The sequence below is a fragment of the Rhynchophorus ferrugineus genome, unplaced genomic scaffold (assembly GCF_030347505.1).
Source record: "Rhynchophorus ferrugineus isolate W39M unplaced genomic scaffold, kcgeb_rfMv2 rfM8, whole genome shotgun sequence".
In the NCBI taxonomy this organism is placed as follows: Eukaryota; Metazoa; Arthropoda; class Insecta; order Coleoptera; family Curculionidae; genus Rhynchophorus; species Rhynchophorus ferrugineus.
In genome coordinates this window covers 9,337,414-9,409,502 of record NW_027472587.1, presented here as the reverse complement: position 1 = coordinate 9,409,502, position 72,089 = coordinate 9,337,414, and the positions used below count along the sequence as shown (strand labels likewise).

General features: G+C 33.0%; 1 protein-coding gene across 1 annotated transcript; it reads left to right on the top strand.

Annotated features, from left to right (window-relative positions):
* Positions 1-35,438: 35,438 nt before the first annotated feature.
* On the top strand, positions 35,439-64,632 carry LOC143200741 (uncharacterized). Its single transcript, XM_076411340.1, has 2 exons — positions 35,439-36,247; positions 61,085-64,632. Exons 1-2 carry the CDS (start codon positions 36,128-36,130, stop codon positions 61,922-61,924), a joined length of 960 nt encoding a protein of 319 aa, XP_076267455.1. The 5' UTR covers positions 35,439-36,127; the 3' UTR covers positions 61,925-64,632.
* Positions 64,633-72,089: the final 7,457 nt, after the last annotated feature.

Below are 72,089 nucleotides of genomic sequence, written 5' to 3'. Positions count from 1 at the left end.
GGATATCTTCTGGGATGGTTTCTAGAGCTGGTCACTCGCCAGTCGATAGGCTTAATGCTGAGGACCTGAGTTCGGAGCCCACGTTAAACCTTAGGTCCAGTCCAGATAAATTCATAGTTGGTAAAAGGAGACTTTAATATATATACATATTTAATATATATACATATATATGTGTGTGTGTGTGTGTGTGTGTGTGTAAAAATAGAAACAGGTGTTTTATATATTTTTATATTTTACTTGTTAAATTACCGAGAAATCAGTTTTTTGATATTTACTGATAACTGACTAAATACAAACATTCTAGACGTTTGAAGGTTACAAACGGCGATCTTATCGGTGTAACGGTGAATTTGATACAATTTTTGTTGTTATAAAAAATAGTATAAAATTAATTTTTTAAATTGGCTTAAGAAGCCTATATTACATTTACGCTGAGATATCGTTTTCCTCACAGAAACGCAATATGATAATTTTTGCCAAAAATATGAGCACGCACAAAAGAAAAACTATACACTATATAGAACAACAAGATAGCAGCAATAGAAGAAGAGATATAATTAAATACCTCTTTCTTCCTGACCCCATGGCCCATAAAAAAGATTATTCATCACAAAAATTGATCTTATCAAAGTTGAATGAACTCACAGGAGAATGGTCAACTTGTAGTGTCAAAGTTACAGGAATCCGCCTCGGTATCGATTTGGATGACTCTACCGATCTAACCCTGGATTTTTTGCTCTTGGGATTGTCATAGTAGGTCCATTTTCCGTCAGCAGTCGCAATACTCCACCCAAAATTCTTCTTTTTTGGTCAGGTGAACAATGAAACGGCAAAAATTACTTTGCATCAATCCCGAACGGTCAATTCTTGCGATAGCCATTTTTCCTTCATTTGGATAATTTCCGGCGCATGCAATCAGTAAATTGATCACTCGCTAAACTATCTGAAGATACTCTGAGAGTTTGAACTAGGTTTTCGTTCAAGTCTTATTGTTGATTTTTTTTTTGGTCCTGAAGGCCGTTCTTTGTCACTGATATCGCCATTTTTAAAACGTTAAAACTATAAACAACACTTGGGATATGACGGAGCAGTATTATCCTAGATTTATAAAGGTGTTTGATGGCCTTCGACAGCAGATTTCTTTAAATTAACTACAAATGTGGTGTCGAAATTGAGATATTGAGTGTTCCATGTCTGAGTAATTGAATCATACTAAAACTGTTGTTTTATGTAGAGATATGTTAAAACTAACGAAATGTATAGTTAAACTGATCAAAATACAGATCTAACATGAACAAATTAAGAAGGCATCCATAATATGCGAAGAAGAAGTCCTTAATATGCGAGCTTTTTGCAAGGTTCGATGTAGTCTGTAATTATTTATTGAATCCAGTCGTACTTAATTATAATACGATATTCCTCATCATTATCATATAGTGCCTTATCATTTATTATATGGTCTAGTCAAGAATACATTATCAGTTGTAAATCCTCAAAATAAATTCACAGTGGTAGTAATCAACAATATATAATGTTTAACCGACTTCGAAAAAGGAGGAGGTTCTATGTTCGGCTGTATATATTTTTTAAATGTATGTTCGCTGAAATCTCCGTCTATTGTTGACCGATTTTCAAAAATATTTTTTGTTCGAAAAGGTGCACTTCCGAGGTGGTTCCATTGTAACCAAGTCAGGATCAGGGGGTAAATCGAGTGAAACGCCCAAATTTCAAAGACACGTAGAAAGTTTTCATATATTTTTTTATCTAAAATAATCAGATATTTGTGTGTAATATTATAGCTGAGCTGATGTGATGGAAAATCGGAAGTCGTTCAGTGCAAAAGCTATTCAATTTGCTTTTTAAACACTAACCATAGCATATAAGACCTCGTAGAAATATTGTGGACAACTCCTTCTATGGTATAATGGTTAAAACATTTAGCACCTAAACGAAGGTCGCATGTTCGATTCCCGACGGAGACAATACATTTTTGTTGTTCTAGTTTAGTTAGAGCATTTGTCAAATCACCTGGGCTATGAGCGGACCACAGGGCCAGAAGCCCTCCTTATTTTCAACCATTGTTTCTTTATTCCTATTTTTCCTCATATGGGCTGCATGTTTACTTGACCTACCCATTGCAGTGTTAAATAATATGACTGCGTAATTTATTGAGTAAATATTTAACACTAAAATGAGAAAAATAAATAACTTCAAAATGATCAGCTGGTGGTAAGTAAAATAATATTGTAAATAGATATATTGGTTTAGGTATGTATTAAGCTAAATTGTGCTTATATAGTAGAATATGAAATACGTGTAGTAGATAGGTTAATAAAGGTTTTTGGTTTATGTTTGTTTAGATATTACAACGATTATTATGTACATATTTGATTCCAAATTTTTTTTTGTGTTAAAAATATTTTTAAATACAATTCTTGAAATGCATAATGAAACATGAAAATGGTTTTTAAGATAACGTCTACAATTTCTAATCCAAGTGTTCTAGATCTAGTCACGCCTTTAATTAGATTTTTTCTAGGAAAATATCGTCCTGATTTTATATTATCCCAACGAATATAATTTTTTCAAGATAAAATAAATTCCGATTGATACGACAATATGCATATCAAATAACGTTCAATGTCGAATTATAGTTAATAGTGTACTATTTAATATTTTCAGGTATAATCAGTAAACCTAATAGAGTAAACTGTTGAAAGGGTTGGAGAAAAAAAAATCAGGGTGCTTTAAGGTGGTCGGTAAACGGGGCCCTATGAAGCATAATTTTTATTAAAGGGATTTCATGCCCCCCATGTCGTCGGTTTTAGGTGTCGCTTTTTATTACTAGGTCCCTTTTGTGTTGTGCACAACAAAAAATCTATCTGATTTAACTATAAAGCAATAAATTTCAATCAGGCTTTTCTATTAGTGGATAGTGACGTTTTCACAGATGTACTGGATGATGGGTCTGAAAAGATGGATTAGGACAGAGAGAACATAAAATTACTAATGTGTGAAAATAATACTGATATATTAGGTTTATTAGTTTACGTTTGTTTATTTTATGAATGTTCGCAAAATTATTTATAATAATAAATTATTATTTCAATTATTATAATTATAACAATTGAAATAATAATTTCAATTTATTTATTAAACTATATTATTATAATAAATTATAATAAACAAATTTTATATTATCATAATAATTTATTATTATTATAATAAACAAATTAGTAATTAAAACCCTGGAATGGGTAACCTACTATTTGTTTTATTTAATTTAAAAAAATATTATATTTTGCACTCCCCTACTTATCTCTTTACAAATATCAGAGATATCAACAAAATTTATTCGTTCCAAATATGTTCATATTAAAATAAAAATGAAAATGAACCAGCGTGGCCGCATAGCTGTAGTTCGAATTCCACTGAGGGTTTTCCTATAATCCGATAAGGAACAGCCAGTAAACAAGCTGCATAACACCGGATATATTTTAGAATGATCCTTAAATTGGCCACTCCCAGTGAATAACATTTAAACCTTGGCTAATAATGGACTAGAATTTTATAAATTTAAATTTCTTATTTTTATATTTCCAACGGTCAAATCTTTAAGAGTAGATCTAGATCAGAGTACATCTTTAAGCTGTAAGTCCAATTCGGATAAACCCTAGTTGGAGGATATGACATTAAGAAAGTATTTGAAATGAAATAGGTAATAATTATTAATTATTCGGTGGCACAACTAAATAAGTTATAACTAGCAGAAATTATTTAATTTTTATAAATAATTTATCTATTCCTATATTTTGAAATAAAATATAACCATAAGAAAATATATAAATAATTCTAAAGTTAAATACGATAGTTCACAATCTTGAAGATATTGTATATATATATTAACGGGAATACGGTTGTATATATTGTTAAATTATCAATACGATAACTGGAAGTTTAAAACAAAGTACACATACTGAACTAGTAGTATATCAGGCTAATGAAATTTGAAGTTCCACAAAGCAGTGTACTGGTCTAATACTCTATCTCCTATCTACTGACCACAAAAGTCATAACTGAGGCAATACTCGCAGAAGACACCTCCATAAAAAAACCTCCAAACATACCTTAATGAAATACAGGTGTGGCTAAAACCTTGGGGTGTTAAAATTCAGTGAAACAAAATCATCAACCCATATAACTTTTGTCTTTTACCTAAGGACTTCTATATATCTAGTCCGATATATCTAACTAGGAATAAACACAAACTTGCTAAATGAAGATAACTTTGACTTGAGCCAATATTTAGTCCCATTTGGTTAGACGGAATCCAATTATAGGGAACCGTTAGGATATCAATGAAATAAAGCAAATCTTACAATAATTCCAACAGAATTTCAAGAGTATTCCATCCAGGGAATACTCTTGCTCTATACTAAGTTTTTAATCAAGTAATATGGCACTATATAACCGATAACTTATGGCGAATTTCCTCCACTGGCAAATTTTAGAGCCATAACATGGACAATAAAAAATCTGATACAACAATACAATCTTCTGACACAACTGAATGAATAGCACAACTTTTGTTATATCTTATAAATTTCGCCATATAATTTTTACTAATATAGATAGTCATAGTTTTGATATTTTCATGTTTCATTATCAATTAATATCATATGGAAAAAAATATTTCCTTTTTTGATTTTGCTATAATATTACTAAATATATTTCGATGTTTCTCTTGTCAGATCATGACATTCATCACATCGTTCGTATTTCTACTTTTAACTGCTATGATTTCTGGATTAATTCCGACGACATAGTTTTTTTTCTGCAGTAGTCGTTCTGTTAAATCTATTTAGAATAAGCTGTAAGTACAACTGAACCTGGCCGTACAGTGGTTTAGCTTTTGGCGGCTTCATACAAATCTCAGAAAAATATCGGCGATCATTTTTCTTTAGTACTTAGGCCTACATTTCGAATGACGTTTTACATGGTTTGTTCAAAAGCAACAAGCAAGAGAAATTGAATATATCATCAAATGTTTCTCTCCAGTGCAGAAGAAGTCCTATTTCAAAATTACTAAAGGCTCTGTATAAATTGATGATCAGATATATTCTCTTCTTTGGGGCACAAGCAAATTAGCAATCATTATCAACAATCTACAGCTGGCCCTCGGTGACGGTGTCTACATTCATCTTGTTAACTAATGCGCTGCTGTTTGTACCATAGAACTTATTCCTTATTAAATCACGCCACAATTGGTAATTGGCCCTAGCTGTTCTGGTCTCAGGCAATGTTAGTCCTCTATTTTTCAGATCATCTTCGATCATCTGGATTCATATCATTTTAGTCTTCCAGTGTCACATCTTTAATGAAAGGGCTCATTTCTAAAAATCTTATCATTTAAAAAATCTATATTGATGCAAATTGTACTTAGATTTTTCTTGGTTTATAATATATTTATGGAGTTTATGCAGGGAAAGACTTTTTTTATTAATAGAAAATAAGAATAACATTGAATTGGAATGCACTTGGATATTTTTACTGTAAAACAAACGACAATTAATAGTTTATTACAGGCATATTAATTTTAAATCTAGTCTCTTCACTAAAACCTTACTAGATATTAGCATCATTATCATTATTATCACACTAGATAGATACCACAGTTGGTTACAAATTAGATAAGGTACACCCTTGACCATAGAGTAATAGAGATGCAACTCAATATGGGAGTCTGGCGCAAAGTTTTGCTTTGCCCAATATTCAGAGGGCGCCATAATGGGTCATTCAAGTATTTTGGTTGGTCAATTTAAATCTTCATTATAGGTACCTGTAAGAAAAATATTTTGCTGTGAAGACATTTGATTGGTTTATTAGTAATGTTTGGCACGTGACAGCCTTGACGTCATGTTTAATTGACCAATGATATTTAAATAAAAAACAATTTTTTTCCGAAATAAATTTATTAAGTAAAACTCAATTAAGTATAAATATAAATATAATATTTAAAAATCAATAAATAAAAATATATACTGTAAATTTAACTACTAAATATAATATAAAAATAAATATATCTATAAAATATAAATATTATAGCAAAAAACTTTGGTGCATTGCAAATCAAAATTATCTCTTCTGTCTTTTCACTTTTTCATATTTGTTTAGTGCCATCAATTTAATTGGATCTATCAGAGTTCTGTCTTTTTGTTCTCTTATACTAAAAACTAACCTTGAGCCTTTCCCTCTTAATATTCTGTTCACCTGTTTTACTCAAAAGAATATAGCTCACCTTGTTAGTACTTCTAATATTTTATCCCAAAGATCATTATGGAATGTACAATTGAAGGGTTTTAATTTTACTTTTTCTAAATACATTCGACAAAAATTTTGTTATATTATCGACGTGGCAAAATCGCTGAATAAAATAAGACACAGCTCAAAAACCCACTGGCAGTATAATAAAACAATTTTGTTGCAGTCTGGGGCACAAGATATTGTCTTGCCTCTATAGAATCAGTCTCAATTTGTGGGTCTACTGATTTATTCATAAATGCATGTAAATAAAAATCACACTTAATTTCTTCTTTCAAAAGTTTTACTAAATAACCTGAGATGTACACTACGGTACAACGAAAAACTTTGTTTGTTCTAACAGGAACATCTGGACTGGCTGAATGAATACAAAGTTTACCATTACCTTCTGGAGTTTGTTCAAATGATACTTGCTTCGAACACCCTGGTTGTGGACTGGGAACGATGGAAATAGGCGCTACAAATATAGTTTTACAAATATATAAGACAGTTTAAAAATTAATGTAAAAATTACGAACAGAAATGTGACTAACTCCTTCAATTTACCTTCTATATCATTTTGATTTTGATCCACTTCCATTTGTACATATTGTGGACTCGTGGTATTATTTCTACCATCACTAAATTGTTCATAAGTACTTAAAGAAAAGTTGAAATGTATCACAAAAATGTCGTACATAAAAAATCTATTTCATGTTTAACCCAACCAGTTTAGGATTTTTAATGTTTTCTACTCATTTTTCAAAGGTGATCTCAGATTCTCAATGACTATATGTACATCCGGGCACATAACACTTCCAAGAACGAGAATGCATTTAAATTACCGACTTGTATATACTAATAAGATAAAATAATAATTTAATGTATAAAAGTTATAAAAAACTAACCCCACTGTTCTCTATACAGGGCACATTGAATATGGCGTATAAAATAAACAAACCATTGAACGAAATGAACTAATCAGATCCTGTCGCTCCTCGCATAGCGAATAAAATAAGTAATATGTTAAAGGTAGGGACATCTAAAAGGTAACATGTTGGACGTCGCGAGACATTTTCTATGAAGTTAAATCTCTATTTTTCTATGCCCTTGACTTAATTGTGTATAATTTAACGTATACAACATAGAGAGACATATTTTAACCGTGAAAAAAGACGGAATGTTTGTTTGGTGTGTGTTTATTTGATACCAAAACTGTCACAAGCCATAACCCGCCGACAATGAGTGATATATCTATTTATTTGCATAACATCAATAACGGTTTTCCCTCTGGAGGTTCTCTATTCTGTTCATTTTTTTGCCCGTTTGTCCATTGTCCGATCCACTCCATTCCCCACTTGTATTTACTTTCCAACAATAAAACTAAAAAATTCCCAGTGCTCGATCGCTGGCAATACTTAAATGCTCGCTTTCACGCTACACTCTTTACGCACACATCCTCTAGGGGTGAAACGACGTTTTAAAAGGTGTAAAGAATCAACCCCTCGAGGCGGAATTCACCTCATTACGTCAAAACTGGTTGTAGTTTTGGGCAATCTATCCGTGCGTACATCTTTACAAGTCAGTTTCGACTTCTGGAGTGCTTCTGGGTCGTAGACAATGGATGCTGTTGAAAGGACCGTGGGCCCCGGTATGATGGAATACGGGGGGTCGATCGGAAGGACGGTCGAAGGAGAAATTGGGGTGTGACGATCGATGTGTACGGTGAGAAATAGTGAATCATTAATTTAATATTATTATGTTCTTTTCGGTGTATTTTCTTTGTACTGTGTGCAGTTTGTATGTATACTGAAGCAATCGTTTCGACATTACTCAATTTTGTACATCAAAGAACGAATAAGGGCAGCAGGCTGAATAATAGGGACCTCGTATTTTCAATTAATCCATTTAAAAAGACGTTTTTGGTCATTATCTAATCATTTCAACATTTTAACACAGATATAAGAACTATTGTTGTTTTATACAGTACAGATGATGATGTATGTTACCATGACTGTGATTATTTTTTAAAATTTCCCCAGAATTCATCAAATAAATACTTTCTACACATTTATTACTTGTTCTTTTTGTCACTTAGTTGCACATATTATAAAATGGAGCCTTAGGTATTAAACTATTTCTCAGCATTTAGAGGAATTGTCTTCATGTTTTCCGCTGCATCTGATTAATTGCACAAAAATTCTTGTTAAATTTTTTAACTAGCTAATCCAGAAAACTTTGTAACAGTCAGTGAATGTTGTGTTACGTCTTTGCTAAACTATTAAATTTACGTTTTTATTAACGTAAGATATAAAAAAATAAGTATTTCAATGGCATGTCAACAATATTTTTGCTTTATTTTACTGCATGGGTTGTACTCATGTCGATTATCTTCAGTGTTTCAGCATTTTCTGTTTTGTTGTCTGGCACAATAATAATAGTAATAATGAACACTTACAATTGACCATGGCAAAAACATGCAGTTTCTAGGTTTAGTCCACTTGCACTTAAGGTGTGATTGTTTCACCATAGTAAATGCAAGACTAATCGGAATTCTACTCAAACTGCATATTAGTTGGGATCATCGGAATCCTTAGAATGAGAGGTTCCTCACCTTTGAATTTTCCTTTTACTATCGTCGCATAAATCACATTGATCATACGTTTTCTTAGCGTTTTCTTCCACAGTTATGGGTAGTTTAGATTTAGAAACGTGATCCAAACCAAAACATTGAAACATATAGAAAAATAAGAATAAGACAATGATAATATTATTTTGTTTTAGGTATTAACCTCGCTCTAAGTTATTCGTACGAAAACTATCACTTTTTCTCCTTGACTGGATTAGTGGCAGACACATAGTCAGCATAATTACCAAGAAATTGAAGTCATTAAAAAATACTCGGAAGATATTCTCAACTTGATCTAAAATCAAAGAGGTTGATCTATAATATGGGATTGCACTAAAAATTCAAATCAACTAGTCACCCAACACTGTCAAAACAAGGTTCCTCGATTGATTACCAATGCCTATCGCTACGTAATCAACGAAGAATGGAAATTAAATGGATTTGTGAAGTTATCCAAGATATCGCCTTGAAACACAAAAGAAGATTACCAAATCATACTAACGTGGAAGCAATACAACTACTGGAAAGCGCGCAGGATGTCAGGAGATTGAAGCGAACCAAACCATACAAACTTATATAAAATGTATACCTTTAGTGTAAACTATAGCTATAAGTTATTATATTTTTATAATTAAGGAATACATATTGATATATTTTCTCGCACTCGTCTTGCTTGTGAATTAATCCAAGTGTAAATGAAAAGTAGTAATAAATTAATTTATAATTAAAATTGTACTAAGCGTATGAAATAAAGATATTATAAAAAAATAAAAAAAACCTTTTTGGTTCGAGTATTTTCTATGTATTACAATATCTTTCTAGATTTCAATATATTTTCCCACTATTTACAGTTCATTTTCTATTCTATAATGTGTAATATGTCAATGGTTTGCAGTGTATTCTGGGGAAAACTAAATAAATAATCGCAGTCGTGGTTCATACATAATTACCTGTACTGTATAAAACAACAATACTAATTAAATCTGTGTTAAATAAGTTATAAGCATGTGTGACGTGAGCTGTCATTTGCAGAAGATGGCAGAGTTATTTAAATATTTATTTTCCGTATATTAATTTTTTCCAGTAATTTTTCGAACGAAAAGGTATTGTGGTAATTGGAGCGAAGACGAATCCACCAAATCAACGATCATTAAAATCCATTCAGTCGTTCTTGACTTATAGGTGTTGTAATTTTATTTTATGTATGTAGGTGAGGGTTTTCTTTTCAGGCTGATTAGTTTGTCTTTAGTAGTTTCTGTTTTTTTGATTCTCTTTGCTCATATTTCCCTCTTCCAAATTGTATTAGGAGTACAAGGACCCCCCAGTTTTAAAAAATATAGCATCTTTTCGCTGATGGGTATGAAGATTGGGTAGTGGAATTTGATATGTTGAGGCAAGACATTTAACCACAATTTCACGTCATTGTATTTGTTAATTAGACACAGCATTAGCTAACAATGTCTGTCTGATTGTGACTCATGAAGTTATGCTCCAGATGTTGGTTTTTCGGATTGTCATCTATTCCGGTCAATGGCAATGGCACTTGGTTAAACAGCAGTTTAATTTTTTTGATATCAGATATTACATCGGTTGTTGGATCAGCCAATTTGTCGAAAGAGAACTTTATCAATGCGGTATCCGCGTGTTACCCGAAAGATGAACCAAATCACGTAATATTTTGTGTGTAATAAAAACTTGAAATTTGTACAATAATTCAATTTCTACTCATAACATTTATATTAATTTTTTTAGCCGAAGACGCCCATCTGCACATTGTAAAATATATTGAAAACTATATTCTAATATATAGAATTTACAACAGGAATAACTCACAGTCTATATATAAAAAAAATATTTCCATTTACAAGCTCAAGCGCATTTTAATATAGTACAGAGTATTTCTTTAATTTTTTCGACGAAGGAATTCTACTTAGTCGGCATACCACTAATCACAGCTAATGCAGTTATAAATAGCCCAAAAATTACAGCAAATCTTTTGGATGTGAGATATACAATTGTTTTACCGGTACTGCATATGAATTATGGACTCAGTCACTTTAGTTCAATTACTTTTGCACTAAACTGATTTTCGATTTTCCTTCACATCAGCTCAGCAATAATATTGTACCCAAATATAGGTGAAAATTTTTCACGTGCCTTTCAAATTTGAGCGTTTCCCTCGGTTTCCCCCCATTCCCCCAAATATATATATATATATATATATATATATATATATTTATTTGAATTAACATATAATATACTAATTTTTCTCAATGAATGCCTTTTAAATGTGAAAAAATATAAGCCTACATTACAAGCACCTAATATATAAATGAAAACTAAGTCAACTAAGTGTAAAAACAATCATTATTTCGTGGTAATTGATTGATTAAAATACTACATACAACATATCGAACACAATGATGAATTGCCTGTTCCTTACGAGCAATACAGTTAATTTTTTCTATTGTTACAGCGGTAATAGAATGGATTTAAAAATATACACGATAAAGAATCCCATGTAACACTTGGTCATTTCTAATTCAGTCATTATCATTATTAATGAAACGATTTGCCTGTTAGGTAGGGATCAACACTTAATTATATTTCGAGGAAGTCATACGTCATGGTTGTTAAATGGTGCATAATGATCGCTTTTTTACGGTTTTTAATGGATTCAGCGTGATTTATTTTTCCTGGTTGTCTTCAACCGTTAGGCCGGTTTCCACCGGCGATTGTTCGGCAAAGGAAACGCGAATAATGCGGCAAAACAATGCGAAATTACCGATTTGCTGCGTGTGTGGAATATTTGCTCCTTTTTAAACTCGACTATCTCGTTCACTCGATTGTACGTAATTAATGTTTGCTTTTTAATCTCCGGCCAGCAGCAAACGTAACAGACGAAACAGTATTTCAAATATTTCAGTTTCCTCGACGTTAACGGATAGAAAAAAAATATTTATTGAATTTATTAGAGGGGAAAACATTTTCTCACCGGTGTAATTTCAGGTTCGTAATTTATTAAATGATCGATTACAGTTCGGCGTAACTATTTCCACTTAATTATAGCTTATATTTTCTTGTTATTTGTTGTGTGGTTTGATTAGCGATGTTATTAAAATCACTTTAACTCTCATTTGGTGGACTTACAGTGTGCTGTGTATTATTTTAGCAAGGTCAATTGAAAAGTCGCCGGCCTCCCATAGTAAAACACATTTCTCTGGCAAAATTAATGTTTTTTATTCAACATTATTCCCTTCAAGAGTGATACACTGATTATAGGGATCCTACAACTTTTCGATACCGTTGTTGTAGTACGATTTGTCCTTTTCTTCAAAATGGGCCTCAGTTTCGTCTATAACCTTCATTCAACGAAAATTTCTTCCCAGCGAGCTTTGTTTTGAGATCTGGGAACAGGAAATAGTCGCTGGGGGCGAGATCTGGAGAATGCAGTGGATAGATGGATTTTTTCCATCGTTTTAACTGACTTGTGATACGGTGCATTGTCTTGGTGAAGCAGTACTTTCTTATTCTTCAAATGCTTCCGTTTTTGCCGATATCGTCCTTCAAACGGTCCAATAACGCTATGTAATAATCGCTGTTAATGGTCCGTCCTTTCTTAGATCTTAGATCAAGTTGAGAGTATCTTACGACTAATCGGCACGGTTTTTTTGTTTTGAGTCTGATCGGCATCACATTTTGATTTAGGCGAGGTTTCCAATTTAACCTACCATCGAATTGGATGCCGTATTTCGCTGATTCCACTTGAGAATTTGAGATTTTCTGAAGTTGACTGACGCTTATACTTTTTCTATAGATCTATGTCAGGGCAGGTATCTATGTCTTTTACCCTGATGATTTTTTCTTGTTGATCTTTGTCTTAATAACTTACATTAGATTCGCGATAACAATTTGCTCATCTTGTAGATTAATCCCAAATGCCATAGCCGATAAAATACCGGTGAGACGTTCAAGAATATTGACTTCCTTTAAAAGCCTTTTCAATTTTCTCTGTTAATCTATGCATTTGATCGATTTTTAAGTAGTGATTTCGAAATTTGGTAAGTGCTATTTACAGAATATTTTATTAATTGCTAGGTGGGTTTATTTTTTGAATAATTTAACTGTTACGTGTTATTTATTTTCTTATCGATGATTTATCATTTTGTTTATAACAATATATTCGCTATATCAACATTCCTGCATCATAATATTGATACATTTAACTAGTAGTATCAAGTATTAGAAATCGGACGGTAAATATAAAGTAAATAATTCACGTATAAACTGTTAATTATTTATTTCATTTGCATTTTAGCTCATAATTTCTTAATTAATATATAATTCTATATAAAAATATACTATTCTATATTCCAATAAATAATTCACCATTCATAATACTATTTACAATGAATATTTCTGGCAATTTTTGTATCTTAGACAATTTCAGTAAATCGAAAACCAACAGTTTGTACGCCACTGCTTACCTATTTTAAATATTCGCAAAGGAAACGGATGCGGTTGGGATGTGACAGGTGTATTGCTGTCCCACTACGCCCATCTGGATCATATGCGAAGGCTGTAGTTTCGCTATCGTCGAAAATATAAAAATACACTTTTAAAACAGTTGAAGGCTGTTGGACAATATATTCATATGCTACTATGTAGATGCAAGAAGTAATAAAATCAGTTAATAATGTGTTTATCTTATTTTAAATATTGTTTACTTTTATCTGAAATGTTAAAATTCAAGTTAACTATTAGGATATTTGAACTACTATTATTGCTGTTTAATATTATTAATTTTTAAAATAAAAATATTTGCTTAGTCATAAAAACTGCATATCTCTGTACTAATATGACGAATTTATTTTTATTTAAACTGTTGTCTTTACTATATTTTATTTTTTTATGTTAATTTATTATTTAAACTGCTGTACGCTCTACGTTTGTATCGATACAGTATGTTTATCGTAAATGATCAACAACACTTGATAACTATCAATAATGTATTTCTTCGATTAATAATGTATTTATTGTGATAATTTGTTAATTTCAGGCATCTATAGAGGTAAATTGGTAAAATATATATGAATGAAAATATTTTCATCATCAAGTAATAATTAGAATATGGCATTTATGGATAGTGGTTTAGGTGTGACAGAACGATCTATTCAAGCCGCAACGATGTACCCATAAAAATTCTTGCAACATGTGTCCAATTACTGTCACGTAATAATCGTCCATAACCTGTTGCCACTGTTTTTTTACATTAATTAATCTTTAATTTGTTTAATTGGCATCAGTAGATATCTTCAGCAATAGTTTCATTCGGTATTGGCAGCTGTTAATATGCTACATCTTGCTGATCTCACCATATGGACAGTAAGACTTTATGATCATGAAGATTTCGCTTGGTGCCAATGCGGATGGTTCTCTTCCACTAACTCATCACTTTGACAGTTTGAGATTGTCATAGTAGATTCACATTTCATTGCCAGTCACACTGACACACAGTGTACGTACTACCGTATGCTACCGAAAACTCTTCGTATTTGCTTGGAAATCATTAAAATCGCTCAATCAACTGCTAAGCTGTCTGAAAATTTCTCGAGAGTTCGAGCATCCATTAAGTTTTGAAATTCACTATCTTCGAACTATTTTGGTCCTCCAAACGGTACATTGTCATTAACAACTAAATCACCACTCGAATCATTGAAACCAAAACCGACAAATGCGATATGTTGGAGTTGTATAACCACAATTTTCATACGTTATTTGATTGGTATCTGCAGCAAGTTTCTTCAAATTAAACATAAAAAGCAATGAAAGTCGAAAGTGAGCTTTCTATTATTAGAATCTAATGATAGACACTGAATAACTTAATAATACTAAATGGAAAACTATTATTTTATATAGAGAAATGTCAAATCTATCGAATTTAGATGTTAGGTTACGCTGTATAACTGTTGTTTATATTCATACCTTGCATTATCACGAAAATATAACACCGATTATAATATATTCAAACACTTAATAGATAATACTTCGATAAGGTTTGGAATGAAGGCCTTCTTCATAAACCATAGAAAATGTGACCAAAAGAACACACCGAACTACTAAAATCGTATATTACAGACGGGATGTTTAGATTTAAACAAGAAGAAGCTTACTCTACAATAAAATATGCTAATGGAGGTGTACAACAAGGAAGTGTACTGAGGCCAATGCTTTATCTACTCTACACTTGTGATATACCACAAATGGAGAATATTACAATGGCTACAATTGTTGATGATATTGCGATTATAGCTGTCGGAGACAATAGTGAAGAAGAAGAAAATTACAACAGGGAAGTGACAATATAAATAATTAGACACAAGCTTAGAAAATAAAAATTAACGAAAGTAAATATGTGCATGTACAGTTCACCTACAATCAGACCGTACAAGCACGAATAACATACATCACATAATAATATAATTCCATATACAAACAACGCCAAATATCTAACACAATTATCAGTACATAATAAATTGCTATTATATAAGCAAATACTGAAATCTATATAGGAGTTCAATTACGGAGATGTTCTGCAAAGAGTAATATAAACAAAATACACAAAGTCCTGAGAAGTGTTGTGGACGCACCCAAATACTAAAGGACTGACTGTCTACATCGAGACCTTCAGATACCCACAGTCAGTCAAGAAATTAAGAGAAATGCAAGGGGGCATGAGGAAAGACTCCATTCTCATGAGAATATTGAAGTATTGCAACATTTGGATACCACGAGAGCAGGACACAGACTCAAAAGAATCAAATCGTCTGATCTTGTGTAGTGTTGAGTAGTGAGGTGCATATAATAAAAAATACAGCAGTTACATGTATAAACATTAATTCACCAGAGACTGAGATAGGTCCTATCGGTCCTCCTAGTTATATACCTAGATATAAGTTATCCTAAATACAAGTTGTAGGTTAGTGGGAGACGACTAGTAACAATGTAATAATTAAATAAAAAAATTAATAGATAAAAAATAAATAAAGTCTCATGAAAGTCTTACAACTAATTCAAAGTTCTTACATTATTATTATCATTAACTCATATTTTAATGAGTATTCTAAAGTATTTGTTTAACCAGCAGTTCAATAATCTCCCCAGTCAGTAATAAGCATTTCTTATGATACCGCTTATTTTAAAGATAGAATGTATAAAAATAACGTGTTTCTGATGCCATGATTATTATACTTTTCGATTTTCAAAGGAAATATCGCCACCATTAACATATATTAACATTCTCTGTTATTTCAACAATTCATCGAAACAAACCGTGAACCATGAAGGAACTGCTTAGAAGAATTTAACTGGTGATTAATTGGTGCTGATAAGAGAGGCATCAAATTAATTTTCTTCGGATAGCGTGGAATCTAGACAATGGTGCGTGTATGGGTGAAAAATAGCAGTGCGTACGGTTTTTCCCCGTTTTTATATACACGAAAAAAATCTACCGTACAAGACAATGTCACTAACCCCTCTGGACGCTTTAAATTCAATGACCAACTATCGTACACGTGTATATCATGTTCACAAATAATTAAATTATTTCTTTTTATTATGCCGGGGCGGTTTTTAGATTTGGAAGATAACGAATGCTAATTTGAAAGTACAATAACCATCGTAGCTGGCTGATTAAATATGATATAACAATTGTTTTTGGATAGTGTTTCCTTTTAACTGTTTGGGATATAGGGTAATTAATTAATTAAGTATTTAGTTATCAATTTTTTTGTATTTGTATTATACAGCTTGTGTACAAGCTTGACTAAATGATATTAAGTGTATTTCATCGCACAGCATAAGTATAAATCATAAAAAGAGAAACTCAATAATACTACGTGGTTATATATTGATATTTATTAGAGAAGAGCCAAATAACAGTTGTTAAACCTAACCTAACTGTTAAATTAGATGGTTTTAACATTTATCTGCATAAAATAATTGTTTTTCATTTAATATTATTTTAATAGGGCCATAAAGGAGCTGAGAGATCTAATCCAAGTTGAACAAAACCAAGGCATTCAAGAATACCTAGAAAACTTGACATCAACTGAGGCTACAGACTATTCGTTGTGGAAAGCAACAAAAAAGCTTAGGAGATCCCAGCAGCATAACCCACCTATTAAAACAAGCGAAAATAATTGGGCGAGAAGCAATAAAGAGAAGGCCGACATTCTCTCAAAACACTTAAAAAATGTTTTTAAACCTTTCCAGTCTCAGCTACATAAAGATGACGAAAATAAAATTACTAGCTTTCTAGATTCGCCATTTCAAATGGATTTACCGCACGAGAAATTAACGGTCAAAAAAGTTAAACATATAATAATGAGAGAGATTAATATTAAAAAAGCTCCTGGTTATGACTTAATTACTGGAAAAATTTTAAAAGAACTATCAGAAAAGGCTATAAAACTATTAACCTATATATTTAATGCTATGCTACGAATTAATTACTTCCCTAGTATCTGGAAAGTAGCTAAAATATTAATGATACTTAAACCAGGAAAAATACCAGAAGATGTGACCTCCTACCGACCTATAAGTTTATTACCAATAATCTCGAAAGTTTTCGAGAAATTATACATAAAAAAACTAAACTATATAATAGAAAAAAGAAAAATTATTCCAGAACATCAGTTTGACTTTCGCAATAAGCATGGGTCTATAGAACAAGTGCATAGACTTGTAAACCAAATAAACGCCGACCTAAATGCCAAAAGATATTGTTCGGCTGCTTTCCTAGACATATCTCAGGCTTTTGACAAAGTATGGCATACGGGCTTGCAGGTTAAACTAAAGAAACTTCTCCCTCATCCGGACTATCAGCTACTAAAATCGTATCTCACTGACAGACATTTTATTGTAAATCAAGGCGATGAACATACCGAATTAAATCCCATATATTCAGGAGTTCCGCAAGGTAGTGTACTGGGTCCAGTACTTATCTTCTGTATACGGCTGATCTACCCACCACAAAAATAACTACTGTGGCAACATATGCAGACGATACAGCAATCTTAGCATCCCACGAAGATCCAGTCACAGCATCAATAAACCTACAAACCCACCTGGAGCAAATACAATTATGGTTGAAGACATGGCGCATTAAAGCCAATGAATCAAAATCCACGCATATAACGTTTACCCTGCGTAGAAGAACATGTCCACCTGTAAATATCAATCATCGTCAACTCCCTCAAGCAGAGCATGTTAAATATCTTGGTATGCATTTAGATCGACGCCTAACCTGGAAGAAGCACATACTCTCTAAACGGAAACAACTAGGACTAAAATTATATCAAATGTATTGGCTCATTGGGCGCAAATCCAAGTTATCATTAGATAACAAGGTATTGCTGTATGAGTCTATACTCAAGCCCATTTGGACATATGGAATTCAACTATGGGGTACCGCTAGCAAATCTAATATATCCATCATTCAACGGTTCCAAAATAAGGTGTTGCGTGCCATTGTTGATGCTCCGTACTATATTTCAAATAAAGTGATACAACGCGATATTTCTCTAGAACCTATAACGAGTGTAATCCAACGTGTTTGTGTGAAGTACTTCGAAAGAGTGTCAGTGCATCCCAATGTACTCGCTAAGTGCGTAGACTAAAACGTTTAACACCACCTGATCTGATTACTGGACATATGTAGAGTTTAGAATAAGCATTAAAATAAGACTAATTGATTAAGATAATATTTTATACAGAAGATTGCTTAATGAAGTGATTTTCTACATGCCATGTATATATAATATAGATATAAGAAATACTTATTGCCAATAGGGCAGATTGTGGACTCACGAAGAATAATAAAAAAAAAAGATTTAATATTATTGAGTTATTCAGTGTATCCAGATGCTAATCATAGACGACATGAAAAATACCTTAATGGATGGCGAATGGTTTAGTGTTCGTTCAAATTGAGATTTAGAGTGTTTCTTTTTTACTGTTTCTCTTTATGAATAATAGAAACACATGATAAGTTCATATTGTTCCTTTATGTAGCAGAATTATGATATATTTTCTAATACAATATACTTGATGACTGTCAAATAGCAAAAAGGACATTTATTTTAAAGTCATAGGTGGTTGTGTAAAATTAAAACACAAATTTCTGGTAAATCATAACGAAAGTAAAACTTTTAAATTATTATACTTAAGAATATTTGATACAATTTCTTTATTTACAGATAACCAAACAGATATGGATACAAAAGAGCACTTTAGCTTAATGTGAGGCAAATTTCATTTCATTTCAGTAGCTTTACATATGAATTTATTGAATAGAAATATGTATTTAATATATAAACATATCCGTTAGAAAATTACTTATTTATTTAAATTAATGAATGATCACAAATGAGTTGAAGTAATTATAAAACTATATTTAATAGCAAGCACAACATTATTCTTTCGACCCGGTATTATTGTTAACAGAAATATGGAAAAAGTAGTAGAAAATGATGGAAAATATTTTAGTTAATATATATTGTATCAGCTCTACATTGCTGACATTCCAACAAAACACTACTTGGAACCTTTGCTGACGACAAAATTAACACAATATCACGAAAGATATATCTCTATCTAGGGCAATAGAAAAAGTGCAAGTGGCAGTCATCAAAATCTACAAATGGACGAAAGATTGGAAAATTCAACTTAATAGCTCCAAATCTGTCCTTAACGTTAATTTTGCATTGAGGCGAAATAATAAAAACTTAATTATATCACTCAATGGATGCCCGATTCCCCAAGCAGAATCAGCTAAATACCTTGAAATCCATCTTGACGGTAGATTAAACTAGAAACATCACGTTAGACAAAAAGCAAAACACATTAGAATCAAAATAAAACAACTATACTGGTTAGTCGGAAGATACTCTCAACTTGATCTAAAAGCCAAGAGGTTGATTTATAAGACAATTATAAAGTCAATTTGGACCTATGGGGTGCAAATATGGGGTTGCACTAAAAATTCAAATCAACTAGTCATACAACGCTGTCAAAACAAGGTTCTTTGATTGATTATCAATGCCTAACGCTAGTTAACCAACGAAGAACTACACGATGACCTGGAAATCAAATGGATTTGCGAAGTTATCCAAGATTTCGCCTTGAAACACGAAAGAAGATCACTAAATCATACTAATGTGGAAGCTATAATAAATACTGCTTTAAAATGAAAATGTCATAATACACGCAAGGACGTTAATATAAATGTGTATTCCAACTTTCGCCTATGGCTTTATTTGTTAAGTTGGTTTATACAAGTGTACAGAGATATTATAAACAAATAAATAACTAATATTTAAAGATGTTCTGTTCAAAACCTGTGAGTTGAATTTATATACTATCATAAATTGAGAATCTAATACCTAAATTTCAAAGATATTTTATATCCTAATATTTAGGCGTGAAATTTTTATAGCTCTTTTAGGAAATGAGTCATATTTACTTATACCTTTATTATTTCTTAGAGATTTTCCACTGGATTTAAATTTGAGCATTACGGTGCCATACTGATACAGAAATGGTCTCTGGTGTATAAATATATTTTACTGCATTGGTTGCTTGATTATTGTTATGTTAACATTTCCAAAACAACAGTAAAAATTAAAATCGAAATTTCAAAGATATGCTATATCTTAATATTTAACCGTGAAATATTTAATGTTTATGGATATCCTAGAAAACGAGTCTATTTTACAGGTACTTTTACTATTTCTTAGAGGTTTTCATCTGGGCTAAATTTAAGGGCTATGGTGGCCACACTAATATACAAATGTTCTCTTATGTACAATAATATCTTATTACATTGACTATATGATCACTGTTATGTTAAATTTTCCAAAATAACAGTAAGCTGTGTTTAGTATAGGGGTACGCAGTCAAGGTAATCAAAGATTTCATGGCACCAAAATTTTCTGCTTAATGTACCTTCTTCGAAAAGATTGGCTGGTCTTGGTTTGCATATAATTCCAATGCAATTGTGCTAACAGACACGAAAATGACGTGTTGTTATTTTCTATGACGAGTGTATCAGTAAATGATCAGGAGCTTTTCTGGCTATATTTTTATTATATGTATTACTACCAAGTTTTGGTACTACACCTAAAGATCATCGATGTTGAAACAATTATATTTGCTTTATTTAAGTTCACTGTTCACTTCGTTCCTAATTCTGCATAAAAATATTTTAGATTTCTATTTTCTAAAAGAATATTCATACATTATCAACTCATCAAGAGATTAGTTTAATATTTTTATAATAGTTCGATACGTACTGTATGTATATACAATACATGAAATAACTGGAAGATATTTTCAAAATAATAATATTGTGTAAATCAGTAATTGATTTTTACTATTATTTTATTAATAAGTATTGTTAATGAAGTAGTAGCAGTACATACTTGTACGAAGAATTTAAAAATCCAACTTCATCAGCTCTTGTAATTTGGTGTACACATCCATCAGCTGCATTTTTTTATTAACCTCTGCAGAAAGAATCTGGCCAGAAAGTCAACAATCTGCCCGTGGGCAATAAGTATTATTATGTAATTTTCGTTATATAATATAACCATCCTGACCTGTAGAAGATCGCTTCAGTAAGTGATCTGTTCTGCAACTTATAATATAAATCCTATCTAGATATTATTCTAACTTATTTTAAAGTTTATCCTAACTTATTCTAAAGACTATTCTAACTTATTCTAGAGATCATTAAATCTCACTTTATGTGTCTATTAATAAGTTCGTATGGTAGTTTGCGTTTGAGCCTATGCACTACATTGTCATCGTGCACATTTAACTGTTTGGTGAGTGCATTGGGATGCACTAATAGTCTTTCAGAGTACCTCGCACTAACACTTAGAATCACACTCGTTATGGGTTCCAACACTTTATTCTGGAACCTTTGGAGGATATCTATATTAGATTTGCTAGTGGTACTCCACAGATCAATACCATAGGTCCAAATGGGCCTAAGTATTGACTTATACAGCTAAACCTTGTTATCTAACGAAAATTTAGATTTACTTTTTTTATTTTTTTATTTTCAAGTTGTTTGCATTTTGTCACTATATGATTTTTCTATGTCAAACGTCGATGCGTCGAAAATGCAGACCAGCTGCATAAAGCTGATTTCGTGTGTTTCATTAATATTTTTTCTCATTTTTTATTTGCGCTATTACTTCCAGATTTTTTATTTTCCTTTTGCCTTCAATGTTCCTTATAACATATTATGGACATAAGAGCCTTTGTGGCCTAGTTCCCCCAACTTTTATCTAACTTATACAACTAAAACATAACATTCTACTAATAATTCTTATTATATTTTTGTCTTGTCTGCTGCTAATTTTCTTTATTAAATAAAAAATAATTATATTACTTTTGTAAACATGAAATTAACCTAAAAATTACATACTAACCACAATTCTCGTAAACAACAATGACAAGAAATATTATTTAGTATAAATAAATATCAAGCAATAAATAAATGTATATTTGTAGTCACTTAACAGTAAAATCGAATGTCAAGAATCGATTCTCGATCGACTTCAGGAATTAAAAGTCGATTCCCAAAAATCGATTAATCTATGAAAAAACTCGATTCCGTTTCTACAATTCCTAGTATCGACAGTATCGTTTGTGTAGTCTTTCAAACAAGTCGCTGCTTCTTTCCATTAAAATATAAAAGTTTTCTAGGAAATTAAAATTATTTATTTACCATATCAGAATTCTTCAGAACTAACTTCTACACATATGGTTCCGAAAATATATATTTAGGAAAGTGTTTTTGTTAATTTGGATAACAAATCATAGGACTTTTCCATTACGAAATATATAATATTTCCTACTAACGTTCCAAACGTTCCAAGAATTTGTGATATCATTATGTAAACAAAAGAAACTGCACGTGCTTTTCAATGAAATTAAACAAATATTTACATTTTATCTGTTATGGGATTCATGGTAACTATGTTATATATGTTCCAAAACATTAGGCGATTACATCTATATCTTATTATTGATGGTGTAGTCATATCATTAATGGAGTTTGTCTGTCAAGAATAATAGCAAAAATTGCAGTCACTGGTAACAATTAGAACTATATTTTAGTCTTTTTTTAGTCTATTTTAGGTGAAGTAGCCGTTGCATATATTGAGACACATGTGGGACATAAATATGAATTTTCTTACAAAAAATTGACAAAAGCCGGAGATAATAAAATCAAAAACGAATCAACTGTTGACAGGAATTTTTAGAATGTTAGAGTAAGTCTTAAAAGGATAAATGTGCTGACAAAGTCGATTTAAATAATTTCATAAAAATATATAATATTAACTGTCAACGACACCCTAATGATCTAACGGTTACTAGTCTCAAGATAGAAGACTGGATCAAAGAGGGAATAAATCATGCCTTTTTATTTAAAATAAATTAGGTAATAAGTTCAAGTTCGGTGATGTATTGACTAATAATTTATGACTAACAAGCAATGGTAACAGTCATGAATCTGAAGAAGAAAAAATCTAATAATTTGGACCTATGGGGTGCAAATAAGAGGTTCCACTAAAAATTCAAATCAACTAGTCATCCAACGCTGTCAAAACAAGGTTATTTGATTGATTACCAATACTTATCGCTACGTAACCAACGAAGAACTGCACGATGACCTGGAAATCAAATGGATTTGGGAAGTTATCCAAGATTTCGCCTTGAAACACGAAAGAAGATCACTAAATCATACTAACGTGGAAACAATAAAACTACTGGACAGCGCGCAGGATGCCAGGAAATTGAAGCGAACCTAACCATACGAACGTATATGTAGTGTAAACAATAGCTATAAGTTATTATAATTTCATAATTGAGGAATACATACTGATGTATCTTATTGCACTCGTCTTGCTTGTGAATTAATCCAAGTACACATTAAATGTAGTAATTAATTAATTTATAATTAAGATTGTACTAGGCGTACCTAATAAAGGTGTTATAAAAAATGTTTACAATTTGGCAAATTTATTGGTCTTCATGTCTTTTATAATCAATTTATTTATGTTATTACTACAAACAATGGAGTAGTTATACCTCCTGGTGGCCTAACTGGTGAACTATATCAATGTCCAAATCAAAAACATGTTTAAATAAATTCAGATTAAGGTATTACCTTTGGCATCACCTTCAAATTCACTGTTTTGATTTAATATAGCATACATTTACTTACATTTAATTCTACCAATTTAGTCACTATCAATAATTTATTTTTACAACTGAATTAATTCATAACTGATATAAAGACAGGGTTAACTTCAAATATTCATACAAAATTGTTCATGAACATTCTTCGATAGAATTTTCATATTTTTTAATTAAAAATCAACTAACCAAGTAGTTAATTTAAAAATGTACTTCTTTCCTTCTTCAACTATGATTAATATCACTAATCTAATACCTAAAACTAAACTACGCACTAAACACGCAACATGCAAAAATGAACATAGAAAAACAAACAAACAGGAGATAACTTTATTATTAAAAATATAACTATCTATTTCTCTGCATCAATGCTTCATCGTAAATGCCGGCCACATGGCAAAAACAGGACGATTATACCCGAAGGGCAATTCCGGTTATTCTCGAACACACAGGGTCTGCAGAACAAGGATTGCTCTTTTAACATCTCAAAAGTTATTTCTTTAAAAATATTTTTATGAAATATATATGATGGGATGTGTAAATCATATTGAAAAGTAACGTCATTTTTACAAAAGTGAATCTGTTCTTGCATTTTTGTTTCCAGAAAACTCTCTATCACTTCCATGGACTTATTAAACAACCTGGTATTTGCTTGATATAACTATGATGCATTGTCAATTTTTACTAAAAGTAATATTGCGTAATATTGTTTTATTTCTGTGATTACGTGATATGGGCCATATATTATTCTAAATTTAGTTTTCCTGTTTTAAACACTATTTTTAGATTTATATTAAATATATACATACGAGACAAATTTAAAAATTAGATAAAGATATATATTATGCATAAAAGTAAAAAACCACATATACTGTTTTTAGGAAAATATAATTTTTGATACGAAAAACCTGTATGTAAAATGAGTTATATGAAATTTATATATGATGAGCTTTCATTTTTCAAACATTCGTCCGCTTTATATTTTCGTGATGCTGTTTGTTTCGCACAATCATTACAGGCATCTTCTTTTAAAATTCAATTAAAAATCTGGTTCTAGACTTACTATATAATGTCTGCATTTATTCTGGGCAATTTTTCATTTTAAATTGGTACTTATTTAAAAAAGATATAACGTTTTATTGAAACAACTCATTTGTGCATAACTGCTAGGTAGCTAGTCATTTGGAACAGGGGAAGGATTTTACGTTGCTTTTGCTACAAACAGTCGTTAGAAACACAATGCTGTTAAATTTTAAAATAAAGTTTAATTAATTTAAAATTTTGAATAATCCCAAATTCCCAGTTCAAAATCAACGTATATATCAAAATCGCAGAAACAGCTTAAGTTTTAATGTCCGCTTCATCACGCCCTTAGGTTAAAGTGCAGAAACATTCTTCTCAACTCATTTCATGTAGACATCCACTGTACATATTTTTATAAATTAAATCCATCCTACGTTCTCTTCTGTTCGCAAATTTGCTAATCACTTTGTTATTAAAATTGTCTATTTCGGAGATAAACTGTGTTTCAATAGATAAAATGGAAAAGAGCTGTTAAACGATCTTCGGGTATTGAAATTCTGAGAAAAGCTTTGATGCACTTTAGTGTTGAGAAACACTTTTCGGCCTCTGGTGTCGTCATGAGAGTCTTTACCATGATTTCTAATAATTGTCTAATCGCCTTCAACGTGTCTCCCATAGACTGATTGCTATTAAACATTTTAGAAAAGTTAGTGCTGATTTAATGTTCTACAATCATTTCTTGAATAAATAACTGAGAGTTAAGTTCTTAATCGTTGGATAAGAGGAAGTTTATCCTCAGGAAATTTACCGCAATAGTCACCAAAGTATCCTAAAAAGAAAAGTGAAGCAATTACTAGATGCTCTTTAAAATGAAATCGATCTTTTGCACAATTTATTATAATATCGCACACCTCTAAATCAGAAATTCCGTGATCAAATTTACTGTGGACGGGATGGTTGCGTTTATTTTCTGGTGGCTCATGACTTATTATCAGCTGGTATTAAGTACCAAGTTTGTTAAAAATAATGTTTAAGTGTTAAGTTAATGTAAAATGTTTAAGAAATATCTTATATATATAAATAATATGGACTAAAAATATATACATCGAACTATTAAATATCTGGGTCGTTCTTTTTCATTGAAATGAAAGACACTACTCTTAAAGCAGTCACGACGGGGCAGCATCACCACAAGTTTCTAAGAAGGTAAATAAAAATATTGTAAAATAACTACATGTAAATGTAGTTAATGTCAAGAATTGAATTTTCAGCATTCAATGATTAGCATCTGTATACACTAAGTAATTTAATAATATGTTACATGAGAACTTGGTATTTTATATAGAGATATATTCAAACCATCGACTTTACAATAAGTTTAGAATTTTTTTGATTACATTAATGCCTCGCATTTTCAGACTAACTCATCTAAATATCTATATAAATTAATATCTGTTCATATAGTATTTTGATTCTAGACCCAAGAAATTAAGTGATTTGGACAATATATGTCTTCTCCTCTATATTTTGTTCGACAAATTTTTAAATATTATAAAACTAATAATAGGTAAAGTCCCCCGCCAGACACATAGATGACCCTACTAGAATTAAATCCATATATAATATTGCTTTTTGAAGGGAATAAATACAGTTGAAGAAAAACTTGGCTTGATGCCGAGTTTCCGGACACTGCTACAGGAAAATCAACCATCAAGGTTTGGAATCCTAACTTTAGACGTGGTGAAATGATAACCGGAAACGGTGAACGCAGTGGACGTCCAAAAGAGGTTGTTACCGACGGAAACATTAAAAAAAACCACAAAATGATTTTGAATAACCGTAAATTGAAATTGAATGAAATAGCAGACTCTCTAAAGATATCGACTAAACGTGTACACCATATTATAAGTCCAATCGACAGTCATCCGAGTGGACTGCACACGATGAACCCGCTCCAAAGCGTGGGAAAACGCAACAGTCGGCTGGCAATGTTATGGCGTCTGTATTTTGGGATGCGCATTGAATAATTTATCATTAACTACCTGGAAAAAGGAAGGACCATCAACAGCGACTATTACATAGCGTTATTGGACCGTTTGAAGCACGAAATCGCCGAAAACCAAGACAATGCTGCACCTTGTCACAAGTCAGTGACGACGATGGCAACAATCCATGAATTGGGCTTCGAATTGCTTCCTTATCCATCGTATTCTTCAGATCTGGTCCCCAGCTACTATTTCCTGTTCTCATATCTCAAAAGAATGCTCGCTGGGAAGAGATTTTCGTCGAATAAATTCAGTGCGTCGCTATAATCAGTGTATCGCCTTGAAGGGAATTATGCTGAATAAAATAAAACTAATGTTGCCCAAAAATGTGTTTTAACCTGTTAGTTCTACTAATATTAATTAAATTGAAACTCAAGTAGTGACCGACAAATAATTGAAAAACCAAGAGAGGTTCGTATCAATGTCCAATAATGTATTGTAACAATGAATCTAAACAATATTAGCCAACTTTTTTAATATAACATAATGCAATATAATAAAACAATGAGCAATCATTATAATTATTTAAGGGAGATATGATATCAACTGACGTATATTATTTTGAAAATCCACACGTCTCGAACTAAAATAATATACACATATAGAGCACAGGACATTTGAAGCAAAAAATGTAATCATATATTCATTATTATGCGTCACGGATAAACATAAATATCTCTGACTTTTACGACTTCTTGTTCGATAACGGAAAGGCGATCAAAACGGTTAAAATGCCTGTATTTGCGTAACTGACGGTGGTATTAATTCATTCACCGACTGAGCGCATTCACCATCCCGGCTCCTTCGCCATTTAATTTACCTATTTAATTAATGACCATAAAAAACATCCACTTAATTTATTTAATTTATTGGTTATAATTAACTCGTCTCTGGTCTCAAGTTGTCTTTATCGTTCGAATTACTTTTATTTAAATTTGACGCTCTAAAAATTGATGCTAATTAAAAATCTTGCGAAATTAAATATACGAGACGGTACGGACGACCTTGTTGACGCTATTAACTTAATTACCGTTTTGTTGAACGTTTTCCACTAAAGGCAGATAGGCAGCGCCCGAAATATACATCATCCATCCTGATTTCGTTTAATTTGAGTTTCGTTCAAATCGTTTTAATTTTATCGTTCGCTTTATTCATCTGTTTCGTATCGACGTGTTTCCACATGTTAATTACGTGTAATGTTTCTAATTCAGATCGAATATGTAGATAAAATATTTCGTGTCGAATAATCAATTGTTTTTGATTCGTATCTCAATATCTGTGAGTGCCTACTTGAAAGATTAAACCGTCGAATTTTTACTTGCATTTGTGGGCAAAGAGAACCTACTTGATGACTTGCAATAGTGTTAATTTTAGTTGTACACCTCTTAAAGTAATTAAACTAGATTTAAATTGATTGTTATATTTTCGCTGAGAACTGGATAATTCCTCTCGCCTGGTCAAACAGTGTTGATCTTTGGCCCAGACAACTGTTTTACTTGTAAGGTATTCCAGGTTAACGGGACATATAGTTTATCCAAAGTAGCAGTGAATTCACGTCATCAAGATGTATAATGTATTGCCTATTGCACTTTGTAAATTCGTTTTAGTATCAGACAATATCCTATTCCATATAAAAAGAGATGCAATGCTGTCTGATATGTTCGAACATGTAACCGAGTCAGCTTGCAAAAATCGTTAGGTTGCCAAATGTTTGTAAAAATCTTCAAAACATTAGTGTAAAAAACAAAATAAGAGGTAATAAACCAGACAATTGCTGCTTAATATCTGTTATTACTCTGGTTCAAAATACCGTAACTGTTGTATTATAATGTTAAAATAACTTATATTTTATAGCAATATATATTATATATATTATATAACATTATTGTTTTATTATTATTATTTGTTAAAGTTAAGTGCGGCAACATTGCGACGTTTTGACGCCATACGTTGAGGTAACGTGATTTCACTGCTACTTTGGATATAATATATGGTTCTGTGGACTTCGTAATCGTAAATCTCAAATAACATGTCACTGATAAATACTTTTGATTAACATTTATTTACATATATATTTGTATATGAGTAACTTTAACCTTAATGAGCTATAAGATACACTATAGTTAATGTATTAACGACTAAGTCGTCTAAGATGACACTAACAGTATGAATAGGATTTGTTATGTTATAAGAGATATGGGGCTAACATTGATGTTAAAATTTGTTTAATTGGTAATTTATGTATACCTAAAGAACAAGAACTGAGACTAACGTGGACCTCTTAGATATTAGTGTATATTTCCTAACATTTGTTCTCTTATTTCTTGTTCGGTCTTCAATTTGTATGACTGATATTATAGGACTGGATTCGTAGGTTGGTCAAACAATATTAACTTGCATATACCTTTATCGGCCATAGTTCTTGGTGAAAAGGCGATGTATTAACCACTGTTACGACAATATAAACCACTGTTAAGCAGCCTAACCTAACTGTTAAATTAATGATTTTAACATATTTCGTTGATCTACTGACAAAGTACAAACCTTTTTAATGTCCAAAGTCCTTATAAAAGCGGTAAAGACCAGCAATACGAGACATAGCGAGTTCTGATTACGACTTGCTCAGATAACTGCTGCATCGGTTGGCTGGCATGGTTTCAAAATGCTGAATGCAAAATGCTGAAGATGCCAAGCCAACATGGTTCACTAGACACGGTATTGTCATAACGTCAGTAGATGCAAGATAAGTGTGACATAAATACGTCACTATAGGCATGTCGAAAAAGTTTCGATATATTGATATTTATTTTCAAAAATATCGATATATTTCCAAAAAATATTGAAGATATTTCTCAAGCCTTTTATAAACCTTAATTATGTTTCTAAATATCATGGTACAAGGTACTTTAAGTGGTACTTTTAAAGTTTTTTTTATTTCGATATATAAGAGGTCGATTGAAAAGTCCCCGACCTGACACATAGATGGTGCTACTAGAATCAAATCTATATGTTTTTTAGTTAGCCCTAACTCTCAAAAGATGCACCACATAAATTTGACAGCTGTCGGATCATTAGTTTGTGAATTATAGCATTTTGAGTGAATCAACTTTTGGTATTGTGCAAAAAATGGATAAAAAGGAATTTCGTGTGTTGATAAAATAGAGCTTTTTGAAGGGAAAAAATACAGTTGAAGCAAAAACTAGGCTTGCTGCCGAGTTTCCGGACACTGAACAAAGGAAAGTCAACAATCAAGGACTGGTATGCTAAGTTTAGACGTGGTGAAATGAGTACCGAAGACTGTGAACGCAATGGACGTCCTAAAGAGGTTATTACCAACGGAAACATTTAAAATATCCGCAAAATGATTTTAATTGACCATAAATTGAAATTGAATCAAATAGCAGATAATCTAAAGATATCAACTGAATGTGTACATCATATCATTCACGAATATTTGGGTGTGAGAAAGCTCTGTGCAAAGTGTGCCGCGCGAGCTCACTTTTGACGTAGGTCGGGAAATTTTCAATTGACCTGTTATAGAGACAATGTTAGTTATTATAATTTAGCAATATCTATCAATATAAATGTTGAGTCAGATATCAAAAATTTATTACCATCATACTTTTGTAAAAAACAACATTTCATTTCAATCAAGCACGAATTTATTGATGTTTTTCTTTTGCTAAATATAGTCATTATAAAAAATTTCTGTGTATCCCCTGTTTCTATAAACCTGCTTACCTGGCTTAATTTTATTAGATAACATTAAATAATAAAATATAATAGTAATCAGGTGTATTTCGTGATTTTATCATCGCTATTTATATAGGTTACACATAATTTAGTGTAAACTCTATTATAAATTTAATATCGCACATTAAGTTTAATTGCAAATAATTAAATTGTTTCATTTGTAATAACTGAACATAAAACTTGAGTTTAAAAATCGTATGTATAAAATTAATTTTCCTCATCTTGTGAAGTAATAGTTTATTTATTTATTTATTTTTTAATTGAAACAGTTAGTAGGAGGATTGGTTATGTTTTAAATTGTAAGACTTTTAAGAAATTTGTTTTAAAGAGTGTTAACTTTTGCCTACAATGATAATTTAAAAATTTTACTACAATAGTTAGTAGATCTTATAATTTATAAATTAGTTGTTTTTTTTGATAACATCTTTATTAAATACGCCTAGTAAAATCTTAATTATAAATAAATTTTTTACTACATTTCATTTGTACTTGGATTAATTCACAAGCAAGACGAGTGCGAGAAAATACATCAATACATATTCCTCAATTATAAAATTTCCTCAATTTATTCTATTTAATCTATTCAATTTCCTGACATCCTGTATTGTTTTCGCGTTAGTATGATTTAATAATTTAATCTTCTTTCGTGTTTCAAAGCGAAGTCTTGGATAACTTCGCAAATCCATTTGATTTCCAGGTCATCGTGCAGTTCTTCCTTAGGTAACTAGTGTTAGGCACTGGTAATCAATCGAAGAATCTTGTTTTGAATGCGTTGGATGACTAGTTGATTTGAATTTTTAGTGCAACCCCATATTTGCACCCCATAGGTCCTAATTGCCTTTATAATTTTCTTATAAATCAACCTCTTTGATTTTAGATCAAGTTGAGAGTGTCTTCCGACTAAACAGTTTAGTTCTTTTATGTTGGTTCTAATATGATAAATTAGTTGTTAAACTAGTTATTTAAATATTTGTTTTTCATTACTCAAAGGCGTATGTAATATTTTCATAAGACTTAAAGATATTTGAGATATGTATAATACAAGTGGGAAATATAATGGACTCGAGTACTTATTGTTTGATCCCATTCTTCAAAGTAAATTCAAAAGTGTATCCACATATATTTCAAGTACTGATTTTTTTTTCACAGACTTCTGTCAATTTCCCATAAGTACATATTTTTTCTGCAAAACGATAATTAACGTCTTTGTAGAATTTCTGATATTTCTGGGAAAATTGAACTTTCAATTGAAATCTGAATTAAATTGAAAGCGATTTTTGCAAGTTTCTCTTGAAGTCAGCTTCAACGGTAACAAAAGTCTTTATTTTTAAACAATCAGGCCAATTAAGCTACTCATCAGGTTTTAGTAATATTACACTATCTGGATATAGGAGGATTGCCTTTTATAATTTCTCAATTAAAATCAATATTGATTGATATTTTCTTGAATTTTATGAACATATGTTTAAATTGTCATGGTATTGAGTACTGAAAGTTAATGTTTTTTTTGCTTCAAATCATCAAAACTTGAAACTTGAAGCAAAATATTTTCAAATACTCTTTAAATAAATTCGTTCTTAACCAGTAAATTTGGTAGATTATAGATACAAAGTTGCTGCACTAATCTTGTAAATACAAAATTGTAAAACTGAAGCAATATTATTTTTAATGGAGATATTTTTTTTCAGTTATTATAAACTCAAATGATATGAGCGCGTCAAATTTGTCACCAAAATGTTCAATTGCTAAATGGGCTAAATTTGCTAACACAAGTTTAGTGTAATCCCGAAATATAAAATTCAACCTACGTAAACCATTTACTGTTTAAATATATAATGTTTTTTATATAACAATTTTCTTAAAATGTTTGATTATAGCTTTACGCTAATCATACAGGCTTTTGAGTAGTAAGTTTATAATGCAAATGATGGTTCTTTTTCACCCAACAGATGTTTTTCTTCGGGCAATTCTGTCTAGACTGGACTGGTTTTGTACCATTTTTTCGAATATGTTATTAGTTCATATTGAAACATTATTCAGATTTAACACAGGGACATTTTTGATGCTTATGTAACATGACCACATATCAAAATATCAGGAAGTATGTTAATTAATTAGTTTTTAAGTAATGTTACAAGTTTCATCAACATCTCCTCATTCTCTGCCCTAAAAATCCCCCATAACGGTTTAATTATCTTGAGGTCTGATGATTGTGTTGGTGGCTCAAGAAACGATTAGCTATTGATTTCGAGCAATAGGGAAAATCCAAAAGATGGGAAGTTACGTTTCCAAAAGTTGAAGGTACCACATCAATTGAATAAAAAATCGAAAAATAGTCTGTGAAATGATGCTTCAAAGATATGACCAGAAGTAATTTCTGCATCGAATGGTGACGGATGATGAAAAGTCGATTTATTTTGAAAACCCTAAGCGCAAAAAATCATGGTTATCCCCGTTTTAAAACCGTTTTGGTCGCAAGACAATGCTCTGTATTTACTAGGATCGAAGTAGCGTGGTGTATAATGAACTGTTGAAACCTAATGAAACAGATAGTAGTGATCTCAACAGACAACAAATAATCAATTTGAACTATATATTGATCGGGAAACGTCCAGAATGGACCCGAGGAGACATAAAGTGGTTTCACACTAATATAACGCTACGCCCCATAAAGCCAAACCGGTCAATAAACCTAGAAAGCACTTGGATGGGACACATTATCGAATCCGCCTTACTCTCCAGACCTTGCCCCATACGACTCTCAATTTTTCGTGTCAATGGAACACGTAAAGCAGCACTTCCGCAATTTTGACGAGGGCTCGATGAACGCTTTTGATCGAAACACAAACCGTATTTTGGGATATTATCCATCAATTGCCTGAAAGATGGGCAAGATGTCTAGAATCAAATAGCCAATACTTTCAATAAATACATTTTTCCTTTTTCTTGACAATTGTGTTTCGTTTTTTCTAAAAAACCGATAATGACTTTTCGGTACTCCTGGTACACATGAGACAATAGTTTGAAAAACAATAATATACAGTCATTACTTATAACAGATCAATTGAAAAGTCCTGGGCCTACCATAGTAAGACAATTTTTTTTTGCAAAATTAGTTTTTTTTATTCAACATAATTCCATTCAAGGGTGATACACTGATTATAGCGACCCTCCAACTTTTCTATAACAAAATAGGCCTCAGTTTCGTCGATCACCTCTCCATTCGACGTAAATTTGTTCCCAGCGAGCATTCCTTTGAGATCTGAGAACAGGTAATAGTCGCTGGGAGCCAGATCTGGAGAGTACGGTGGATGAGGAAGCAACTCGAAGGACAATACATGGATTTTCGCCATCGTTTTCACTGACTTGTGACACGGTGCATTGTCTTGGTGAAGCAGCACATTCTTTTTCTTTAAATGCGGCCAATTTTCGGCGATTTCGTCCTTCAAACGGTCCAATAACGCTATGTAATAGTTGTTGTTGATGGTCCTTCCTTTTTCAAGGTAGCCAATGAAAATTATTCCATGCGCATCCTAAAATGCAGACTGTTGTGTTTTCCCACGCTTTCGACCGGGTTCATCGTGTGAAGTCCACTCGGATGACTGTCGATTGCACTTCGGAGTGAAATGATGGAGCCATATTTCACATATCGACGCAATAACTCGACTTTATTACGCTTGATCATCTTCAAACACTGCTCCTAATCATCAACTCGTCGTTGTTTTTGATCAAAAGTGAGCTCGCGCAGCACCTACTTTGCGCAGAGCTTTCTCATACCCAAATATTTGTGAATGATATGATGTACACGTTCAGTTGATATCTTTTGAAAGCAATATTTTATCAACACGCGAAATTCCTATTTATCCATTTTCAATAACAATAACATTTCGCAATAACAAAAGTTGCTTCACTCAAAATTCTACAATTCACAAACTAATGATCTGACAGCTGTCAAATTTATACACGCATCTTTTGAGGATTAGGGCTATCTAAAAGACATATGGACTTAATTCTAATAGCGCCATCTATGTGCCCAGACGGGGACTTTTCAATTGACCTGTTAATGGCAAATTGTGCTCTGTATGATTTTATTTGCTAAATTATATGTTCCAGCCAAAAAATACTTCTTATTCATCCTCGTTTGATTCCCGGAAAATCCCCTGCACTTTTAAAGGTCGATCCCGTATCGAGAAGATCGTTTGACGACCCGATACATCTAAATCTGAATATTAACAGTCACGAACCGGCGTTTTTTTATTGCTTCATCGTAATTGAACTTTTTCGCCGAGAGATCTTCTCGGAGCGGCCGCGACGTTCTCTCCGTCAGGTGGCTCCACCGACCGTGTGTCCGCGTAACTAATCGGAGTGGGGGAGACCGTCACGGCGAAACGCGAGAGCAAATTTTCCTGGAGCGTCAGTTTACGTACAGCGCTGGTCGAGATAGGGAGCGGCTGGTGGAGACGGTATCAGAGGTCGAGCGTTCGTGACGCCCAAGTTAGTAAAAGTGCGTCGTGCATTTTTTAATCATTCTCTTTTGATTTTCGTCGAGCGGTTTATCGCGTTTACCGTACCGATAGCATTTGTTAATTTGAGCGGAGTTGTGCTGAAAAACAATCGGGACATTTTTCCCCACAAAGACCTTCGCAAAGTGCATCGCCATCAGCGCAAACTGCAGTTTGGCGAAGACCACGTCGTAGCCGTCGGGAAAAAAACAACAGCACGAGTGTCGGGATCAGGATCAGCTGTGTGCAAAGCTCGCGCATGATTATCCCCTCTCCCGGCCCGGTGTGGTGGGGATCAAACAGCTGTGAATAAGATACAAACTCAAAACATCCAACCCAGAGCTGTCAGTTCGGTCAATCTAATCGGTTCGAGATAGTATGCCGAACGTAGTCGGTAACTGACCGCACTTTGGAAGACTGTTAGTTATCAATTTGATTTCATTCGGAGATCAGCCGGACTTCGTGATTCGCTTTATAGTGGGCTGAAACGCTGAACTCTTAGTACGTACTTGTTTTGATTTGGAGTGCGCGTGTTGTGCGGCGGTACCCTTCGTCGCCTGATTTTTCGCTCAAATTTCCTTTTTGGATTTAAGTTTGGTATTATGGTGCCCCAACAGATAGACGCTTCCCGATCGGAGAGTCCGATCAACACCAGCTTACCTCTGTTCGGTTCTCAGTTGGTGGATGAAAATTCAGCAACGCCATATTCGGACGCCACACAGGTAGGTGTTTCGAATAACGTGCTTTTTTTCGCATAAGTGATACGTGTCGAACAAGACGATTCGGATTACGAATTAACGAATATTAACTTCAGGAAAGTAAACGAGTGCACCATTAACGTTAAATTTACGAATTTGTTTCGCGACCAAAAAAAAAAATATATATCAGGGGTAACGACCGTGTTATAAAGTGTTTATTTTTGCACTTCTACATTATTGACCGAAACAATTTCGGTATGCGGATTTTCGACTGCCCATTCCCACACGACTTTCGCAGTTTTGGACTTTGAAAATCGATCAGGATTGAAACTTGTTTATTTTAAAAGTGAGCTGTTTTGATTAGTCCGTTATCCATCATGACTACCTCATAAATAGTATGTGATGAAAACTTAGTATCTTTAAACGAACTTCTATATAGTTATTTAATTTTTAAGAATAAGGACAGGCGATAGTTTGGATAATATCAAATCAATTTATTGTATTTTAAAAGAACTGAACTTGTTGCTATTTCCACTAAATTCATCATCCATCATCATCACCAGCTCATTAATAATAAATGGTGGAAACTTAAAAATACTAACTTCTATATTGGTGTCAAATTTCTTGTGAATAACGTCAGGAAATACTCGCTTCTTGTCTTGAAAATATTCAGAAAGGTATCAAGAAATCGTCGGATGGCTTTTTTCAGTTCGTTCTTTCGCAGCGTTACTGGACAATTTTTGCTGGTTGTTTGGGTAATATCAAATTTAGTGAGTCATGATCTAAAACTTGTTGCTGTCCTGTGAAATCGTTAAATAGGTTTTATTTCCTTGCGTGATGCGGAATACTAGTTGTAGCAGTAGAGTTTTTTTTTAATATGCAATATACTAAATTGTTCCGGATTTTTTATACTGAAGTCTTGGTAGTTCGGTAGTCCGACAAGACAATTTTGGTATTTGTTGCAATGAAATCATTAAATATCCATAGAATTTTTCCCGTGAACAATATCGATTTCAAAGTTCTACCATTAATCTGATATAGTTATATTGGTTTATATTTATTGGTAATTTTCCCGGTTGATATGAATTAGTTTAAATATTCAATGCCAATTCGTGGTTATTCCGTTCGCAAGAGGACGAACTATTCCAATATGTCTTATGGTTTAATTATCTTATATGGCTTAATTATCCTAGAATTTTTCATTATCCCGCTTTTTCCGTTGATAATTTCAATTTGCATTGATTTTGTATCATTCATTAATTATCAGTAATTTTTATTGCTTCTATTGTATATTTTAATAGAACTTATTTTTTTATATCTTGGGCAATTTGTGGGTTTTTATATTCAAATGTAAAAATATATGTTGATTCGTCAAACATTATCGAAGTTTTGCTACTGACATTTCGAAGTTGTATTATCACACGTATTATTGATATTTATTGGTACTTTTGTGAATTTTGATACAACTTATATGGGCTTTTATCATAATTTTTGTGACTTAGGTGAATTCAATACAAGAGATTTATTGGATGTTAGTTTCAATAAATTCATCAAACTATGTCAAAGCTATCCTATTGATAAAAGAAATTTTTTGAAGTTGTATTATTACGCCTAGGTATATCTTTAATTTTTGTCACTTCTTTAGTATACGGCGATAAAATTTTATGGCTTCTACTTCTTTGAATTCACTTTCATTTCATTTGGATATTTTAACGGAATTTCGTTTTTATTTCTAAGAAGGCATAAGTTCAAACAGTTCCGATGTGTTACTTTTTCGTATTTATTATTTTAATTACAGGGTTGTTGATACTACTACCTTTATATACTCTAATTAAACTTATATGCATGTTTTTTTTAATGTTATGGGTTGGTTTAAATATTTCGATATATCAATAATTTCAATTACTTTTTGGGAAGTGAAGTTATTTTAAATTATATATATTTTTCGGATCCGAAATTGTCTTTGATATATTTTGGTCGTAATTAATATAATCTTTGGTAAACTTATTAGAATAATTAAGTAAATTGGTGCTGTATACATTAGCGATAAGCAAATTATTTTGTATTAATCAAATTTATTTTATTCTGAATCTGTTGCGAGGGATCGTATTTCGAAGGACTGAGCGGAGATTATGATAGAGAAAAAAAAGAGTTAACAAGCATGTAACTGTCCCTTGACGACCAGTAAAACAGATCAGCTGTTGTTGCCATGTTGTCAAGGTCTGTGACTCACCCAGACAGTCAGTCTATATTTCGCTTCGACAGCTATTAGCATGCAAAAAACGTTTCGGTAAATGTATATTTTACAATACGGAACTAATACTCTATTCCAACCTTGACTATTCCATTTTCGAGTTTGTTCTATCTCTCTTGAGAGAGGCTGATATCTACATTAATAGCGGTGCCGGTTGCGTTAATGACATGTCGAAATCATCATTGGGATTCATCAGGATATGGATCGGTTTGGACGCGTTGCAGATAACGTTGTATATGTTGATTGAACCACGTATTATTCCACGACTAAACTACGTATTAATGTTTTTAAATAGATAACGCAACTGACAAGAATTTATATTAATATACACGGATAATTATGCATTATTTTGTAGCTATAATTTTATTCCTATTCAGTGCGTAGATATTTTTTAAATGATAATTTGTTAAGTTTTTTACTGTTCTTCTTAGCTTAATACTTCTTTTGCTGTCGTTAATTTTTGCAGAACAACATTGTGTATTTTAAATATCAAATTGAACCATCCTCTGTTTTTTTTTAGTTCAGTTTCGTTTTAGACGATTAGGAGTGATGAATGTGAATGACGATTGTTTTTATTCTTAAGGAAATAAGATTGTTTGTGTTTAGCGGAAGTTTTGAGGAATATTCTCAATAAAAATTGTCACTTCTACCTTTTCATTTAGCTGTTTAATCAAAAGTATTCAAAAACCATAAAACATTGCCCATGAAGCCTATTTTTTCTCTTGTTATACTCGTTTTTGCGTAAAAGATCTGTTGGTCTAAGACCTGACATCTCCGTATATGTAATCAGTTCTACGAACGTATAAGACTGAACAACATTTAAAAAAAAACAGTAAGGCTTGAGCTGGTTCTAACTCTGATTGTTTACCGTATAAGGGTTGCTAACAAACTTTTTTTCTCTCTATCAGCGATCGTTTCAAAGGATTTATTTCGCAATTATCTATTTCCTGATCGAAAAGGAATTTATATAGAAATTGATTTTAAAAATCCGAACGTATTGTCGTCCCGTTGTAAAGGTCATCGCGTTTCCTTTTCAGCGAGGTTCCTATTCCGTCCAGTCCACGTCGGCGACTTATCCTTGGAACACGAAAAAAGAGAAATAAATGGTACCTTGCCGTGTAATTTCATCGTTCTTCCTTCTTGTCGGGTACGTTGCCGTCGAGGTCTCTAAGAATCTGTCGATTTTTCGACGGTGGAGACCGTCTGGGATGCACCTGACGCTTTCAGGGCGAGGGTTTCGATCTACCTGCTCCGAATAAGAGGCCACGGAACTCGTAAAAGTGTTGCCGATGACTCGACGACGTCCCAATAATCATAAACACATGTTTGTTCCTGTTTTTCGACCGCATTATTACAAAATACAATGATGGGATGATTGGGAAATTTAACGGAGTTACTATAAATATACAATCGAACCGCTTGTTTATAAAAAGTGATTCAAATATCTCGTTATTATTTGATTTGGGACAATTCTAGGTATACTGTTCTGATGTTGCATCATGCGGAGGTGAATATCCTTCGAACTTCATTATTTTAAGTATTATTTTGAACAAATTATTCCATTAATTTTGTGTTTTCATATAGCTTTCATTGGCAGTAATAGCATGACAGAATCAGTGACCTTAACCAAAAAAGTAGCTTCTGATTAATTACTTTTACCAATTTCTAATCCACTTTTCATTGTTGGAATTACTTTTATAAATTACAGTATAAAGGGTATATGCAAAATTATTATACGATCATGTTAAATTATTACTGACATTAAATGTATTATATTAAAATACGGTAGTACCTTTATGATCATCAGGACCTTCTTATGAGACAAAATATTGGTAAAAAGTAAGTTCCACATTGTTAAGTTGGTACAAAGTTTGAAGTAATAACATTTTAAATGAAATTAGGCGTGATATTGGAAATAATCACAAATTGCGAAAACACATAAAACTGAGTGAATAACATCGACTGGAAATCAGCATGAATGGAACCTGAACTGATGTGATATTTTTGTTTCTGTACAGTTAGCGTGTTTATGACGTTGATAAATAAAAATAGCACTCGCTCGGTTATGAACGATAAGGCTTTGGCCGAACTTCAACTATCGACAAAATTCTACACAAAAAAAAAAAACGTTTTCCCCGTGTTCAAATCACCGGCAATATAAATCAAACCGTTGGACGTTTGTCAAAACAAGATCAGTCGTCGCGGTCTTCGTATATCCGGACTCCGTCATATTCTCCCGATCTATGACCGCTGGAATGTCATAAACACGGCATTATAATAATTGTACAAGGCCTGTGTCGTTACTTACCTTTGGCTTGGTTGGTCGTGTCATCTTTATGATCGTTTAGATTCCGTACATAAGCGTATTAGCGTGAATTATCATTCAGTATGAATAATAAAAGCCGTTATAAATTCTGCGTTCACATTTTACCCAACAGGTCAACAATATTTCTCAACGCATATTCAGCACGATATTTTAATTGCTAATTGTAACTGAATTATTAATCGACATAATTTTTCTGTTTTAGCAGGAATACGCCTTAATTTATGCAAATAATATTCACTCAAGTTATATACGCAATATTTATCCATATATATTTGTTTATTAATATTATTTATGTATATATATATATATATATATATATATATATATATATATATATATATATATATATATATATATATATATATATTAGGTTACATCAAATCTAGAGATAGAGTTTAATTTTGATTTGGATTGTAGTATCGATGCACCGCCAAGGTTCCTGTTGCTTGGCCACGAGCGGTAGTCAGCTGTTTTTTATTTCAAGGTTGACGTTCGAACGTATGCACATCTGAACTGTAACAAAAATTTCAAGCGGTTTAAAATAGGACGACTGCTCGATGGTTTGATGCAATATTTTCATCATCGTTCGTTAGGAGTCGTTTCACGAATTTAATGGCCACTTGTTTCCGATCATTTTTTTCTCTCTCTTCCTCCGTAACATCTGGAGATCTAGTTGCCTGGTGATTATTTTCTTGGAGATGTATTCTTTTAAATATGCATTTACAAAAATATCTGGGCTTCGTTTAGACTGGTTTTCTGTATTGTAAAATACGGTTTTGTATATAGAACTATTTCAGACGTTATATCATTGACATCTTAGTGACGATAAACATAGCGGTGAACATTGTTTTTTTTATCATTTAAATTATTCTATATTGATCACAGATATATTTCAAAGGTGCAATATAGTGTTAATTTAATTATTCCATCATATCTGTATTAATATTTCTAGAAAAGTTTTATGAATTAAGGAGGTATTCTAGGATACTTTTTAAGAAAAAGTTACAGGCTGGTGAAATGGTGGTCTCAAAACCAATTTATTGTAATCTTCTGAAACAAAATAATCTTAATCTAGAGAAAAAGTCAAACGCTTATAATATTATATATAATTTTTTTACCATTTTTTTAAATAGCATAATTCCAAATTTTCTTGTAGTTTTACATTGTACGACAATAGAATGTGTAGACAACGCTCACAATAAATTTTAAAATAATTCGGTTCTGTAGAATTTGAGATATCATGTCAACAGTTTTGAAAAAAAATTTCTTTAATGTTATGTTTTTAGATGCCGCGTCATCAAGAGAGCTATATCTTCGAAAATATTTTAAATTTTGAAAAATCTTCTTAGGCACATAATGTCTAAGGGTTCAGTTTTGAAAAATACGAAAATATATTTTTACGATTTATATATTTTCTCGTATATTTCTCGATTTCTCTAATAAATAAAGAAAGAAACTATTGAGCTAGTCAAATATTGCATATATATTGCATGCGTAAAGGGTTTAGGAACAAATCCACAATTTCAGCCTATAGGTAAAACCCAGGGTCGGCGAAAACCCTACGTAAAATATTAACGTCGTTAAGAGACAAGAAAATCCGACGCATTTCCAATCAAGCAGCGTTAAAAATTCAATTTTCCACCGCCCTACTTGCCCCCGGTCCTCCTTCTATCAATTCGCCGAGGGTTCGCCAAACCAGCAGTAAGAAGATTTAAAAGTTTGGCCCCTTTTTATTTACGACTTTTTCCGAGTCGGGCTGTATTAACATAAGGGATTTGGTTCTTTGGCAGTTTCCTCTTCCAAATTAACTATAAAAACCCCGGAGAGTAGAACACCGTTCCCATTTTAAAGTTTACTTCTTTGATGAAGCGGCCTCGACCTCCAGAAGGCGACTCGTAAAAAGTGACTCATCATTTTCGTGATTTCGCCGATAGAGGGGATAAGTCCTTTTCCGTTAATATGTATTCTATGGGTAAATATGTAATTTCATTAAAACATTTTAAAAATTTTCTTATTATATTTTAAAGTCTGCTTTATACCAACTTAACTGAGCTTAATTATGGTCAGCTTACCAGCTTAACGTAAGTTCAGAACTATGAATAACTTAGAGATCATCCGGTCGTACCCAGCCTGGTTACTGGCGTGACTGTGATCATTTTCCTTATCGAATTTTACACTCTTGTTCATCACATACATAAATTTACGTGCATGCCACAGCAGGATTCCAAACCGCGACTATCGCAACAGTAGGACTGTCCTGCTTGACCACTGCGTTAAACTAGGCGGTATTTTAAAATTTCAGTATTCATTTATAATTAATTAACACTGCGAATATTGCAAGTTTATGTGATATTTATTGACGTCAAATTGTGAAATATCAAGCAATTATGGATTTATCTAATATTTATCGCTATTAGATAGACAATTCAGTATGATTTATTGTAGTTTTTAATAATTATTGACGACTATGAAAGTAAACTTTGGAGCAAGTCGTTATTATGTCCAATTTTCTGTGGGTAATATAAATTTCATCTGAACCGAATACCAGCAGAAGATTTCTCTAAAGAGATAGCAATAATGTTATAACTAAAATAGCATCGCCTAAACATTTATATCTAGAGGAAAAATGCTAGTGCTTCCAATGGTGAAGAGAATACATTTCTCGAGCTTTTGCCTAATATTTTTAAGCTGCTTAGGAGCTAGTCTGTCATTCATAATGTTATGAATACACTCATTACTTGGTCTTTCAAATATTCTGGTTACTTTTTGTACATAATTGTTGAGTCTGCAAAGCATTATTCATGATGTACCGTTATTTTACGAATTTAGTTCTTATCCCATTTATATTATCCCATTACAACATTAAACTAGATTAAAATTCACTGGTCTTCAATCAATCCTTAGTACGATGGTGGAATAATGTCCCATCTGACGCGTCCGACTCTGAACCACAATAGTCTGATTTTTTTTTAAATATCTTGTTAAGCTTAAAGCTTTATTACAATTGATTGGTTTCTATAAAAAAAGGCCCATATAAAAGGATTTAGTTTTTTCTTTAGTCAGGGGATCTCCAAGCTCGTTCTGTTTTATATATATCCAGTTTCTGGTTAACGAACAAGCGTTAGAATTGTATACGTAATTTTTTTCAACGATCGATATTTATCGGTACTAGTGCTTTTCATCTGATGTTAGGTGGCAGGAGTTTCTTCGTTTTCGGTTGCAACTGATGTAAATAAATACGAACCATACTGAGCTTATAATTTAAAATATTAAGTGGACTTAAATAGATATTTAATGGCCTTAATTTGTTTCTAGTTAATCTACAGGAACAAACATCGTTACGATGCCCTATCGTGAAAAAAAAGTTTAACGTTCTCAATGAAGACCGACGAATTTCGTTATCTGATAATAAGTATTATACGTGGTGATAATAAAATGTATTTATAACTAAGTTACATCAGACGTGGCGTAAATCACGTTTAAAGAGTATCGAATTTAAGATTCTTGTTAGTACAGTTTAGCAGTATCAATCAGGATTCAGCAGTCAAGTGTCTGATTTCAATTAAACAGTGATAATATTCAGGATTTGGCTATAAAATATCAAGTAATAGTATATTGTTGTTTGGTACAGTTTTACAACAAAAATGATGGTGTTCAAAAAGTTACTGGAATAGTTTTTTATAGACTATTTTCAATTCAACTGCATTATCGCATACAGAGTTACCACATAGGTACCAAACCAGTTTGTATGGACGATTTAGTACCGATGTCAAAGTACTGAAACGGCTATATGGAGCTGAGTTCCTTTTTTATCAACGCATTGGTATGCTTAATTGGCTGGTTTTTTTCTCTTCACAACGTTCACTTCTTCGCGCACAATACTCGGGAGGTTATTATTTATAAAATGCCTCGGGTATAGAGATGAGAATAGCGATTAATTCCTTTTGATAAATTGATGCGCCCGTATGATTTATGCGTTTAAGAGGATTAAGGTTGCGATCTTCATTCCGACTGCCCAAGATTAAATACGGATTTTTTTCTCGGACTAATTATTCACTGGTTCAATTATTCGTTTCAGTGGTTGATTATTTACGGATCTGTAATGTTCCAGTAATATATTTTGCTGTTGGGTCCTTTTTAGGCAGCTAAAATCAATTTTGCACTTTAGAAGAAGATTTAAATCTTTAGTTTATTTTTCTATAGTTTCGATTTACTTCTTTGTTTTGGTACTAATACATTGTGAGTACTAATTTCGTTTGTTCATACATAATAGTTGACATCTAATATCAGGAACCTGATTAAGTCAGGGCAAACATATTTTAAATTGTTTAAATTAGTTTTTAACCTTTTTTGTCATCAATATTAAGATATTCGCGATTTATTATAGTGTTTCATCATTTTCAATGTTCTAACCAGGTATTCATCGCCGAATATAATAAGAAAAATGTTGTGAAAATGATTTTCTATGATGGAGAATGTTTGATTTTGATTCTACCTGATTTTTTCGTCGCAATCATCACCGAACTGACCGATTATGTAAAAACGATGCGTAAAAACTGACGGTGTCTATCGTTGCACCCAACTATTGAGCAAACAAGTTATTACTGTCGATTTGCAAGCACCCGCGCATTATTAATCGCTATTTCGGCAACCATCTAGAAAATCCGTAAAAAATGAATTCAACGGGGATTATTTAATCCGTCAGTTACACAAAACTTATTATGACATCCAGTGAAACAATACTGCCGACAAATGCGATCGTAATTAACACATAACCGACTAATTAGTACCGCCATGGAATTGGTAATTGTTAGTTCGACTCGTGTTCTTTTTTCTCCTTCTTCTTCGAAAAAATTAATATTTATTTAGTTTGAATTCGAAACTGTATATGGGTCAAGGTACACATAGTCTTCATTTAACAATCAACATGCGAATAAGTTCAACCAATCGCATCAACGATCATTTTAATTATATTCAATTTAAATTAACTCTTATAAGTATCGAAAATCATTCAAGAATTGTTAATTCTTAATAAGATATGGTGCAATTGTTTTAGGCTTTTCTTATTAATATATGGTCAATAAAATAAACAAGCCTATTTAACTACTATATTTAAAGTTCATATACAATAATATGAAATTTAATATGACTTTATATTTCTCTGTCCAATCTTTTTTAATACTCTGAAGTATTGCACTGTAAAACTGTTAAATATCATCAGTATTATAGCAGCAACTTCTAATTTAAAAAAATACTGCTTTTTTACTAAACAACAAAAATACTATATCGCTATCAATTAAAAATAAACGGATATAAAGTAATAAATATTTACCTACAGTCACTAATCTTCATTAGAATAAGTCTCTGGTGATTAGTTGTGTAATGTTATGAGTCAAGTCAAACGTAAATGTCACGATAAATTGGCATGACCGGTATATTTAAAAAATACACTCGCGCACAAAGTGGAAGCAAATAAAAAGAATCAACACAGAGTATTTTCGGGTTGTGATCGCATAATTATTAAATGATAAATATGAGCGTAAGGTTGTTAAATATGATCTTTACTGTATCGGTATACCATAAAATATTAATTAGCTTTATTAGTATTGATGACCTTCGACACGAAAAATAGCTTCTATCGACGTGGTTGGAATGAAGGAATTACTAAAACCTCTCTGCGTGTGTATGTAATTGAACTACTCTCAAACGGTCGAACCGATTTTGATGAAATTTTCGGTGTGTGTCTATGTGGATTGGATAATGGTTTAGATTTAAAACCAAATACGGTAGATGGCGCTGCAATAGAGTTCTAGGATATCCCAACAAAATAACCTATTGGATGTTATTGTGATCGTCTTATAGTATTTTTTTTACTGTGGAAATAAATTATTCCATCCAAACCAAAACTCAATATTCGGACACGATGTTAGTTTTACTACTAAAATATTGAGGTAATATTAGTAAGGCTTTGGGGTCTCCTAACTTTTTGAGATTTGTTATTTAGAGAGATCGATTTTTGGGACTGGAAAAACTATTTTTTAAAATTTTTTAAACTTTTTTAATTATCAGTTATTCAATATAATCTATCAATAATCGTTAATTTCCATGAGTTAGTGTCTCCAAACTGTTACCGAGCCACTGTTTAGCTTTAACAATACTTTCTAAATTATCAGAGCAATGGTTAATCAACGAGCTGAATTCGTTCTTATCTATGTTTTTGGGAACAACAGTAGGTGTATCACTAAAACCAACTTAGATTTGAAACTAATAGTTGCTTTTACACGAACTTTTGATATGTCATGTTTAGTCAAGATTAGTATTGCTTAATTGAGTTTAGGGAGACTTATTGAGTGATATCTTATCATTAAACACTTTTTACAAAGACGCATAGAATCTTTTCGGATTTTAATCTTAATTAGTTGTTTTCGTCAGCACGATTGGGTGTTATTAAATGTAGTAGTGTTTAACCGGAACGATGTTTACCGAAATATCGACATCTTAGCGCTTTAATTTTCTAATTAAACCCAGCAAAACTTGGCAAGCATCTACTACGAAACCGTCGGAACACTGGCGGCGCGCTATTCCGTGAAGCGTTCGAATTCCGAATATTTCCCAAAAGCTTACTGACGCAAATTCCCATCGAAAATAAACCGTTCCCGGTGCAGTTCAGTTTTTTTTCTCGCTCCCGCGATGAATCATCGGCGACGGTAACCTCCTCCAACCCTACCTTCTCTCCTCTCCGCCCTCTACCCTCGATGAAAAACCTAAAGATGCAATAATAGTGTTCGGGGTCATAAATTAGAGTTATCCGAGACGTTTCTTTCATTTTTGCATTAGTTGGCCATGCTCGCCGGTTACGCTCGTTTGTCCGTGCCCACCCCGAAAAACAAACGCGAACCTTCGAAGAACGAACGTCGTTTGTTCGGTCGCTTTATTTTTCTTTAAATCTGACGACAACAAATGATGTCGTTTGTGAAATTAATGAAGCGCCGTTGGTAATGGCGTTAAAAGAAATATGGGCGGCACGAGCCATAACCGACACTGCCGCTCGGTGCTTTCGATGGCGGCGGGGAGAAAAAACGGTACGGATTAAAAAGGATGCGCATAGTTAATCTGTCATTCGGGGCGCGCATCCGTTTCTATTAATTGGGAATCTTTTTCCCGCTCTCCGATTTATCGCCTTTTTTGAGGAGGTTATGTCCATTCTCCCAGATTTGAGCTTCATCGAGGGTGGTCTTGTCACGTTTAAAATATATGTGCTTGTTCAGTAACTACCCCGATCAGCTAACGATTTTTTGACCAAACGATTAGTAAAACTTCTTTCATTTTTTGGTTAACGCTATCAAAACAAAATTCCCCAATTAGTTCATGACATTGTCCAATATTTCGTCTTAGAACAGTGAAACAATTTTGGTAAATCAGTGTGGAAGCATAAACTACACGAACTTGTACGAGGATCACTATTTATATTTCGGGAATTGGCAACACTGTTGTCATGTCTGTCCATCTGACGGTTCCATCGTAAAGTTTGACATTTTTAACTATACACGTACTCAGAACATTTTCTATTTAGTTGAAAGTTTCGTCTCGGCAAAAATATGGAACCGAATCGTCGACATTTTCGAGCGATGATTTCTGAGTTTCGACGTGGATTATCGCAAGAGTGCATCAGTCAACTTAATTTGACTTTTGGTGATGAAGCTCCTTCAAAAACCACCATGTATCGCTGGTTTAGTGAATTCAATCGTGGTCGTAGTTTGCTGTCCAACGAGTTTCATGAAGGTCGTCGAAAATCGACTGTTGTGCCAGAAAACATCGATGCTGTTTGCGAAATGATTAAGCAAGATCGTCATGTCACCTATTGTGAGATTGAAGCATCCCTAAGCATTAGTTCCACAATAAATATATGCGATTTTACATTAACACTTAGACGTTTATAAAATCGTGACAGGTGACAAATCATGGATATATTTGTATGAGCCCGAAAGTAAGCAGCAGTCGACTGTATACGTTCCAAGGTGAACCAAATCCAACAAAAGTTCTTCGCGCACGAACCACTGCAAAGAAAATGGTGGCCTGTTTCCTCGGGAAAACTGGTCATATTGCAACAGTGTCTCTAAAGGATCGTAGAATAGTAAATTCTGATTGGTACACAACCATTGGTTTGCCAGAAGTCTTCGGTGAAATAAGGAAAACAAACAAGAGACGCCGGATTGTTCTTAGTCATGACAATGCGAACACTCAAAACATCGAATTGTTGGGTTATCCGCCGTACAGCCCTGATTTGGCACCCAATGACTTGTTTTTGTTCCCATCGGTGAAGAATAAACTGCGTGGTCAACGATTTTCGTCGCCCGAAATAGCTATTCAAGCGTTCAAAATTAATGTTTTGAAGATACGGATTCATTCGGAATGGAATAAATGCTTTGAAAATTGGTTTAAGCGGATGCAAAATTGTGTCGATCATCGCGGCGAGTACTTTGAAAAACAATAAAAATATATTCGCAGCTTAACTATTCGTTTTTTTCCTATTCTCGAAATATAAATAGTGACCCTCGTATAATGTATAAGTGTCACTTTGAACTTTAACTTAAGTAGTCTAATTTAATTTTAATTTATGACACACATCTGATATATTTATCCCACCTTACGTTTTGATGCTTGTATTAGGAATGCCGAAAAAATATCGCTTTTTGCTCGATATATCGATACATTTGGGTTTTAGGTGCTAAGTAAAATATCGATATGAAAAACTTAGGGTTTTCGAAGGAGATTATCGAACTTTTGTTTAGGGACTTCTTGCACCCGGCCATCAAGTGTATATTATTATGAATATTACTTAATTTACTAACTTAATATCTTTCTAATTTAATGTTAAAAAATCACTTTCCATCAATTCGAATCATTAATTCATCAACATTCCTGAACCTTCATCATCAGAATTGTATTAAACCATTCTAATAACATGATAGAATTGTTATTGCGAAAATAAGTTCAGTTTAATGCGAATAAATACAGCAATGAAATTGATTTTAATTGATTTGCGATACGTAATATTAAAAGGCTTTTTGCGATTGAAGTGCGTTTTGAAATAATAAAAGTTCAATGTGGTAACGAATGAATCAATTGTTCCGAAAGGTCAGTTTTACTGCACGGAGAAAGTATACGGTGACTCATGCTGGTTTTTTAATGAAGCAAGATGTATGGTGTATTAATAATATTCGATTGTATTTTATGCTGTTCGTTATCCATATTCATTTTGACGTTGACGACTGAAAATCGGCGGTCTGTTGTCGAAAGTGGCCCCCTTTCCTATGCTCTGGGATTTCATTCAATCGCCAAGATCTAACTTGTTTCTGAATCTGGATGCCGAAAAAATATCGATATTAAAAACGTAGGGTTTTCGAAGGAGAGTATCGAACTTAACTTGATCAACATTTTCAGAATTATCTGAATCCGACAATTTTTTTTGCGAAATATTAAAATACTTGTTTTAATCAAACATATAAAATAAACAAAGTAGAACATTTTTCGCTAGTAAAAAACTATATTCAAATATTAAGGTTCTTAGTGGGCGATATGTATCGATTTTTAAGTTTAGACACGGATCAAAAATAATTCATTCTCTTTGAAAACCTTATTTGTCGATCGACATATCAGCCATTTTGTATTCCTTAAATATATATGACAGTTCTAGCTCTGACAATGGATAGCATTTTTGCCCCTAAAATAATATATAATAAGACACTTATTTTTTTGTTTTTTTGTTTATAATTAGGGCTATTTAATATGTTATTCATTGTGATTTTTCTCTAACTTTAAATATGTTTGGGCCTTAAAATCAATATCATGAAAATTAACTTTGTCAATACTTTGGCAATCTTATATAATAGTTTTGGATTACTGGTCGTTCCTCGTAGTTTTTATGGTATGGGGAAATCAGTTTAATATGTTTTAGACACATGCATTGTGCAGAGGAAAAGTCCCAATATATTATTCCCTCTAGTTAAAGATATTTGTTCAAGAATCCTTTATGCTGAACTTGTAGCTGATGTTGATGAGAATGCGTAAGTTTTCATAAGAAATTACAAAGTCGTTTTTTACCAGTATCTGGTGTTATAGATCGATATAAAAAAATCTGACATTTTATATTATACTGAACATAATATGTGTGATATCGATAGTAGTTAATATTCATAAGGGTGGAAAAAATTGCCGTATATGCAGCACTTTTCGTATCGCCGCGAAAACCTCGACCAACTCTAAAAATACCTCCATTCGCTCGATCGATTTTATGGTAATTAAAACCACATGAGCAGAGAAAATCATACGTCATTACCGCCAGATTGTATCTACCCTCCGAGTGATTCACGTTCATGGAAAAAGAAAACGCTTTTATTCTCATTCCATGTCGTTTTTCGGATATTTACCGAATGCAGCGAATGGCACTTTTGGAGATCGAACAATGTCCGGTCTTAATCCTGACGATTTCGTTAACGGGATGAAATATATGGACCTTTTTCTGTTCGGTAAACTCGTTTTCTCTCCTCGAGAGGCTTTTCTGTACGCGACACGCAAACAAATACCATTTTATCAGATTTCTCGAGCTGTATTTAAACTGTCGGTGCGACCTAAGCGTTCCCCAAAACTTTTACTTTTGATGGATTCCGAAAAATAGAGAATGCACAGTCGACGTTCTTCTTGGAGCGCAAAGAAAACTAATGTTTAGTTTGACGGCTCTACATTGGTGTCGGCAAACGGCCAAGAAATATCCGCAAAAGATTTATAACTCGATTTATAGAAACCTCCCAACTTCGCGGTCTTTATTTCTCTCTGGCTCTCTTTCTCTGTTCCCCCGTCCGCTGCTATGTGTGTGTGTGTGTTTGTTCGGTATTTCCAAAGAACGGAAATGCCACACGTTCTCCAAAGAGAATACGTTCTACTCAACGTCAGTTTTAATTTCGGATCGAGAAACATCGTAAAATTAATAACGGCAAATCATGGTTGAAGTTTCATCTCGCAAGAAACAGAAACAAAAAATCGCTACTTCAACTTTTGTTAGAAAAATTGTCTTCGAATAAAAGTTGAGATATATATTTGTTTGATTCACTCGAATCCTCATTTCGCTTTCGCTCGAATGTTGCTATTAATATAAATGTATTCCTGGATAATTTATTATCCTTTTCTCTATCTCTCTTTCGTCTCTCTCTAAAACTATGTAGTCACGGCGAAAAGTTGTACTTCTATGTAATCGTTTTTCTATATAAAGTATTAGTCAGTTGGGTGAATTGGAGAAAAAATGGTGTATAAAAATACAAAATATATGAACCCAAATAATAAAATAGCATCAAATGTTTAAAAGTTTAAATATGTTATCATTCAAATATGTTTGTCAGTCTCGTTTTTACCAACTGTGGTTTAGCTTATGTAGTAAATTATGTAGTTAAATTTCATTTAACTGCTGCATATTTTCATTATTGCATTTATATATTCATAGAGTATTTATCTTTTATCCATTTTTGTCACCTAAAATATATATTACTGAAACAATAAATACTATAAGCTGATTGAAAGAATAATTTCTTTACCAAAATGTTTAAATAAAATAGCATTGTTCTTCGGTTATTTATTTCACTGTTCAATCTCGCCCTTGCATATTATTTAGTTTGTCTTCTATGACTTTAATTTATCTATTTCTCTCTACTTTGTCTTATCTCCTACCTGGGAACAAACAACTACCAACCAACCAAGAAATTAGAATTCTATGAAACTATTTTATAACTGTTAATATTCTAGGGAACATTAACTGTTAATATTCTAGGGAACATTCATTTTAACACTTGATGCACAAATTATTGTGATATTGAATATTTGTTGATATTAGGTTAGTGCTTTGTTAACATATGCATTTACTAATGAGACCTAATATCAGTCAGAAGTTAATACCACTAAGACTTACAGAAATATGTTAACAACCTTTAAAATTACCTCTACTGTAATGATATACTACAGAAGCATATCAATTAATAACAGTCCTTAAGCAAGAACAATCTTTCTTTTTCTTTATCAGACATCAAATTAAATGAAAAGTTGATTTCGAAAATCCAAATCTTTTGTAAGCAAGGAACAGTGACGATTCTTGTTCTCGAATTTTGTTATAAATGAATTTTGTTGAATATCTATGTTGCCTTGAAATTTTTGCATATGTCGACGTTTTTTTTTCTGCGGGCTGTACAAAGTTACCAGATTTTGATTTTAAAAATTATGCGTAGTTAGTTTACGTACAACGGAAACGACGAATAATCTACTGTATAAGAGTTGGAGCTGACAGCGCTTCGGCCAGAAAGAGAAATTTTATAGTCGTATTATTTAGCGACTTCAAACACTATCCTTTATTTTATTTTATAAACTTTTTTAAAATATTTTTAGCCCCAGCAAGATTCCATGCTCGACGTTGTTGTCGGCAAGCTATACTCTTACCCTCCCGGCTGCCCGCTGGGTTTGTTTATATATTTCGTATCACCGATCTGACGGCTATTCCTGGTTGCTTGATTTGGGCGTTTTTCGTTTTTTTTTTTGGAAATAGATATAATTTGTAGCGCATATTACACAAAAATATAAGGCCTACAAATTCTTCCTCCGTATAAGCTTTAACCCTATAAGCTCAAAAAGGAAGGTAAAATTTGCGAGATAAATGGATCCGTAAACCAAACCTCGTCGAAGCATTTCGCGAGTATAAATTCTCGTTTTTTTTTCATAAATCATCGGAGACAATACCGTTATATTTTCCACAATTTCGTTATATAAAAAGAAAAATAATTAAGACACCGCGAGACGGAACCCGGACGACCAAAAAAAAAAGGAATAGATACGCTTCGCAACTCTACGCAAAACGGCAACAACGTCGAACAAACTGACAGTAAAAGTTTGTTGTACCCGGCCGGAATAAAAATGTACTTTTTACAACCAGATCCAGTAGTCCGTGAACCCAGTGACCTGCTGTGATCTGCGATCTCTGTTTAGTCGTGCCGTTGTTTCTCCAACGAATGCTTGATTTATTCGCTCAAACCAGTTCTGGCGTTAAGGCTCGTTTATACGATTCAGTGCGTTTTGCACGTCGTGCAACGTAGGCCGGATTTTCGACGATGTTACTTGTTGTTTGCTAATAAATATTAGTTACCGAACATTTTGTTTGATAATGATCGATTTATTTAAACAATCTGAACAGCGGGCGTATCTTTGCTCGTTACCGGGAATTATATTATTGTTTGAACAGTGTTGAATTTCCGGATAATTCCCCCGGGTTGTATTATCCGCATGACCTGACGTTTATTTAATTTAATTACTTTTATTATCTAACAAGTTGCCCTGTTTCTTGAAGATTATTTGGTCCGTAACTTACCCGATAACTTATATTGGTTGATGATGACGTTGAGCTAGTGTGAAGCTTGCTTTAGATGATTCAAAGTTAACGTTCATACAACACGTATCGTATACAGTATTTTACATCATGACGGCCTGCGACCAGCATCAGCTCACATTCTAAACAGATGATGGGTGATTTATTGACGGTAATTGTGAATTTGCCTGTTCCCTACGTATTTGCATTCGTACGATCGGGCTTCGCAAACATTGTGGCGCATTGAAAACTAATAAATAAAATTTCTCGATAGTCGATAAATTTCAGAATGGCGTCAACACGGTCGAATAATTTCAGTTTTCAAGCGGGCACCAAGACAGGGCCAGTTAATTACATTTTTTATGTCCCACGGGTGAGAAAGGTTTATCAGTTATATTGTAATTTTTTTCTTCTCTGATTTAATTTTAGTAAATTAGTTGCTTTTCTTACTTTTTTAATGTGCCATGTCCAGTTCATTTTTAAGTGAATTCTAATTTAAGATATAAGATCTTTTTTGTAGGTTTAAGGAGGTAATCCTTTTTATATATATTTTCTCCTTTTACCAACTAGGGGTTTATTTGGACTGGACCTACAGTTTAACGAACCAGGGTCCTCGGCATTAAGCCTACCGACTGGCGAGTGACCAACTTAGAAATCATCCCAGAAGACATCCAGCCTGATTACTGGCGTGATTAGAGTCATTTTCCTTATCGGATTTTGCATTCTTGCCTAGGACAATCACATATTAAATAATTACCAACATAAATTTACGACTATGCCCCAGCACCCACACGTCAACCAAGCCGGATAAGGGGTATTCTAGTCTAGATATATGCATTTTAGGTATTTTTCAAGTCAAATAAAAAACAAATAATATTTTTACTAAGCATTTTTTTCCTGGATACTTTAAAATTTAATTAAGAATGAACTATATATGCCACATTAAACATATAAAAGAATGCAATTATTCATAGAAAAGGAGCTTCAATTGATAATATCAACATGTTGGATAAATATAATGGGATAAAACCAAGCCAGAAATAAGCGAAACCTTGACACTAAGTAAATATATCAATAATAATTTACAGATAGAATTGTAATATAATTTTTTCAAGAAAATCCTAAACAGATGACCCATTCTGTAACCAATATTCACTCGAAATACATAGAAAAATATCCATATTGTCAGCGAGATTCAATTACTCCATACATATGTGGTTTTCATGGAGTATTGAACCTATTTTAATAATAAAAGCACTGAAAGTTTTCTCGCAAATAACATAATGCCTGTTTTCGTTCGCGAATGGTCGCATTTCTTTTAATTGAAACGAAATTAAATATGGGAAAACATCGCCAAAAGTGCGGAACCAGTCGGCAGGCCATCCCCAACGCCACCGTCTGTATCATAAAGGGGGCGGGGGGGATTGCTGGCGAAACTGGCAACCGAACTCGTGATATTTAACTAATGTTCAATTTTGCGCCGATCTTATAGGAAACTCGTTTAAGTTTATGAGCCCATACCGATTATAGTAGCAAAAGTTTCGTTCTGGAACTAAATAAACACGAGATTAAACGCGTTTCCTCCGTAACTAGTCGTCAAAGTTAATGCTCGACCCCCTCGGGCAAATAAATGATTCTCTACCGTCTATAAAAAAGAAGGAAAAGTTTCGGACGACAAGGCAAATTTATGGATGTCGAGTAACGGCAAAAGTTGGGAAAAGTAATGTGGTAGTTCACGTGAGGCACCAGTCAGTACATCAAACACGCACATCAAGCGAAAGTCAATCAGTTTTTTGATAAGTTTTTTCGATATTTATTATATGGTGGTATTTTGGTGACATGTTGGCGATTGTAAAATTTCAAATCAGATGAAAATAGATGGCATGACATAGTTCTTTATTAACTTTTCTATGGTATATGCGTCGTTTTGTTGTATTAGTTTAAGAAAACGATAAGGCAACGAAGTTTTTTAGTTAAAAGCATATGGCACTTATAGGCAATTAGTTATTAACTAGAACTATCTAATAATTTCTCCTTCATATTGTTCTTAAAGTCCTGATCCAAGTTTTCTCACTCCACATAGCTATATTAGATCAAAGAGTTTTTGTCTCTTCAACCTCCGAGTAAGTCTGCTGTTGTCAGTTTTCATGTTCAGGCAATGTCTTTTGAGCTTTTTTTTACGCAAACCGTTTAATTTCTTCGCTGACACTGTATGACAATGGTGGCTCCAAGATTCTGCTTTATATAATAACAGTTTATTGTGAAGTATTAATTCCGATTGTCGTTCCAGCAACCACCTACTATACTAGTTGATAAGAGTTTTTGTTTTTTACTTTAAACAGTTACTGGAAAAAAAACCTCATAAGATTATCGAGTCTGTAGTTACTTCAAAGAATTACTTTGACGATTTTTACATAGAAATCTTCACATTCTCTGCTATGGCGCAGGATTATAAGATTCATGGTTATCATCATATAAAAGAGGCCTATATTATATTGGCCTTTAATTTATATATAATTCATTATATATATTTTGTAATATATACCCTTTTTATTTTGGCCGGGATTTTTCCTCTTCTGATACATTCACCTCATGTTTTAATCAGTTCATCTATGTTAAACCCCTATCTCTTATGAGGTATTTAATTTCTGCCTACATATCACATATACTCTCATATACCCACGTCTCGCTTGTTTGAGTTGGTCTTTTTTGTTAATGAATTTACTATTTATTGCGAAATACAAATCTATAGTTTTCCAAATTCTGTCATTAGTTTCCATCACCTGGCTTTCATTATTTTCGATCTCTATATGTAGATAGTTAAATGTATTTACATGTTCTACTCATCACCATTTGCTTTTACTTATTATTCTATCAGTTGTTATTAGTACATAATCTGCAAAAGTTCCTATCTATATTTCCATTTTTTGCATATTTTTATACATAGATGTAGTTCTGTCGTTAGACATTTTTATTATTTGATTCGTTAACATCATAGAAGGCTTGGGTTTAAACTTATGCCTTAAGCTGGATCTAGTTGAGTTTTGACGCCGTTTGATTTCAGGTTGTCTGCAGTGATGGCATTGGTATTTATCTTGTAGATTTTTTGAATTATTCTTACAATTCTATTACTTACGCTGCTTTATTCTAATATTGTTTGTTCTCTCTTCTTTTTTTGATACTGATTTTAGACAATTTTCTATAATTTGCTATATATATTTGATTTAAAGCTAAGTTAAGCAGTACTATAGAGAAAATCTAATAAAACGAAACCCTCTATCTAATAATAACGAATATCTGGGTCCTAGCTCGGCCATGAATGGTTTAACAGCAGTAAAACGGGGTGCCTACGGCAATTCCCTAATTCGGTGTGACAGGACATTGCGGCCATTTTAATTACATCGCCGACTGGACTCGTAGCTTAGTTGTAATCCAGTTAAAATAGAACGAAGTGCTATCGCTTCTATATGGGAAGCCATAACTATACATTTCCGCTAATACTTTGAGCGACGACCACTGGTCCGAGTACGTTTCTCCTCGTGGGTTCGTGTACGTTCGGAGGTTACGTCTTTTCTTACTTCAGAAAATTAGCTTTTATTACATAATTCGGGCTAATAAAACTGAGTGGATGCAGTCATTAGGGACGTATGGTTTCTACAAGAAGTTATTGGTCTACATCTCAACAATTTATTTATTACAATATAACAGATTTTATTAAATTTAAACCAATTTCTTGTTGAAGCCTGAAAGATTTCGTCGAGGCGTGAACAAAATATTTTCTCAGTGTCTTAAAAATGTCGGGAAGTGTGATCTTTTTACTTCAGTTTAAAAAAAGGCGGCTGAAGATTACCGAATGCTATGTGAAGCTTCTTGCAGCCAGGTGAAAACTTACTGGGAAACATTAAAATCCACCTTCCATATTCTCCAGAACTCCTTCTGATTACTACATGAGTCTTGACCTGTCTGAGTAGTGCTTCACTTCTTATGACGATACCAAAAACTAGGTCGATTCGTCGATAGCCTCAAAAGATACATCGTTTTTTCAAGATAGAATCTGTAAATTGCTTTACAGATGGTAAAATGTAGCGGTTATCGATGGACCATATTTTGAACAAATTATATTGTACTGATTTTTCACAATAAATCTTCAAATTACATAAATCCTTTAAATATTATATTATAATTCTTCAATAGTTTGGAATGTATCTTCAGTCAATCAATGTGTATTGTCTAAAGATGATACAGCAACCAAGAAAGAAATTTTTTTTGTCCCACATGCCGGTCAAATGGTTATACAATAGCTTCGCGGTCGTCATCGAGGACTAACGTTGTCCAACGTTAATAAATTAACAAAAAGAAACCTCAAGATTACCGCTCGTCTCTTTATTATGTTTTCATATCGAAACCGGCGTTTTTGACCAACGATTTCAGCTAAAAACCTCAACGGTCATACTAGGGTACATCCCCATCCAAATTGTAATTCACCGAAATATAATTTCTGGGAAATTATCTTTTGTTTTGGTTACTATGTGATTTATACGAGACCGGAAAAAGTAATCCAAGTTTTTGGCGTTGTTTTGCGCGATAGGAACGTGAATTGCGCGATAATATAAATCAACAACTCTGACCCATATCGAGGAAATGATTGCTCCCGATATCCTGGCCATCTAATAGCATTTATACATTTGCTGGAAGTAGACCGTCGCCGCGTTTAAACCGTAACGCAGCGGGGGTGTGTTTGGTGCCCATTCCTGGAAAAAAACAAGGGCAAGTAAAAATAGGCTAATACGTTTTCGGAAAGAATCAGCTGTGTTATGGTTATACGCGGAATCTCCCGCTGAGGTTACGAATCAGGATAAATAAGAAAATACACCGCCACGATTATTCCTCTCGTTGGGTGTATTTTTTTCCGGATTGTAGAGAAAATATATTGATAATTCCACGTAAATATTTCGCGAAATCTCGGGAAATTTATAAAAATCGAGCGAGGTTTGACGATTTTTTTTGTAAACAGCTTTAATTGATCTTTAATAGCCCGAAGCGTAGTTTGAAGTGGATCATTAAAATGTCTTTATCGTCAGTTTTACGATAGGTAACTTCACCCGATGGGTAATTTGGTTCTTGAGGTTAATGCGACTACGAAGGATTTTATGTTTACGTGACGTGAGATATTACCGAACTACCCAATCATTTTTTTTTTCTCTCGCTTGTTTCGTCTCACAGATACAGTTAAAACTTTTTAAATCCTGAATCGATTCGTCGGGTTTTTCCTGTCGATGGAGGAACTGATATTGTTTTCTGTCTGATGAACGTGATATATTAAATGTATTTTGTGTATCTGATGATAATTATAGATGGATTGTTTCGTGTGTTTAAATCTGATGATTTTCGATTATTTTGAACTTGTGTAGAGGTCAGTGAACAGAAACTTTTTTATGTACGAAAGTTATATCAATTTCAAGATCTCTTGTATACATTTAGACATTATTTTTTAAATATTCTTTGGCATGGTGAATATTCAACCAGCAATGTTGTACTGTAATATGACTTAATTATCACTCTGATTAGTATCAATATTATTTGTAACCGATATTGATCGTCCATAACGGAAAAGAATGCATTTTCAATGAAAATACTTTTAAAGTTAAAACTTACTTTATGATTCTTTAGTATGCTGATCATTTTTGACCAGTTACTGTCCACTCGGTGAAGTGAAGTGATGGAACCATGTTTTATCCATTTCCGCATATCACCGCAAAAATTCCGGTTTGTTACATTTAAAAATGACCAAACACTGCTCAGAATCATCAACACGTTCTTGTTTTTGGTCAACAGTGAACAAACGCGGCACCCACCTTGAACAGAACTTTCTCATCTGCTCAAATGCTCATGCAATATAAAACCAACACTTTCTTTTGATATCTTTTCGATGTTAGGGAACTCACGTAACTTCACTTTTGGATCATTCAAAACGATTTTGTGAATTTTTTTTGATGTTTTCTGGTGTTACCACCTAATTTGGACGTCCACTGCGTCTGCGCCATCGGTGTCTATACTACCACGTTTGAAGTCAGCACATCAACGCATTGTTGTTGTTTCTGCTGGAGCGAAGTTCTTATAACACTTTTCAAGTCATTGCTTCGCTTGAACGGCATTTTTTGATCAGGAAGCGGAGTAAAATTTAAACGCGAAATCGTTTTTGATTCATTGTTTTGAAAATAACAAAAATAGTGTCACTCGCAGCACAATAAATCACACACTTAATTATATTAAATAATATTAATTATCACTCAAGAACTTCAAGGTTTCTTGTTGATAGATTGTTATATTATTTGTTTATGTCTACACTTGTTTGTCAGTATCATCAGAAATTAGTTTAGTTAAGTTAATCTTCTATTAAATTGATTTTTATGATGATAAACTTATTCGAATCATTAGAGACAACGCCTATTTTCTTGAACTTGTAGTGTTTTTAATAACATACATTACTAAGTCGGTATAGACGTGTTGCTGAGATATGAAAAACGTGCTGGTAGTATTCCGATTAATATGTTAACTTAAAAAAATAAATAAACGCGTGTTCGAGTCACACCTATCCTTGGAGAGCCGAATGTATAAACAAGTTTAACGTTTCCGATCTTGCGTAAAGCCGCGTTGCCGATCGTGAAAGGACAGAAACCTTATTTAGGACGTATTGTTACAATGTCCTCGCGTTCGTTTGATAAATACGCCAACTATAAAAAGCCGTCGGTGCAAAACCGAACTGGTCACGATATGTTTCATTTCACCGGGTTTATTTTAATTAGATCGTAATCCGAATCGAGTCGTTTTTGCTCTTATTGACTTGGTTTCCAGCTCGCTAATGTTTGTCGTTTGTTTCAGACGAAGAAGAACAATCCCAATCATATCAAGAGGCCTATGAACGCATTCATGGTGTGGTCGCAGATAGAACGTCGAAAAATATGCGAGGTTTCCCCGGACATGCACAACGCTGAGATCTCCAAGAACCTGGGCAAACGCTGGAAGCTGTTGAACGACGAACAGAAGCAGCCCTTCGTCGAGGAGGCCGAGAGACTCAGACAGTTGCACCAGAAGGAGTACCCGGATTATAAGTACCGTCCCAGGAAGAAAACGGCCAAGCCCGCCGCTAAAGCCGCCGCCAAGAAGACATCCAAACGCAACAAGTCCAAGAGGAACGACTCCAACAACAACAACGATTCATTAACGAAGGACAAAATCTATTCCAGACGGCCATCGGTCCCTGAATCTGTGGCGTCGAAATTGAAGGGGAGACTGCAACTGGAAGATATCGAGCCCAAAGTGGATAGTCGAATGGATGTCACGTACGATCCAATCCGACCAAATCTGCCTAGTACCACGACACAGTTGCCTCCTATTAGTATCTTAGCGAAGGTACCGTCGAGTCCGTCTTGCGATACTCCCGATTCCCCGGAAAGTGCCACCATCTATGACGACTCATGGGTGACTAATTTCGTGAAGGAGGAACCGGACGACAGGTTAGCGGTGACGAACATCAACGGCTTAGACGACCTGGACAATATTGACCTGTTACCAATGGACGATATAGATTTAGAAGAGTTAGCGGACATCGAGACCAGCTTCGAAACGTCCAATAGTCAGGGGTCACATTTTAACTTCACATGTCCCAACAATATCCCAATATTCTCCAGTGCCTGGCCCGAGGGTTTTATGAACTGCTGAATGAGAGGAGTTAAAAGACTGTTGGTTGCAGGCGTACTACTGTTCGATAACAGCCCAGGAGACGTTCATGATGGGCGTCTCTCGTACCTTTCGAGGATGGCTACCAATTATTATAAATATATTGTTCTTCAATCCAACTACCTGAGGCTACTGCGACATAACATATTTTATTGTATTTAATCAACCCCTTTATTTGATCTCATTTTTTGTTTTTATTATTTTTTATATTTATAATGCGAAAAGGAAAATAACCTACTGGTCATTGAAGTTCACCATAATTATATTTTATATATATACCCATTTACTAGTGCCTAGCTCTTGGATAAAAAAAAAGAAAAAAAAACGAAGTCTTTGGCCAGTTCATTGGCCGGCATTATAGATTAGACAGAATAATATATCCGTCGAATGGGATGGAACACAAAATCAGGCTGTGATTCAAATAATTTGATGACCAATTTCGTTGTCAAATTCAAAAAAAAGTCCGTTAAAAGTAGTCTCTTAAAGCAGGCTCTGTTCCCCAGCAACAGATGGCCCCTAATTCAAAACTACTACTATCCACGACCACGTAACGTTTCATTTTTGTTTGACGATGTTTATTTTGTTTTATGACGAATTGATGAATCGTGAAGCATATATATATATATATATATATAACATTTCCTGGAGATAATTTATTTAATCATGTACTTAATGTATTGAATCGAAACAGGAGGTTATTGTATCTTTAAAAAGTAAATATAATTGGGTACTTTTATTGGATATAGAATTTAGTATTTGTAAGCATAAGGTTCGGATTGTTCGTACATGCTGGTAACATTTTCCAATCCCACTTGTCCCGTTCCACGTTCCCGTGCGGTGCGCCGACACTAACAACGCAAACCTGTAAACTAAAAACAACAAAAGATAGAAAAAATCGAGTCCAAAAAGAATTTTTTATTTTTTGATACCAATTTTTACAGAACTTTGTACAAAACGAAAAACTTTGAGGAATGAAAATTGTCAATTTTGAAAATGGTTGTTGACGTCGGCGAGCCGACGGGATTCGGGAGAGGTATCAACCGAAACATTAAAATCATTATTGTAACGCACTCTTGTATCTGTTGTATATACTGATTTCTTAATGTTCCTTCTTGTGCAAAAGAACATGTCAAACATTCACACCGGTCCGATGATTTTTGGACCTTTGGAATTAAATCTAATCCATTCTACGCTTAGGTGATATAAAAACCCATTCAGTTCGTTTCAGACGAATCCAATGCACAAACTAAATTTTAAGGAAATAGTATTTAACATTTTGAAACTTATATAGAGTAGATATCAACATCGATATTCTTATATCTATGAATAATATAAAAACGCTGGCGACGCGTTAATACATGTGCTTTCAGTGTGTTAGGAATTACATATAGTCCAGCACAAATAGTCGTCCTATCTTGATTTCCTATTGTTTTCAGTCTAACCTATCGAACCACCATGATTTCAACCTTCAAAATCGTCGACTGTTTCTTCCAAGTTGTGTTGTTGAGGATTCTTTCGTTCACAATCACCGCTATGGTGTTCGTTACGTAGCGAAAAAGTCACTTTTAAACGTATTTGTGCTGAATAAGAAAAAAGATTATATAATATAATAATAATAATAATGAAACAAATTAGAGCGACTGTCCCTTATATTTGTAAGAATTTTCGAATTTTAAACATTTAACGAGGCCTGGAACAGTATGAAAACTTGTAGATGATACTTGTGGTGTATTTTTGTACCCAATGATATGTTATTTTGAGGCAACATTTGCAGACCATCCAAAACAAATAGCTGACTGATTTAGCCTATAGGATCTTTAGTTTCTCGTGTATAGTGTGTAATCGGACAGAGGCCAGATGGGGTTTTGCTTCCCTCCTTATTTTTACGTATTAAAAAAAAATCTTAATACAACGAAACCACTTCAACGTTTACAACCAAGAGCATTATGTTTGATCTCATTACTGGTAATCTCGTAGCCCTAGAAATAGTACTCAGTAAAGTTTATCAATAAATCCGATGGATCACCTTGTTTTTTCTTAGATCTAGAAAAGCGAATTTATCCAAAAATTTAGAACGAATATGCCTTATTAACGTTTAGGAATAAGAATGGACGAAAGAGAACCCCATCCGCTCGTGTCGTGAAAGAAAACAACAAACGTACATCATGTGAATGCGCTCCTTTCGTTTTAAGTTCGACTGTTGCTTTTGGACTGGTATCTCTGCAAATGGCTCCTCATATTTGTATATATATAATGTAAAAATTGCTCATGTAAAAATTGTTTTTGTTAAAAATGTTACGAGTTTTTGATTGCAATAACTGACGATGTTTGCCAAAATTGAATGATGATGAGGAACATAAATCCGTCGTTTGCTAAATAGAACGGCAGACCAGTTCTGTTGCTTTTGTGGATATTGGAAAAGAACTTGACCGAGGTGTATAAGAACGATTTGTTATTGGTTTCTGTGTTGTTAAAATCTTTTTTAATTTTAATGGTGGACGAAGAGAGATTACGAAGCGTTTAGCAATATTTTTTCAAATTGTATAAAATAAAATTGCATTTGTAAATTGATTTGTATTATAAACACATTAAAAATATATTACAGTTAAAATAGTGTGTAAATTTTGTATTATGTAGTTGCTGTTAATAATATCTTATTATATGGCTAATAAATTGATTTTTAATTTACACTTCTCAATGTTTTTTTTTGGCATTTCCTCCTTCTGTTTCCCATTCTGAATGAATATTACTTAAAATTAACAATAACGTGTATTATTACTACTACAAAAATAAATTACATACAAAAAACATAACTGTTAAATTCGATGGATTGATATCTTTATACACAAAATTGCATTTTTGCTATTATTAAAAGGGCAGTTTGTTAAATCACTTTTTGAATAAATTTTTTTTCGACAAAAAGCGTTTTATTTCTCAACATACTCCTCAATCCCTTAATACATTTAAGTGTTTTTCCAATTTTTGAATTCCTTCCAAGTAATAAGCTTTTCAAGGCCTTTGTAATGACTTCTTTATTTGATCCAAACCTCTTCCCATCTAGCCATTTCCTCATTTCTAGGAACAGCTAATAGCCGCAGGGGACTAAATTTGAGGAATACATATCGTAATATCGTCCGTAAATATATACTCCTGCATTGCCTTCGGTAGATTTTGCGTCAAGTTAATATCAAATCTATTCTTAAGCTCTGAATAATATTCACCGGTATTTGAAGACAATCAATATGAATAGCTCATTCGGAATGCGACTATACACAGCTTCTTTGAAAAAGTCACACGGTTTTTGGTCGAGAGTGAGTAATTTGTGGCACCCATTACGCGGATATCTTTTTCTTTTCCTTTCTCTCTTTTTCATATCCCAATATTCGTGTAAAATGTGATGTATTTTCATTCTCCGATAGTCTAATATTATTCCATCGATTTTATCGGCGATCTCTAAACGATTGGCGTCACTTGGTCTGGTACTACCAAAATTCAACTCAATAATTCACTTTCTAACCATTGAAATTGATAGTCCCCACAGTATTTGTTGTTTTATCTATGACCTTTTAGCTTAACTATTACCTTTTTACTTTACATTTTTATATTGGTTTTAACTATTACCATTCGTTCAGATCGATACAACATCGCTTGGCACGATTTCAAAATACTGGAAAAGCGCGAAAATGATTGATGATTGGATCGCTGCCAAACCAACGTTGCTTTTTCGATACGATATCGACTTGTTGATAGAAAGATGTCAAAGAGTGTTTAAAATGATTAGAATATATGCAAGCACAAATGATATTGGAATCATTTAAATCAATCAATCAATAAAGTGATATTGGATCACAAAAAATATTAATTCGGCTTAGTAGCCGCTGTGGTTAAGGCAACAGTACGGTCTTCCTACCACTGCAATAATGGTGGGTTCGAATCCCGAAATTAATGGATGTACTCTATGTTTGTGATGTCTAGGTAACAGCGTAAACAGGCCGCATCTAAAAAGGAATAATCGTCCCAATCTGAAATGGTCTCTAGTTGTGTGGGCTTAATGTCGAAGACAGTGGTTTAGAGCCCACGTGGTTAAAAGGAGACTTCTAAAAAAAGTCTGTATGTTCATTAATCCAATCAGATGGTAGTAACTTTTAGTCTAGGTAATTCACGATCATCACACACATTTAGCTGATTGACAAGTATATTGAAGTATATTAGCACCCTTTCGAAGTACTTAGCACTAACACATATTACATTAGGTTCTGAAGAGTTTCGTATTAAACCACTTGATTATAGACCTAGTGCAGAGTATTGGCAGTGACACGCAACATTTTACATTGAAAAATCTTTTGAAAACTTCATTAGAGGAATGCTAATTTCAAAATTGAGAGCCGTTTCTACGTCAAATATACTACAATATGATGTGTAAATTAGACACTTGTGTTATGTGTAACTAAATATTATCTTGCTGTAGAAAAAATAGAATATGTAAAATGTCATCTCCTTTACTTTTACTTATATTCATCAGTATAGTTATCGTCTATAAAAATATATATGTTTACTTATGGAATCTTTGAAATGATCTAATTCAACCTGGTTAAAGAATGCTTTAAATATTCGATCAAAGAGTTGAAAACTAGTTACTGATCTTATCACGCGGCAAGGCAGCTGTTAAAATCGAGTCATAGATAGATGCTAATTTAAAAACTGAATAATCAGAAATGTGTAAGTGCTTCAAAATTAACATTCGTTGCACCACTACACAGCATTGGTTCTTTTCTGACTGTATCTTTCCAACAACAAGTTAAGTCATACCACTATACCAATACCAATACGAGGGCATTATTATTACAAATTAGTCAATTCAAGGGCCAGTTCAGGAATGGAATACAACTGGAGACTGGAGATTATCTGAAGATTGGAAAATGTTGTTTATGCTATTCAACAGGGGACTCTAGCGCAAATTTTTGCTTTGCCCACCATCCAGAGGCCGTCATAATGGGACATTCAAGTAATTTGATTGGTCAATTTAAATCTCCATTATAGGCACCTGTAAGAAAAATATTTTAATACGAAGGCATTTGATTGGCTCATCAGTAATATTTGGCACGTGACAGCCCTGAGGTCATCTTTAATTGATCAATGAATTTTAATAAAATACAATAATTAAACAATAATTAAATAAAAAATAATTATTTTCTGAAATTTATTAAATAAAATTCAATTAAATATAAATATAATATTTAAAAACAAATAAATATGAATATAATCTATAAAATATATATATATATATATATATATATATATATATATATATATATATATATATAAAACCATAAGCAAAAAACTAGTGCATTGCAAATCAAAATTATCTCTTCCGCCTTTTTCCTTTTTCATATTTCTTTAGTGCCATCAATTTAATAGGATCTATTAAAGTTCTGTCTTTTTGTTTTCTTTTACTGAAAGCAAATTTTGAGTCTTTCCCTCTCTATTTCATCTGTTTTACTCAAAACTCTATAACACACCCTGTTAGTACTTTTCAGGTTTTATCCGAAAAATCATTATGGAATTATCGAATTATGGAAACAATTTTGTTATATTATCGACGTGGCAAAATGGCTGAATAAAATGAGACATAGCTCAAAGACCTACTGACAGTATAATTAAACAATTTTGTTGAAGTCTGGGGCACGAGATATTATCTGGCCTCTACAGAATCAGTCTCAATTTGTGGGTCTACTGATTTATTCATAATGGTATTAAAACAAAAATCACAATTAATTTCTTTTTTCAAAAATTTTACTAAATAACCTGAGATGTACACTACGGTACAACGTAAAATTTTGTTTGCTCTTATAGGAACATCTGGACTGAAGTTATAGAGTCAAGTAATTAACGGTAAGAATGAGCAGAAACGGTAATACTGGCTAAACGAATACAAACTTTAACGTTACCTTCTGGAGTTTGTTTAAATGACGATGATACTCGCTTCGAACACCCTGGTTCTGGGCCTGGAACTATGGAAATAAGCACTACAAATATAGTAAAACAGCTTACAAATTAATGGTAACAATTATGAACAGAAATGTGACTGATTCCTTCAATTTACTTTCTATATCATTTTGATCTTGATCCACTTCCACGTACATATTCTGGACTCGTCGTATTATTTTCACTATCACTAAATTGTTCATAAGTACTTAATGGAAAGTTTAAATGTATTACAAAAGTGCTTGTCATGGTAACGATCATAAATCTGTTTCATTGGGTTAAACCAACAAGTTTAGGATTTTTTAAATGTTTTGTACTTATTTCTTAAAGATCGCTGGGTAGTTTTTTGAACGGAAAACCATGGTCCATTTTCTCACTATTTGTGCATCCGGATACACAACATTTCCTAGAATGAAAATGCATTTCAATTATCGACTTGTATCACTACATAGTATAAAACAAAGTCGCCTTTTCTGTCCCTATATCCCTATGTGCGCTTAAATCTTTAAAACTACGCAACGGATTTTGATGCGGTTTTTTTCAATAGATAGAGTGATTCAAGAGGAAGGTTTATATGTATAATACATGCATAATATACTAAGGCAACATTGCTAATTTTAGAGGTTTCTAACGTGATGTCGTAAATTAACCTATTTTTTTAGGCTTATTTAGCAATTAGCAAAAACGCTGCCTAACCCTACGAGTTAGATCAAATTAATGTACTACAGTATTGTACACCATAAAAAGGTCTACAAAAAAGTCCGCGATGGTATATGTTTATCTTTTAGGGATAACCCACATTAACCATTTCTATTGTTTACTTTTTACGTGAGAAAATGGCTTATTTACGAAGCTATTTTAAGCAATACGGCATTAATCTTTATCCAATTAAGTACTTTAAATACAGTGTGCAATTAATATAGATCAATATGGTTCCCTATAGCATGTAAATTAAACAAATATTTTCGGAGATATTACAAATTTAAAATTTGCGTTTAAAAATGTGTAATGTAATAAAAATTGTATGAATTTAGATATTCCAAAGATAGCAGGAAATCTTCATAGTAAGTATAGGGGAAGAGGAATTGTTTTACTCCAAATTTAATGCGTGCAGGCCAAGGGCAGTAATGAATGAACCAAAAATACTGGATCGATTTTAATCATGTTTTCATTGAGTGACATAGGCATATATATTTTATGCCCGTGCAAAGTCGGAGCGGGCCGCTATGTTTTTATATACAACGTTCATATTTTTTCTGTAGTGTATTTAATTTAGTATCAGCATTGCACCCGTGCAAAGCCGGGGCGGGTCGCTAGTATACTAATAAAATACAAGAATAATTTAATGTATAAACGTTATAAAAAGCTAACCACATTGTTCTCTATACAGGGCACGTTGAAAATGGGGTACAAAATGAACAAATCATAAAACGAAATGAACCAATCAGATCCTGTCGCGGCTCTTAACATAGCGAATAAAACAAATAATATGTTAAAGGTAGCGCATCTACAAAATTTCATTAGAACAAACATGCGAAACATTTCCCCAAAATTTCCTTTGAAGCTAAATCGTTATTTCTCTATGAGTATAATAGTAGTTTGAAAATAGAATGGGAATGAGATACGTGGGTAAAGTACCTATGTGGCTAAATAAATATTCTAGAAAATATTAGTGTTATAAAATAAAATATTGATGATACTACGTTAGTCGAATTAAATTTTTTTTAAAGTCTGCCTTCTTCGTTTATAACCAGAATAGTAAACGCCAATAAAAGATGGGGTGCGCGAATTTAAGTTTATTCAAAATTCCAAACACATTTAATGGAATTGATTTTGGAATATCAACGAAATTGAAACAATAAAAAACGAAATAGCTTCTATAAAAACGACAATACACCAAATAAACATAAAACGTAAAAAAGCAATAAATAGCATTAATAATTTTGGAAGAATACTTTTTACATATTTTAAATTAAATGTCTACATTTCTAATTTATGCAAGTTTGCTATTGTGAATTAATATATGAATTGTCGTCATTTCATATATATATATATATATATATATATATATATATATATATATATATATATATATATATATATATATATATATATATATATATATGGCTGTTTGCTTGTGATAAGCTCAAGGCTTTTCAAAATTATTAAAGTCTGTTCTATATCAAGAAAATTCATTTAATTCTGAGAAATTCCACAGATAGGAAAAAGTTTTAGTCGGTTAGAACAATACATAACCCTATCAGTACCATAATTCATCCCTTACCATCCCCGTCGAAGTATTTAGCAAACTTGCGTGATTTTCAGCGCTGGTAAATTCTTTGTTGTAAAACTAAAGGGGATAACTATTCGACCCAAAATAACTGTTATCATTCAAGGTAAAGTATAGCATTATTGTAAATATTCGCGGAATGTGTTGCTTTATGAAATTTCCAGATTATATTAATTCTCTAACCGCTGTGAAACATTTTACGGCATTTACTCGACAATATCGAATACTGTTTGTGGTTCTTTGCATAATTTGTCGGTACGACGACAAAAAATCGACTTAATAAACTTGATTATAAATTTGTGTTTCTGCAAACTCTTACGTAACCGAAATAACAAGAAATAAACTAGATTATTGCTTTTTTTGCGGATGTAATTTGTTAACAGTTTTTTCCCCTAGTTATATGCTCGTGGCGATTGTTTCAGTGTCGTAAGGCAAATATAAATGAATGAATTAATTAATAATAATATTAAAATACAAACATATTGAATTAGATTGTTTAATAAGTTTATGGAACGTCCATTTTTTAACAGTAACAATTTAATTTTTTTATTAATATTATTGTATGATTAAATAGTATCAAAATTTCATTATTACATTACTGAATTCTACCATTATAACACATGGGGTTCTCTTCATAATCCTGGACCAAAACAAAAAGTTAAGGAGTAATGTGAAGCGTATCCATATATATAATAATTAGTAACTTTAGTAGTTTATATATATATTCAGAAATCAACCAAGATAGTTTTCTGGAAGCAAACATATTTTATTCACACATTACCGCCAAACTAGTAAGGTAAAATTAATCGAGGCGAAACACTTCCTCGTACAGCTTGAAAAACCATTGCTAAAACTGGTGAATTAAAATACGAATGGTTTGAACATTCAGATATATTTGATTTTAATTTCAGCCTTTTTTCACATCAATAAAAGTATTCTCGCTGAAGATTAGTTCCGTGCTAGCTCTCGAAGAGAACGGTCGTGTCCGGTCCGCCGAACCTACCTGCGCTTCCGAGAATTACCCGAAACTTTCCCTAAGACGGTCGACCCGTTATCACGTTTCACCAGTGCCTACGTAAAAAAAAAAGCGTCTGTAAGCGCCGAAAAGGCGTTTTTACAGACAAGGCAATGGCGTCATGTACGTCAGAGCCGACGTCGCCTCCTGAACATAATCCCAGTGTTTCAAATTCAAATGGACCATCTTCAGAAGACAGCCGAGAAGTGCTTATAACGGAATTGAGAAAACAGAACGAAGACCTGCGAAAGCAGATAGCTGACCTTAAAACGTTCGCAAAAGCCCAAACAGACGCCCTGAACAAACAGACGGAAAAGCTGGAAAAGAGCGAAAAGGCTTCCGAAGAGCTCAAGGAAGAAATAAAAACTCTCACAGCTACGATAACACAATTCATGAAGCATCAAAGAGATGCCATGGAAGTAAAGATTCCCGCTGCCATAGAAATTCAGTCCCAGACACCAGCTAAACCGACACAACACTTAGACCAAACTGAAGACTCAGAAGACGGTTTCACCTTAGTGGGAAAAAGGAAAAGAGGGCCCTTCACTCCACCTCAGGAAAGCCAGCTGCCGAAGACCGGCAACAAGGGAAAACAGGCTCCCAAATCACAACCCAATCCGGTAGCCAAGCCAGCCACTAAATCTACCCAATCGAAAGCCAAGGCTAACGTACAGCCTTCGATTACAAAATTTGCCACCAGACCAGTGCAAAACAAGCCGACCACCAAGACGGCCCCACAGCCAGTACCGAAACAAGTTACCACAAGACCAACCCAAGACCAGCCTGCGCAGGTAAGTAGCCAGGTCACTAAACAAGTCTTAACCTCCACAGCAAAAACAGTGCCAACCGTTTCGGCG

Coding starts and splice junctions, on each gene's coding strand:
- LOC143200741 (XM_076411340.1), top strand. CDS start 36,128: ATGGTGCCCCAACAGATAGACGCTTCCCGATCGGAGAGTCCGATCAAC. Junction 36,248..61,084: donor CATATTCGGACGCCACACAG/GTAGGTGTTTCG, acceptor CGTTTGTTTCAG/ACGAAGAAGAACAATCCCAA.